Source organism: Megalobrama amblycephala, linkage group LG17 (assembly GCF_018812025.1).
Source record: "Megalobrama amblycephala isolate DHTTF-2021 linkage group LG17, ASM1881202v1, whole genome shotgun sequence".
In the NCBI taxonomy this organism is placed as follows: domain Eukaryota; kingdom Metazoa; phylum Chordata; class Actinopteri; order Cypriniformes; family Xenocyprididae; genus Megalobrama; species Megalobrama amblycephala.
Window position 1 is genome coordinate 10,375,837 of NC_063060.1, and position 54,624 is coordinate 10,430,460.

At 38.8% G+C, this 54,624-nt stretch overlaps 7 protein-coding genes across 12 annotated transcripts in view; 4 read left to right on the plus strand and 3 right to left on the minus strand.

Annotated features, from left to right (window-relative positions):
* The first annotated feature begins 250 nt into the window (after window positions 1-250).
* Window positions 251-28,410, plus strand: wu:fb63a08 (MAM and LDL-receptor class A domain-containing protein 1). Of its 6 annotated transcripts, XM_048164027.1 has the most exons (41): window positions 253-800; window positions 902-942; window positions 1,883-1,972; window positions 2,832-3,076; window positions 5,606-5,687; window positions 5,827-6,182; window positions 6,462-7,002; window positions 9,869-10,065; window positions 10,788-11,168; window positions 14,263-14,546; window positions 15,376-15,641; window positions 16,050-16,106; window positions 17,560-17,697; window positions 17,868-18,124; window positions 18,272-18,356; window positions 18,626-18,703; window positions 19,206-19,343; window positions 19,431-19,687; window positions 19,780-19,864; window positions 19,953-20,057; window positions 20,211-20,348; window positions 20,493-20,752; window positions 20,865-20,949; window positions 21,087-21,173; window positions 21,327-21,464; window positions 21,604-21,863; window positions 21,989-22,073; window positions 22,211-22,315; window positions 23,054-23,191; window positions 23,289-23,548; window positions 23,662-23,746; window positions 23,886-23,972; window positions 24,125-24,262; window positions 24,402-24,661; window positions 24,774-24,858; window positions 24,946-25,050; window positions 25,242-25,379; window positions 25,490-25,749; window positions 26,018-26,102; window positions 27,054-27,198; window positions 27,860-28,410. In XM_048164027.1, exons 1-41 carry the CDS (start codon window positions 724-726, stop codon window positions 27,894-27,896), a joined length of 6,741 nt encoding a protein of 2,246 aa, XP_048019984.1. In that variant the 5' UTR covers window positions 253-723; the 3' UTR covers window positions 27,897-28,410. The 6 variants fall into 6 exon arrangements, with proteins under 6 accessions (XP_048019989.1, XP_048019985.1, XP_048019990.1 ...); XM_048164032.1 differs by lacking the exons at window positions 24,402-24,661; window positions 24,774-24,858; window positions 24,946-25,050; window positions 25,242-25,379 and having other exon boundaries at window positions 251-800; XM_048164028.1 differs by lacking the exons at window positions 23,662-23,746; window positions 23,886-23,972; window positions 24,125-24,262; window positions 24,402-24,661 and having other exon boundaries at window positions 251-800.
* Window positions 28,411-28,731: 321 nt separating this feature from the next.
* On the plus strand, window positions 28,732-32,871 carry LOC125250922 (flocculation protein FLO11-like). The gene is made up of 4 exons (XM_048163759.1): window positions 28,732-28,747; window positions 30,326-31,840; window positions 32,177-32,249; window positions 32,457-32,871. The coding sequence occupies exons 1-4, from the start codon at window positions 28,732-28,734 to the stop codon at window positions 32,869-32,871; spliced, it is 2,019 nt and encodes a 672-aa protein (XP_048019716.1).
* A 12-nt stretch (window positions 32,872-32,883) lies between these two features.
* Window positions 32,884-33,696, plus strand: LOC125250927 (uncharacterized protein DDB_G0271670-like; the record flags this gene model as incomplete). The annotated part of the gene is made up of 1 exon (XM_048163763.1): window positions 32,884-33,696. A coding segment is annotated over one exon (813 nt), but the record flags the coding sequence as incomplete, so codon positions are not given.
* A 2,678-nt stretch (window positions 33,697-36,374) lies between these two features.
* On the minus strand, window positions 36,375-40,829 carry LOC125250928 (dentin sialophosphoprotein). Its single transcript, XM_048163764.1, has 4 exons — window positions 39,683-40,829; window positions 36,799-39,632; window positions 36,611-36,755; window positions 36,375-36,529 (listed from the first exon to the last, which is right to left on the minus strand). Exons 1-4 carry the CDS (start codon window positions 40,827-40,829, stop codon window positions 36,375-36,377), a joined length of 4,281 nt encoding a protein of 1,426 aa, XP_048019721.1.
* A 25-nt stretch (window positions 40,830-40,854) lies between these two features.
* LOC125250930 (dentin sialophosphoprotein-like) lies at window positions 40,855-45,566 on the minus strand. The gene is made up of 4 exons (XM_048163767.1): window positions 45,473-45,566; window positions 41,528-45,391; window positions 41,169-41,459; window positions 40,855-41,123 (listed from the first exon to the last, which is right to left on the minus strand). Exons 1-4 carry the CDS (start codon window positions 45,564-45,566, stop codon window positions 40,855-40,857), a joined length of 4,518 nt encoding a protein of 1,505 aa, XP_048019724.1.
* Window positions 45,567-45,741: 175 nt separating this feature from the next.
* LOC125250931 (chitinase-like protein PB1E7.04c) lies at window positions 45,742-47,395 on the plus strand (the record flags this gene model as incomplete). The annotated part of the gene is made up of 2 exons (XM_048163768.1): window positions 45,742-46,361; window positions 46,471-47,395. Coding segments are annotated over 2 exons (1,545 nt in total), but the record flags the coding sequence as incomplete, so codon positions are not given.
* Window positions 47,396-50,985: 3,590 nt separating this feature from the next.
* LOC125250935 (uncharacterized protein DDB_G0290685-like) overlaps window positions 50,986-54,624 on the minus strand; it is a 4,404-nt gene continuing 765 nt past the window's right edge. Inside the window, exons 2-4 of the mRNA XM_048163772.1 lie at window positions 53,490-54,624; window positions 52,062-53,444; window positions 50,986-51,992 (exon numbers count right to left, since the gene is read on the minus strand). The exon at window positions 53,490-54,624 is cut by the window's right edge and continues 467 nt beyond it. Of these exons, the coding sequence (XP_048019729.1) occupies window positions 50,986-51,992; window positions 52,062-53,444; window positions 53,490-54,624 (3,525 nt within the window). The remainder of the gene's footprint in view (window positions 51,993-52,061; window positions 53,445-53,489) is intronic.

Consider the following 54,624-nt stretch of genomic DNA (forward strand, 5'->3'; position numbering starts at 1 on the left):
ACACCTCCCATGATTCTGTCAAATCAAGGCATCATCAAGCTAAGCCTTTGTTTTGAATAAATGACATCTAGTGGCGAAAATTACATATTGTGCCTTTTAAAATCACAATGGTATCTAGTTAAAAAAAAAATCCAACAAATGTTACTTGATTTTTTTCTCAGAACATTTTTTTTAATTAGTTTTAATTAGTTTAGGTGTGATAATCCTACTTAACATTTTTGAGGTTTTGGGGGGGGGGGGGGTTCAGCTGGTCAGGCACAGATATCACCTCACAACCCAACATAACCAACTAAACACCATCTTATTTTCTGTATGAGAGACCAGATTATACCAGCTCTGGCTAGTTTGAGTTTTTTTTTTTTTTTCAAAGAATGCTTTGATATTATGTTATCTAATATTGCATTAGAAATGTTGCATTAAATTGAAGTAATTAAAGAGTTGCTGCAACACAATAACTGGACTTTGATAAGGTTGTGACTGAAACTTAAACAAATGACTTAAAGTACAGTTAACCTCATCAGGAGTCCAGTTTCTCCTTGCTACTGTAACAATACATCAAAACTCCTCCCCTTTCGGTGGGGCACCATCATCAAAACCACACCTTCTCAGGGTCAATGGTGCAATTTCCATCACCTTCATAACAGCCAGCACATCCAAACCCTTCTCATTGCCCCGTGAAAGGAGGAACAATCTAGATTCACCTCAGGATATATCAGCGAGACTATGCCAGGGGACACGTACCTGAGGCTGCTCTATGTAGTAGCCTATTTATGTGTTCTAAACACTGAGGCTCTCTCAAGGTAGGTCGTTTTTCTATCGCTCATATATTATGTTTAACAAAGCTACATTTCTCTATTTAACATTTTATTAACATCACATTTTCTCCATTCATCATCTGCAGAAGTTTCTCACTCACTCTTCCTGACTGGAGGTCAAATGCAGGTAAGACTTTCGAATTGTGAGGTTAAAATATTAAGGCATTTATAGTAACACTTTACTGGAAGCCTTTAAATACAATGCATTATGTAAGTATTTATTTTATCATGCCTTGTAATGATCTCATGGATAATTGTAATTTGTAACCACAGTTATAATACAAAATACTTTAAAATCTACTCACTATTACATTTTTAGAAAGTATAATGCAATAAAACATGACAACCAACCAATCTGAGATGTAACGAGAAACCTGCAGATAATATAATGCATTTTAATTTGATTACAATTATTTATGAAAAGAAATAATGCATTATAATGTACATTATAAATAGTGCTGTCAAACGATTAATCGTGATTAATCGCCTCCAAAATAAAAGTACATACATAATACAGTATATGTGTGTGTACTGTGTATATTTATTATATACACACATGCATGTATATACTGTATTTAACAAAAATATATTTATATATAAATATTTATATATAATATTAATTATAAATAAATATAAATGTATCTGTATACATGTACACATTATGTATGTGTGTGTATTTATTAATATACACAGTACATGTAAACACAAACTTTTATTTTGGATGCGATTAATCGTGATTAATCGTTTGACAGCACTAATAAAATAATACATTATACATAAAGGCTTTAAGTGTTACCGAAAAACTTCTGCAGTACTGAAAAGAGAACCTGATAGAAACAATGCTATCAAACTCTGATGAGTTGTGAACTTTTTAGGGCTTTCTAATAGAAGCACTCACACCGACCGGTATGACCAATTTCTCGCAAGAGTGACTCTGGACTTGAACATTTGTTATAACAAGCCAAACAGAACTATTTTTTTTGGTTTGTTTCTTGTTTTCGATTAGGTTTTTATTCTCACTCCACTTTTTTATTGTCCTTTAATCACTTTTCCCTCCTGTGCTGTAGATTATTTTGCAAAGTGTGATTTTGGCAGTGATTTGCCAGGATCCTGTGATTGGACCTCTGAGGGACCCATCAGCGTTCAGACGGCAACAGGTAATTATACTGCTGAGATGAAATTGCTGCAGAGACAGTTGCTGCTTTGTGTTATTCGCTGGTGTTTACCACCAATCTACTCACCTGCGGCAACAACAACAGCAGTTAATAGGTTTCTAACAGCACGTAGCAGAGCTTCTTTAAACTTCTTATTCCTCAAATTATGTTCTTCAACTTGACTTTCAAGTACGCAAGGCACTGCATTCAACCACTTGTATTGATCGTGACGCTCATGCTACACGGCTAGAATTCACTAAACACAAAGTTCAGATCAGAGTCTAATCTTGTTTATGACAGCGTGCTTTTAGAGTTCAATCTATAATAACAGCCTGTGCTTACCACAATGCAATGAAAACATTACCAACTTAATGTTTAGTGAAAAATTAACTATGAAACAGCTGTTTTCAGTGTTTATACTATTTATAGGCACGGGGAGGTAACCACACGTGTAACCCACAAACAGAGCAGAAAAACTTAATACAACTTAATACAACTGAAAAAATAAAGATAAAACTTTTACCCCCGGTTTCACAGACTTAATGCATGTTTGAGCTGTTTCATCTGAAAGCAACTTGCATATCTTAAAATATGTCAGAGCCATTGTTTTGTCTCAAGATGCACACCGGTAATGTTTTTTTTCTAAGGTACATTGATAAAAGCTACTTAAATGTCCTAATTGAACTAAGGCCTAATCCTGGCTTAGTCTAAGCCCTGTGAAACCGGGCCTTAGTATAAAAGAGGAAATCACAATCTTTTAAAGGCGGTAAAACTTTTCACAGAAAAAAAAAAAAAATTGAGATGAGCATCAATTGTAAATCTTGTGAATCACTTAAATGTACTTTTTGTCTATGTGCTACAGAGGAAACCGCTCTCCATCCTGTGAGTCCATCTGGTGTGTTTCGTCTCAAGAGTGGATTTCTTAAGATCTCAGAAGACTCCTGTCTGGAGTTCTGGTACCATAAACCCACCCAGAAGAGTTCTGAACTCAAAGTTTTGCTAGTGGATGACATTCTGCAGACACTGATTTGGACCTCAGAGACTTCTAGCAGTGGAGACTGGAGACAAGTTTACATCCCTCTGACAAAGCAATCCGACAACATCCAGGTAGATGATTAAAGATTCAGATTTAGCTGTTGGGAATCTTTATGGTGAAATGTTCAAGATCATTTAAAACATTTTAGAGAAGAATTCTATTGAGTTATTTGTGTTTTTTTATTGTGTATCCAAAAAGTTAAAAGTTTTTCAACCAAAATGACCACACTTAATCAATTAAAGTTAAACAATGAAAAAACACAGTCATGCCAGTGGAAACTGAACAATAGAAATGCATCCAACATCAATGGCTGTTGTCCAATGAGCATTTGATTTGCAAAATTTATATATATATATATATATATATATATATATATATATATATATTTTTTTTTTTTTTTTTTTTTTTTTTTGGAGATGTACAATAAAGATACAAAATAAACAATTCACCAATGAACAGTGATAAAGTAAGATCCCTTTGAAAAACCACCAAGAGTCTTCTAGGCGTATGAATTGTATGTTAAAGGTGATACAGAGGATGTTTTTCGACGACTGAGAAACCAAAGACTGTTAGTGAGTTTTTGAAATGAGCGCATGTGTAAGAACAACCCCCCTCCGAGGGAACGCCTCCCAAAACTTGTGCACGAGTATTGGAACACGAGTGTTTGTTTACCACCAGCATTCGCTGTGTCGTGTTAGTGGATTCATTATGTCGGACTCACCGCAGGTAACTCATAATCTGCAGTTGTTACTCCTGACAAAAACATTGCACGCGGCGCCTGTGGAAAGTTACTGGAGCACGCACGTCTCTCACAAGGAACGTCATGGCAGTGATTGACAAGCCAGAGGGCCAATCGTTTCCGCGATGATCGCGTAAATGATTGGCTGGTGTTTTTAAGGCCCTACCTCGTGCACAGATGATGTATATTAATATTATTCCTTTCAATGCACCTAATAAATAGTCTTTTATGAGTTAGTAAAGACAGTTTCAAGTAATATTGCAAAAATGTATAAAACAAAACATCCTCTGTAGCACCTTTAAGCTGTCTGCTAGAGTTGTCAAAAGTACCAACTTGGTACCATTCGGTACTGAAATTTTAAAAATGTGATGCTTTTTTGCGCTGTTAAGCGGATTCCTAAACACCTCTGATTGGCCATTGTGTTGACCCACTCATCGGAAACTGTATGTCTGTGATTGGATACAATGATCAACGCACGGGACCGTTTGAAAGCACATGGAAGTGCTTGAATTTGAAAGCGTTTTTAAAGCGGGAGCATTTGAAAGCAGGCGTCTATCAACAGACTGGTTCACAATAGACGCCTGCTTTCAAACGCTCCCGTGTGTATCTGTGCAAGCGCTCAGTGAAGAGCGTCATTGATGACTATTAACGTTTTTGAAGCATTGATCATTGTAGCCATTCACAGACATATCCGATGAGTGCATGAAAACAATGACCAATCAGAGGTGTTTACGAATCCGATCAACAGCGCTCAAAGCATCACATTTTTTAAATTTCAGTACTTACTTGGTACCAAAGTCTTTTGACAACTCTACCAGCTCAAAGCACTACAAGAATTTCTGGCCCCACTTTATATTAAGTGGCCTTAACTACTATGTACTTTCATTTAAATTAATCATTTGATACAATGCACTTATTGTGTACATACATGTTTTTACATTGTACTTATATTTTAAAAACACCTGCTTGTAATTACATCTGTAATTAATTTCTGTAATTACATTTATAATTACACTGTTGACCCATCCCTTACACCTTACCCCTACCCTTAAACCTACCCATACCACCAATGCTTTCCCTAACCTTACCCGTATCCCACCTCAATAGCAGCAAAAGTGATTTGCAATTAAATATGAACCCAATAAGTACACTGTTCTTATTTTTTGATGTAAGTACATAGCAGTTAAGGCCACTTAATATAAAGTTGGACCAAATTTCTGTAAGTTGTTTGATAAGAAAGCATCTGTATAAAGTAATGTGCACAAATGTATGGAGCCCCTAAAGGGGCATGGTGGTAGAAAGAATATGAGATGGGAGGAAAAAATATATTTCAATTCAAAACGTTTGCGTTTGCATGAGAAACTGCGTTTGCTCGCAATTAAAGAACACAAAAGTTTTGCGAGGGAGTGCTATGTTTCTCGGGGGAATGCAAAACATTTGTGAGATTGCAAAAGCATTGACATAAAATTTTTCCTCCCATCTCATATTTTTTTCCACCACCATTGTCCCTTTAGGGGCTCCATAGTTTTGAGAGCAAAATGTAAAAAATAAATGAATTAATAATTGGTGGTTTTGCTTGCCAAATGTTTGTTGGGATATACAGTAAAGATATAAAAATAACATACAACTCACCAGTGAAGACTGATTAAATGGGATCCCTTTGGAAAAAACTCCGAGTTATTTTTTGCATGTATGAACTATGTTATAACTATGAACTATGTAGTTGTTTGATAAGAAAGCATCTGTGAAAGTAATGTGCACAAATATAATAGGTACATTTTGGTCTTGACTGAGTGATGAAAATTTTGCAAGCACTGAAGAATCACTGTTCTCACTGTAACTGGAATTGTGCTTCTGGCAGGTTATTTTTGAGCTATCACAAGGCCTGCATGAGGATGAGGAAACTGCCTTTGGCAGAATAGGAATCCGGAGGGGACAATGCAGTGAGTGACATATTATTTTGACCTAATATGTCATTTAGCAACATAAAAACATCTTCAGGCTAACACTGAGACGTAAGTTCACCACATTTATTCGCCTTTGTGAAATAATAAAGTGGCAGTACGTCACTCTCATCCACAGGGCCACAATGTGAGCAAAGCAGCACATTTTGGACTGATGAAAGCACTCGTTGCACCTGCACTGATGAGAAACTCATCTGTTCTCACATCTCTCGGTCCAACGACAGCTTTGGCACCTGCCATGTGGCCTCTGACCCACATTACACTACTTTTGATGGGGTCAGCTTCCAATTTGAGAGTCCCTGTACCTACGTTTTGTCAAAGGTCTGCGATGAGTCAGGATTGCTTCCAGAGTTTGCAGTGGAGGTGCAGAATGAGAGAAAAGGGGACTCGCACGTCTCCTCCATTCAGCAGGTGAACGTCAACATACGTGGTCTGAGAGTGTCCATGCTGAGGACAGAGAGGAGCAGAGTCATGGTGAGCAATCAACCACAATTATTGGTTGACCAATATTTCTTTTGTTTTGTTTTGTTTTTCTTGTGATGGCCAATGCCAATAGCAATGGCAATATCACTGCCAATATTAGAAAAATATAGAGACATAAATACATATAATACAGCCAAATCGAGCCAACATTTAAAAAAAATGCCAAATATCAGCCGATATATCAGCCTTAGCAATATGTCATTCAACCACTAAACACAATTTGTGATTATCATTTTTGTCTTAACCACTTTCTATTGTTGTTCTAATCAGGTTAATGGAATCTGGAAGAATATCCCTCTACTCCTGAAGGAAAATAGAGTTACGGTTAATGCCCAGGGACATGCTTTGGTCCTTCAGACGGATTTCAAACTGTCCGTCTTCTACATGGGATCCGGTGCTGTTCAGGTGATCGTCCCCAGCCATTACTCAAACAGAATCTGTGGCATGTGCGGCAACTTTAACAAGGAGACGGATGACGACTTCAAGGTCCTAAATGGGTCACTTGTGCTGGACGCTAATGTTGTAGGGCAGAGCGTGTGTGAGGAGCCCACCCTGCCTAGGGTCTGTAGAGATGCAGAGGAGCAGCGGTACGCCAGTGAGGTTTACTGCGGTCTGCTGACATCCAGACAGGGACCATTCTCTGCATGCTCATCTGTTCTCAACGCAGATAGTTTTTTCCAAAGCTGCATGTTCGATATGTGTACAACTCACGGAGATCCTGCTGCACTCTGCGATGCCATTGAGGCCTTCAGTGCCACCTGCAACAAAGTTGGGATCTCTGTTGCGGTCTGGAGGAACTCAACATTCTGTCGTAAGTGCTTAACAATTGTTAAAATGATCTACAAAAACATTTTGGGTTAAATAAAACTCAACTACTCGACTATGACGATTGGCAAACAAAGAATGTGTTCACAGTAATGCACTAACAATGAGGCTTAAAGGGATAGTTCACCCAAAAATGAAATTTTTATGTTTATCTGCTTACCCCCAGCGCATCCAAGATGTAGGTGACTTTGTTTCTTCAGTTGAACACAAAAGATGATTTTTAACTCCAACCGCTGCCGTCTGTCAGTCTTATAATAAGAGTGGACGGGAACTCGAACGATAAGAGTCTAAAACACTTCCATAGACAAGTCTAAATTAAACCCTGCGGCTCGTGACGACACATTGATGTCTTAAGACACGAAACGATCAGTTTGTGTGAGAAACCGAACAGTATTTATAGCATTTTTTACCTCTAATACACCACTATGTCCAGCTGCATTCAGCACTCGATTCGTAAGGTCTGATCGCGCTCTGACAGCGGCAGTGATGTCTAGCACTCATTGAAGTATATGCGCGAGACATCACTGCCGTTGTCAGAGCGCGATCAGGCCTCACTAAGCGAGTGATGAACGGAGTTGGACATAGTGGTGTTTTAGAGGTAAAAAATTATATAAATACTGTTCGGTTTCTCGCACAGACCGATCGTTTCGTGTCTTAGGACATCAATGTGTCGTCATGAGCCGCAGGGTTTAATTTAGACTTGTCTATGGAAGTGTTTTAGACTCTTATCGTTCGAGTTCCCGTCCACTCTTATTATAAGACTGACAGACGGCAGCGGTTGGAGTTAAAAATCATCTTTTGTGTTCAACTGAAGAAACAAAGTCACCTACATCTTGGATGCGCTGGGGGTAAGCAGATAAACATCAAATTTTTATTTTTGGTTGAACTATCCCTTTAAGAAAGTATTTTAGTTAAACCATGAAGTTTATTATTTGATCTGTAAAGTTGTCTTTTTAAATGGACTTTTATAGGTGAATGAACATCTTATTTTGCTTTTCTGACATAATTCCTGATGGTGTTTGGCCCATGTAAAAAGTGCACTAGCATGAACCAATATTATGGCCGATACGCCAATAATTACTTTCATGGGTGTTAACCAATAAATAGTATCAGAGCTTGACATTAACACTGATAAGTTCTTTTTTGCTGCTTATTGTGCTTAGACAGTCACATACACACAAAATAATGTCAAAATGATGGTTTTGGTGGGTATTCACATAAACACAGTCAGTTATGTATAAAGTGAAGGTAAACAGTTAAGAAAGAAAATGCATGTGTAACAGTATAATGGAACCATGGGTCAGGTCTTAAAGTGACAGCTCCTGCCAAATTATGAGACAATATTAAAAATATCTATATGGCAGATTTTCCCATTGCTATCAATGTCAAAATTGTGGTCAGTGAAAATGCTGAGCATCTAGCAACTTTGGAAAACTACTAGACACAGTGGCTGGTGAGCAAAAAAAAAAAAAGTTAATGTCAAGCCCTGAATAGTATATATTAGAAATCTGTCTGTTCTACTTTGTTTATACTGCAAGTGAATTTAGGCATTATGCTCAACTCAACATTATGATGTATAATATGGAAGATAAACAATTTTTTCTTTTGACATCTGCTATAGAAAAATGTATGATATTTGACTTAGAATATAAGTGATCATAATAACAGAGAAGGGAACGCTTTGAAAAACTCCAGGAGAAAGTTATATCCACATGCCAGTGTTTCCCATTAATTACTCAAAACTCCAGTGGCCCACCACAGTTACATAATGAACCAAAAATATTTTTTTCTCATATCAAGATAAATATAACATGTTTTATGCCATTGCTTTGGCAAAGCATATGTCAAATTATCTAAAATCAAAATTGTGCTACGGCTTGCGATATTCAAATCACAAAAGTCTGCAATTTAATTAAATAAGTATTTAGTCTGTCATGCTCCTTGATTCAGAGTGAAGCACAGCAGCATCCAGTGTTTTCACGTGAGCATCCAGTGTATTCAACAGGTTTTTGTTTTTTTGGGGGTTTTTTTTGTATTTTTAATTTTTTTTAGAGATAATAATAATAATATATTCAAATTGCTTGACTAAAAACACCAGTGTGAATGTAATGCAGACTGATTATCCCAACTTAAAATGTTTGAGTCAATGTAATGACTTTTTAATCTGTTAAATTTGATCACAAAAGAGGTGTTGGAGCTATTAATTGTGCTATTAAAATGTCCCAGATTGATGCATTTAACTTTAAAAATGTACAAAAATAAAATAATTCCTAGGTTAAATCCTTGCTATAACATATCGCAATCGCTTTAATTTTTTAACAAATTAACCTTTACATCTTAAAATAGGCAGAAAAAATTAAACATCAAATATCAATAAAAAATGAGCACACTACTGCTCACACACAGGATGTGTAAAACAGGACTTGAGCTCTATCAAAATGCATTTAACCTTGAATATTGCTTTAAAGCCTTATTATCTCATCTCCACCCAAGGCTATGAAACAATGGGTACTTTCAGTGTGAACACAGACTTGCGATTCAAGTGCTGTCGCCCAGTATTGTTAGGCAAATCATAAATATAAATTAAGGCTTGACGTGTCAGATCAGACTACCTCATTTAAGCCCCTGTTGAGCAAAAGGCCTATCTCAGACCTCTGTAATCAGAGTCCAGTCTCCACCTAACAATTCACACAGAAGTACTCGACTTACTCACTAGTTATTAATTAATAATCTCCCACACCTTCACCAGCTGACCCGTAACTTTCCATTACAAACCACAAAGGTACTAGAAAACGTCTTGTAAATCTATCAGTGAGATTAATTATGTTTGATTCTCTTGGTTTTTGTTGTAGCTGTATCATGTGGCCCTCACAGCCACTATAACGCCTGTGCCAGTGGCTGTCCCAAGACCTGCTCCAGCCAGGACACCACAAGGCCTTGTGGGATATGCGAGGAGCGCTGCGAGTGTGATGATGGCTTCATGCTCAGTGGAGGAGTGTGTGTGCAAGCTAAAGACTGTGGATGTTGGGCTAATGAACAGCATTATTTGGTAAAGTAGCTTAGCCATATATGAACTGCCCGGTCAAAAGTAAAAGTCACTGTTTGGATTTGAATAGGCAAATACTTAAGAGTCTATGAATGGATCAATATTACAGTGATTATTATGTTTCCAGCATGTTATATGTTTGGCAACAATTCTTCTAACCCTAATTGATGGAATGTGTAGATTCTCATTTCTTAAACAACCATGTAGAAAGATGTATCATGGCCATATTCCAGGATGAAAAAGCCAAGATTCATCATTCTCAAATTGTGAAATAATTGTTGGGAGGGAGCATGAAGAATAATTTTCACACATGAATTGGCACCTCTGAGTCCAGACCTTAAATTCATTGAAAGTCTTTGGGATGTGCTGGAGGAGACTTTACAGAGTGCTCACCTCTTGCATTGTCAATACAAGATCTTGACTAAAAATTGATGGACCTCTTGATGGAAATAAATGTTTAAATGTTTTTTTTTGTTTTTTTTAAATGAAAAGCTACACACTCCATCTGTTAGGGTTAAAAGAACCCTTGCCAAACATTAAACATGCTAGAAACATAATAATCAGTTTAATAATGATCCAATCATAGTTTCTTAAGTATTTGCCAATAAAAATCCAAACAGTTACTTTTTTTTTTTTTTTTTTTTTTTGGCTGGGCAGTCTGTGTATAGATAATATTTTTTAATGTTTTTTGTGTACATAAATCTTTCTCATCCTGTGCTATTCAGATCAGAGAGACATTTATGGAGGGTGAATGTGAGCGAGAGTGCCAGTGTTTGGGCCATGGGAACATTCACTGTTCACCTGCTTCCTGCATGGCTGATGAAGTGTGCATGGTTAAGGACGGAGTCAAGGGATGTTTTCCGTCCAGCCCGGCGACCTGCAGTGTCTATGGTGACCCCCATTACATCACTTTTGATGGCAAGGCCTACTCCTTCTGGGGCACCTGCAACTACACAATAGCAAAGACCTGTGGGCCTACTGACACCCGGTTCACAATAACCGCACGGAATGAGGGACAGAACAACTCTGCAACTTCCTCTCTTAACTCTGTAGCTCTTGACATGGAAGGCCTACACATTGTCTTCGGGAAGAACAAGCTGGTTTACGTGAGTGTCTAGTTTTTTAATTGGCCATATTATCACTGTGTATTCATTACACCACAAATAGACAGTGCACATTTAAAAGGAAAAGGTAGGTAATTGAAGTAAAGGTAATTGATTAACCATTTGAAGTCTCATTGGTGTCTAATGTACATAGCACATATGAGACACCAAAGGAATTATTTCATGAGATCTTAACGCTTCAGCTTACTATGAAAACTTTAAAACTTTACTATGAAACCATAAACATATTTCAATAAAAATTTAATGAAACTTCCAACAACTTCACAAAAAAAAATGAATTTCTTACTCAGTAATTTTGTCTTGCTTTCCAGGACAAATATCTAAACATTCTTAAATCAAGACACATTTACTTGAGAAGCAAAATGGCATAATTTAGAATGTATTTTTCTGACCCCATTGGCATTTTTATAAGCATAAACTCAATTAAAACATTTCAGAAAACAAAACATAATATTTTAAGTAATTTTGCTTCTCAAGTAAATGTATCTTGATTTAAGAGTTCATTTGTACTGGGAAACAAGACAAAAGTACTAAGTTTTTTGCAGTGTCCGTAACGTCATACAGATGACGATCCACTTTTACACATCAACGCCTGTCTGGTGATTAGATAGATACATGATCAGAAACTAGAGGAAGAAAGATATGATCAGAGAACCAGACAAGCAAATTTACTATTGTATTAGAGTACAGTGAGGGGAAGTTTATGAGGCCTCCACATAGTTCTCCACGTCGCACTTCCCTAATCTTTCATGATATACGTGGGCAGTTTGTGGGAAAAAATGTTGGCAGGAGCTGCCATTTAGAATGAATGACCCATAATTAGTGTTTACAGTAAGTAAAATGTTCATATTTTAGGGGTAAGTGATAAGAAATATGTATGATTATGACATTGTATGCTGTCATTCAATGATAACATTTGAGGAGTGTCCTGATAGGGACTTCTGCTTGACATAATCATACTTCTGATATACAGCTATGATACTGCAGGTTTAAACCGGTCACTTTAAAGAAAAAAAAAAGTATTCAATCACCAGCACTTTTGTGACCCAGACACTTTAATTGGTCTTATCAGGAACTCAACACTCTCTGGCCCTTACATGAAAGATAAACAATGTGCGAACAAATGCATGACCTAGTTTTAACAAATCTAAGTGCATTTTTTTGGGAGTATTATAAAATATCCCTTATCAAACATTTAACATTCTAACATAGTATGCAACAGAATACTAACGTCACTCCAGTTATTTTTACTACAATACAACTTTGCCAACTTGCCATCAGCTGCCAGTAACAAAATATTAAAATGACAGAAGATTCTGAAAGCATTTTAGACAGTTTGAAGGAGAACCTACATTAAATTTATCATGATTTGGCAGAATCTATGTTCATCATGTTATATTTTGTATAATGCATTTCCCCAGTCTTAAAAGCTGAACATCATAAATACCTTTTCAAAAAAAATAAAAAAAATAATTAAATATATATATATATATATATATATATATATATATATATATATATATATATATATATACAGGGCTGGACTGGGACAAAAAAATGGCCCTGGCATTTTTGCTCAGACCGGCCCACCACAATCGGTCGGACACCACCCACCAGAGTATTAGAATTAATTGGTAGAGTTATTAAAAATACACTTAGTAAGAGTAGGATTTCTAGATGGACAATGTGCTCCATGATATAAAAGCTATTAAACCCTTAGAACGTGGATGTAGAATACTGATAATTCTATAAAGATTTTTTTTTTTTTTTTTCAATGAAACAGACAGCAGAAAAACTATAATTTACAATTACAAATATACTTTGTTTTAAAGAGCACATATTTACCTCTCATTGTTTAGATACTCCCCATTAAAAACAATGAAAAAGAAAACTATACTACCAAATTACTCACAAAAAACGTCCTAATAAAATGATATTCATGTTATTCACTTGCCATAAACAACCAAGTGTTCATACCATAGGGTACAAGAGCTACAAAACATAACTTTTTATAGCTGAAAAGAGAGATCTAGTAGACCATCATCACGACTAACGGCTATAAATAGACACCTATAGTCTCGTTGTGAAATACACATCATCAGTAATATTACATTATAATAATAACCTGAATTTTTTTTTTGAAAAATCAAATTGCATCATTTCAGGTTTTTCTATGAGAAGGGCCGTTACTGCATAAGTGAACTCTGATAGCTACAAGGGCACTGCTAACTACAAAAAACAGTGCAAAATAACTTTTGCTGTGCTATTTGACTTTAGCTGACTGAGTGACCAGTGCAGTAGGTGACAGTCTGACTTTATAATAACGACGACGATTATGTTGTCTTATAATATTCATTCATTTAAGCATCATCGTCGTCGTCGTCGCATCATGAGTCCCTCGCTGTTAATCATGTAACTACCCTGCTTACCGTTTCTATTATACTCTCCTGCTTACTCTGTCCCTCATTGGCTTCACTGTCAGGTGTCTCCTCCATGTTCTTCTATGTTCACCTGTTTTTGCACATCAGGTACTGTAGGTTTGGAAACTGAAGCTACAGTAACCGCACTAAACATGCCAGTAATTTTTGCACGTTGAGGCATCAACCTCTAAATTTTTTTGCCCGCAACTTCTCCGCACCCCCCTTGCACTTGCGCTTTTGTTTCTCCATCCTCCTAATCCACAGATGTTCTGGCGAAACAGAGGGGACGGGGTGGCGTCTGTTAAGAGATGTGATTTGGCCAGCCCAGTGTCAGTATGGAAAATGAACCAATGGGCCGCTGTCCCTGCTTTATGGGCCGGTCGTTGGCCAATTTTATGTTTATTAAAAAAAATCATATCATATAGCGGCCCCGCCCTCAAGTGCGTCAGCCCACCGGGCATTTGCCCGGTATGCCAGATTACCAGTCCAGGCCTGTATATATATATAAAAAAATACACACACATATATATGTAGTCGTACATAGTAATGGTCCTGAATACAGGCCTGCTTTTTTATTTTAACATTTTCTTGACATGCTTCATGACATGAGCACTAAAAAGTTCCTCACCATGAACCATGTTTTTTCTTCCCTTCAGGTAAACGGCAGTCAGGTCCCTCTCCCTGTGGAGTTTGGTTCTTCTGTGTTTGTGTCTCAATCAGGACCTTACACTCGAGTTGATACAAACTTCGGTCTAAGGCTGCTGTTTGGAAACGCCAGGCTGTTCGTCCAGGTGGATGAACGCTACAGAGGAGTGTTGTGCGGCCTTTGCGGTACCTACTCCGGAACTCAGTTTGACGATTTTCTGACACCCGATGGCAACACAGTAGCGGGTTCGCACGAATTCGCCAGCAGCTGGAACACCAACGACAGTGAATGGCCGTAAGAGCTCACAGAATTCGTAATAATTCCTAAAATATTCTGTTGAATCAAAAAAAGCATATATACCTGATAGCACATGTACATCTCAGAGATGTCTATTTGATGTGCGTTTACATCTGGAAGACATTTTTTAGAGTGTTTGCTCATCTGCAGTACATCTATAGGACGTTTCCTGTCAGATGTCAAATAGACGTTTAGAAAACGTCTATAAGATGTTTATGATTTAGAATGTATGTACTGTAAAATTGACATCTTAAAGATGTCTATCAGTTGTTTGTAAACAGCAGATGCTTTCCAGATGAAGTGATCTTTAACAGACATCTTGCAGATATACGTGTGCTATCAGTTCGCTCATCATGACTACTGGGGCATTCAGGCTCCGAATGGCAAAAATCAACATAAAAGTCGTAGGCTATAAAAAAAACGATACGATGGTGAGATAAACAGACCGAAAATGAAGTTATTATTCTCTGCAAATTATATTCACTCTAGCTTTTCTTGGCATGTAGCGATGCCCAGTTCATGAATGAATCATTCTTTTGAGTCAAATTGGCAGATCCTCTTCACCAAACCAGTTTGAATGATTCAGTCATGAAACTTTCACGATTCATCACCAAGTGACTTCAATATGACTCAATGGACTAATGGATCAACTGAGGATGTAACAGAAATTGATACATCGAATGCACATTACATAGGGGCATAAAAATGTTTGGCACATAATTAAAATTAATAATTAATTATGTATCCATTTACTATTATAAAAAGCAACATTGTAATATTAGAATCATAATGTCCGTTTTGTTTTTTTTTTCTACCTTTTTTCCAGTTGTAGTGATGGCTCTCCAAAACCCCCTGCATGTGATCCAGATCTGGACGATGATGCATATACAAAGTGCAGTGAACTGTTTGGAGATGCTTTCAAAGAGTGCCACTGGTTCGTTCCACCACAGATCTATGTCAGCAGCTGCGTTTCTGATTACTGTATTTCCCAGGGGGACAAAGAGCAGCTCTGTACCTCTTTGGAGGACTATGTGTCTGCTTGTGAGATAACAGAGGTATTTCTGCCAGACTGGAGAAATCACACCTTCTGTTGTAAGTGCATAGTTTTTTATTATCATAAAATGATATTCTAAAATCATATTGTCTTATTCAAATGTTTATCCTATTCAAATCTGAAATACAAATACAAAATATATATTTTTAGCTGTTCATTGTGCCACATTTTTTCTGTCTATATCTTTTGATTTTTTACTTTTTCTTTCCTTTTATTCCCTTTAATATATTATAAAAATAAATTTCAACATAACATGTACATGCTTTTTATATACTGTTCTTTATTGCTTATGTAAAATACTTTAAATTATCATTGTATGAATTGTACTATGTAAATAAACCTGCCTTGACTTAACATTTCTTTCTTTCTGTATAGTAGATGAAAGAACTGTCAGGCTACAACTCAAATGAAACTTTAAATCTCTGAACTTTTCTGCTTCCACACAGTTGCCAATCCTTCAGCACCACCAACAGATGACCCTACACCAACACCACCAGCTGCAAGTAAGCAGTCTCTCTTCTTTCTGTCTTTCTTTACACCAATCATGCATAACATTATGACCACAGACAATAACGCTGATTATCTCTTCATCATGGCACCTGTTAGTGGGTGGGATATAATAGGCCAGCAAGTGAAAAATTTTGTCCTCAAAGTTGATGTGTTAGAAGCAGAAAAAATGGGCAAGTGTAAAGATTTGAGTGAGTTTGACAAGGGCCAAATTGTGATGGCAGTATCTATCAAAAGTGAACCAAGGAAAGAAGAGTGGTGAACCGACGACAGGGTCATGGGCGGCCAAGGCTCATTGATGGGGAGCGAAGGCTGACCCGTTTGGTCTGATCCAACAGACGAGCCACTGTAGCTCAAACTGATCAATAAGTTAATTCTGGTTCTGAGAGAAAGGTGTCAGAATACACAGTTTGTTGTGTATGGGGCACATGAACATCAGAACTGGATCACGGAGCAATGAAAGAAAGTTGGCCTGATCTGATGAATCGCATTTTCTTTTACATCACGTGGATGGCCGGGTGCATGTGTGGTCAGGATGCACTATGGGAAGAAGGCAGGCCGGCGGAGACAGTGTGATGCTTTGAGCAATGTTCTGCTGGGAAACCTTGGGTCCTGCCATCCATGTGGGTATTACTTTGACACATACCACCTACCTAAGTATTGTTGCAGACCATGTACACCCTTTCATGGAAACGGTATTCCCTGGTGGCTCTGCCTCTTTCAGCAGGATAATGCGCACTGCCACAAAGCAAAAATGGTTCAGGAATGGTTTGAGGAGCACAACAACGAGTTTGAGGTGTTGACTTGGCCTCCAAATTCCCCAGATCTCAATTCAATCGGTCATCTGTGGGATATGCTGAACAAACAAGTCCAATCCATGGAGGCTCCACCTCGCAACTTACAGGACTTAAAGGATCTGCTGCTAACATCTTGGTGTCAGATACCACAGCACACCTTCAGGGGTCTAGTGGAGTCCATGCCTTGATGGGCCAGTGCTGTTTTGGCCGCAAAAGGGGGACCAATACAGTATTAGGAAGGTGGTGTCATGGATGGCACAGAGACATAAGGGGTTAGATCCAAATGCAGCTTTAATTGGGTAATCCATAATCGGAATCAGACAGGCAAGGGTCAAAATCCACAGATCAGTCCACAAAAACAAAGAAAACACAAACAGAAGCCAGTGACCATAAATGAAACCTCGATAACAAAAGCAGAAACAAACCAGGTATAAATACACAGACAATACTGATCAAACACAAAACAGCTGAGTGCAATGACAGGATAATGAGTCCGGGAAGTGGGTTATGGGAAATGAAGTCCGAAGTGGTGAGACAAAGGTCCGGGGTGGAGTGCCCTCTGGTAGCTACATAGTGATTATGACAGGTGGTCATAATGTTATGCTGATCGTTGTATGTATATAATTTTTTTAATTTCTTTGTCATCACACAGGTTGCCCATGGAGCTGTAACTTTGATCAGGATGAATGTGGGTGGGAACAACTTATCCAAGACAGTTTTGATTGGACCAGATGGTCAGGGTCAACACCATCAAACTTCACAGGACCAGCCAGTGACCACACCACAGGAAGTAAGTTTACTGGGAAAATTGGTTCATAAAATATGAAGTAAACTATGGGATCCTGATTGTATTTTGTGGCACAGGTTTCATGTAGACATTGGGTCCGTGTCCCAGTCCATACCTGAGTAAAACAAAACTGGGTTTATTGTCTTATTCACTACTCTGACTGTTTTATATAGGTGGCTCTTACATGTACATTGAGGGGGATAGTGTGGTCCATGGCGACTCAGCCCGACTAATGAGTCCTGTCTGCAACACTTCTGGCAAGCAGTGTTTGAGTTTCTGGTTTCACATGTACGGCCTGGCAAATGCTATGTTGCTCAACGTCCATATATATGAGAACAACCAAGCCACCAAAATATGGTCCAGAGCCAACAACCAGGGCAACAGCTGGTACCAAGGCCTGGTTGAAATCAAACCACAAAAGCCATTCCAGGTAAGTTTCTGTATGTGTAAATGACATACAGTTACACACATTCTACTTGTAAATGAATACAGAGGACAAAATTAAGTGCATAGGCAAACATGTTTAATATGATGGATGAGAGATTGTATGTTAATACTCTAATATGGACTGTTTCAGATCATCATAGAAGGCATCAGGGGCTCAGATCCACGCTCAGATATAGCCATAGATGATGTGGCCATAATGTATGGTGCATGTGATTGTAAGTGTTGTAGATATAAATCTATTACAATCTGATTATTTTTTGTGGCATGGTCCGTGACCACTTTTTTTTTTTTTTTTTTTAGCTTTCTTCATCAGAATAGTCTTAAAAATATGACTCTAATTCAGAAATGCTGTTGTTAACTGGGTATTAATTTATTTATTTATTTAAAGTATATTTTTATATACAGTATAATCCTTTTGTATTTTTTATATTACATGAATAAAGAAAGCTTCAATTAATTTGATTTGATCTCAAAACATTGGCAGATTCATCAGCAGAAAATTCGGACTCAACCACTCTTGCACCCCATCTGACTACTCCAAACTTAATCAAACCCCATCCAAGTAAGACATCCTGTAATAATGTTTATGTAAAAGTGATGCAAAACACTGTTCACAACCCAGTTTACTTTCGTCACTTGTTGTTTTGTTATTTCAAGAAAATTGGTATTCAATGAGAAACATTGTTGGGCAGGATTAAGCATTATTCATAAGTAAATGTTCCAGTACACATTTTTATAGTTCAAACTGTGGAGAACATGAGTGCTATTTTCAGGGAATGCATGAACTGATAAAATGTGCAGTATATCTTAAATGCAATAAAAACATAAAAGTGTCTTGTGAATATAAATGTGAAATTAATGGATTGAGAAAAGTGGGCATTACACACCCCAAAAGGAAGAGGTTGAAAAGTAAGAGGGATTTGTGAGATATCAGACATCACTTTATAGATCTATAATCTAAGTTTTAATGTTTAAAAAGGCGTTCATATGCTCCAAAATATTGGAGGATCAGATTGTGGTTTACTGCTTGGCATGATAATTATATGGTTACTTTGTTTTGACAGATTGTAAAATGAACTGTGATTTTGAAAAGGACATCTGCAGTTGGACTGAGATGGTGACTGACGTTTTTGATTGGACAAGACACACAGGCTCCACCCCCACATCAATGACTGGTCCCTCCTCTGACCACACAACAGGAAGTAAGTCAACATTCATAATTTCATATCTTATAAAGCTGACCATATTCAACCACTTCCCTACTCAAATGTCTCCTTTTCCCGGTCCAGGTGGTTTTTATATGTACATGGAGGGTGACAGCGCAACTTATGGCGACACAGCCCGTCTACTCAGTGCACAATGTGCTGACCCTCAACCTCATTGTCTTCAGTTCTGGTACCACATGCATGGTTCCAGCTGGGCCATGGGACTAAGCGTCTATATCCTGGAGGGCAATGTGGCCAAGGAGGTGTGGAAGATGACAGATGACCATGGAGACATGTGGCATCTTGCACAGGTGGACCTGAGATCAGATGTTATGTTCAAGGTAAATAAAAGTTTGAGAACTACCTAATCTTCTTCAAAATACACTAAACTATTAGAACTAATCTATAGTAATCTATGTTATTGGTCAATCAGGTGATCTTTGAGGGACGTAGAGGAAGCTCAGCCCAGTCAGATGTTGCCATTGACGATGTCTCACTGCACAAAGGAGCCTGTAGCAGTATGTTTCTACTTTGTGGTGACCCTTTGTCAAGTACATTTTGCAAAAATGTTTCTAATTAATTAAAAGCGTTGTACACATCTTTCAGCATTACCAAACAAGGTGGCTCCACCCTCAGTCTCATTGCCACCTGCTGCAACAACGCCACAACCTGCACCCATCCAAACTGTAGAAATACCAAAGACCTCAGTGTGTAAGTTCACTATGCACCACTGCAGTGTGATCCCATCATGTTGTGACTGATGATGCCAGAAAATAACACTCCCATGATTAATTCTCTGCATCTTCAACCGTATTCAGTAAAAGACTAATGAAATAGTAAATTAAATTTGATTCTTTCCTCCAGCTTGTGGCATCAACTGTGATTTTGAAAGGGACATTTGTACTTGGACTCAGTTGGCAACAGATGTTTTTGATTGGACAAGACACAGAGGGTCCACCTCGACATCAATGACTGGTCCCTCCTCTGACCACACAACAGGAAGTAGGTCTTGTTTTCTATGTCTTGAGGTCATTCTACCATTAAACTTATAACAATCATTTCACATCAATAAATAAATAAATATTTGTGTTGCACAAATTCCATGACATTTTCTCTGCTCAAGAGTCTCCTGATCCACATTTCCAGATGGTTTTTATATGTACATCGAGGGTGACAGTGCTGTCCATGGCGACACGGCCCGTCTCCTCAGTGCACAATGTGCTGACCCTCAACCTCAGTGTCTTCAGTTCTGGTACCACATGTATGGCTCCAGCTGGACCATGGGATTGAGCGTCTACCTGCTGCAATATGGCAATGTGGCCAAAGAGGTGTGGAGGAAGAGAGAAGACCAAGGAAACATGTGGCAACTTGCACAGGTGGACCTGAGGCCGGATGTTACGTTCCAGGTTACTAAATATTTGAGAACTACCTAATCTTCTTCAAATGCTCTACATGTTAAAGTAAACATACAGAACTACAATAACTAATTTATAGTAATCTGTGTTATTGTTCAATCAGGTGATCTTTGAGGGGCGTAGAGGAAGCTCAGCCCGGTCAGATGTTGCCATTGATGACGTCTCACTGCACAGAGGAGCCTGTAGCGGTATGACTCTACTTTGTGGCAGCCCTTTCTAAAACATGCAGCTTTAAAAATAAGTCAGCTTATACAGTAGAACAACTTTTACATTTTTTAAAAGGGTTATTTACTTTAATGTTTTAAGAATTGTAAATATCTTTCAGATTTACCAAACCAAGTGGCTCTACCTTCAGTCCCATTGCCACAATCTGCACCTGTCCAACGCAGAGAAATACCAAACAACTCAGCGAGTAAGTTCACTATCCACCACTGCAGTGTGATCACATTCTGTTATGATTGATGATGCCAGAAAATAACACTCCCATGATTAATTCTCTGCTTTTTCCATTGTTTTCAGGAAGAGACTAATGAAATACTAAATTAAATGTTCTTCTTTCCTCCAGCTTGTGGCATCAACTGTGATTTTGAAAGGGACATTTGTACTTGGACTCAGTTGGCGACTGATGTTTTTGATTGGACAAGACACAGAGGCTCCACCTCCACATCAATGACTGGTCCCTCATCTGACCACACAACAGGAAGTAGGTCTTGTTTTATAGGTCTTGAGGTCATTCTACTATTAAAATTATAGCAATCATTTCACATCAATAAATAAATATTTGTGTTACACAAATTTTATTACAAGTTCTCTGCTCAAGAGTCTCCTATCAACATTTCCAGGTGGTTTTTATATGTACATCGAGGGTGACAGTGCTGTCCATGGCGACACAGCCCGTCTTCTCAGTGCACAATGTGCTGACCCTCAACCTCAGTGTCTTCAGTTCTGGTACCACATGTATGGCTCCAGCTGGACCATGGGATTGAGCGTCTACCTACTGCAATATGGCAATGTGGCCAAAGAGGTGTGGAGGAAGAGAGAAGACCAAGGAAACATGTGGCATCTTGCACAGGTGGACCTGAGACCAGATGTTATGTTCAAGGTCAGTAAAAGTAAAATTATCCACTAATAACGAACTACTTATTCTTCTTTGAGTAGTCCACGTTAAAGTGAACATACAAAACTATAAAAAATAATCTAAAGAAATCTATGTTGTTGGTCTATCAGGTGATCTTTGAGGGGCGTAGAGGAAGCTCAGCTCGGTCAGATGTTGCCATTGATGACGTCTCACTGCACAGAGGAGCCTGTAGCGGTATGTTTCTACTCTGTGGCAGCCCTTACTAAAAACATTCAGCTTCAAAAATAACAAGTCAGCTTATTCAGTAGAACGACTACTACGTTTTGCATAAAGGCTCTTAACTTCATTTAAGAGTTGTACACCTTTTTCAGATTTACCAAATCAAGTGGCTCCACCTACAGTCTCATTGCCACCAGCTGCAACAACGCCACAACCTGCACCAATCCAAACTGCAGAAATACCAAACACCTCAGCGTGTAAGTTCACTATCCACCACTGCAGTGTGATCCTATCATGTTGTGACTGATGATGCCTTAAAATGCCACAGCCATATTACCTGTAACCCAAGACTGATTGCCCACTGAAGCTAAGCAGGGTTGAGCCTGGTCAGTACCTGGATGGAAGACCTCCTGGGAAAACTAGGTTGCTGCTAGAAGTGGTGTTAGTGAGGCCAGCAGGGGGTGCTCACCCTGTGGTCTATGTGGGTCCTAACGCCCCAGTATAGTGACAGGGACACTATACTGTAACAAGCACCATCCTTCAGTTGAGACCTTAAACCAAGATCCTGACTCTCTCTGGTCATTAAAAATTCCATGGTACTTCTCATAAAAAGTAGGGGTGTAAGCTCGATGTCATGGCCAAATTCCCTCCATTGGCCTCCAATCATGGCCTCCTTATAATCCCCATTGATTGAATTGGTGCTATCACTCTCTCTCCTCTCCACCTAGACCTGGTGTGTGGTGAGCACACTGATGTCGTTGAACTGTGGCAGCCATTGCATCATTCAAGTGGATGATGCACACTGGTGGTGGTTGAGGAGAGATCCCTGATATGATTGTAAAGCGCTTTGGGTGTACAGTAGTACATAGTAAAGCGCTATATAAATGCCTCATTCATTCATAAAATAACACTCCCATGATTAATTCTCTGCATCTTCCATTGTTTACAGGAAAAATCTAATGAAACAGTAAATTAAATTTGCTTCTTTCCTCCAGCTTGTGGCATCAACTGTGATTTTGAAAGGGACATTTGTACTTGGACTCAGTTGCAGACTGATGTTTTTGATTGGACAAGACACAGAGGCTCCACCTCCACATCAATGACTGGTCCCTCTTCTGACCACACAACAGGAAGTAGGTCTTGTTTTCTACGTTTTGAATTCATTCTACCTTAAATTATAGCAATCATTATCAACAAATCAATAGCTGTAATGCACGACCACTTTTCCAGATGGTTTTTATATGTACATCGAGGGTGACAGTGCTGTCCATGGCGACACGGCCCGTCTCCTCAGTGCACAATGTGCTGACCCTCAACCTCAGTGTCTTCAGTTCTGGTACCACATGTATGGCTCCAGCTGGACCATGGGATTGAGCGTCTACCTGCTGCAATATGGCAATGTGGCCAAAGAGGTGTGGAGGAAGAGAGAAGACCAAGGAAACATGTGGCATCTTGCACAGGTGGACCTGAGGCCAGATGTTATGTTCCAGGTCAGTTAATATTTGAGAACTACCTAATCTTCTTCAAATGCACTACATGTTAAAGTAAACATACAAAACTACAATAACTAAATCTATAGTAATCTGTGTTATTGTTCAATCAGGTGATCTTTGAGGGACGTAGAGGAAGCTCAGCCCGGTCAGATGTTGCCATTGACGACGTCTCACTGCACAGAGGAGCCTGTAGCGGTATGACTCTACTTTGTGGTGGCCCTTAGTAAAAAACATGCAGCTTTAAAAATAAGTCAGCTTATTCAGTAGAACAACTTGTACATTTTACAAAAGGGTTGTTTACCTTAATGTTTTAAGAATTGTAAATATCTTTCAGATTTACCAAACCAAGTGGCTCTACCTTCAGTCCCATTGCCACAATCTGCACCTGTCCAACGCAGAGAAATACCAAACAACTCAGCGAGTAAGTTCACTATCCACCACTGCAGTGTGATCACATTCTGTTATGACTGATGATGCCAGAAAATAACACTCCCATGATTAATTCTCTGCTTTTTCGATTGTTTCAGGAAAAGACTAATGAAATACTAAATTAAATGTTCTTCTTTCCTCCAGCTTGTGGCATCAACTGTGATTTTGAAAGGGACATTTGTACTTGGACTCAGTTGGCGACTGATGTTTTTGATTGGACAAGACACAGAGGCTCCACCCCCACATCAATGACTGGTCCCTCCTCTGACCACACAACAGGAAGTAGGTCTTGTTTTCTATGTCTTGAGGTCATTCTACCATTAAACTTATAACAATCTTTTCACATCAATAAATAAATATTTGTGTTACACAAATTTTATGACAATTTCTCTGCTCAAGAGTCTCCTATCAACATTTCCAGGTGGTTTTTATATGTACATCGAGGGTGACAGTGCTGTCCATGGTGACACAGCCCGTCTTCTCAGTGCACAATGTGCTGACCCTCAACCTCAGTGTCTTCAGTTCTGGTACCACATGTATGGTTCCAGCTGGACCATGGGATTGAGCGTCTATCTACTGCAATATGGCAATGTGGCCAAAGAGGTGTGGAGGAAGAGAGAAGACCAAGGAAACATGTGGCATCTTGCACAGGTGGACCTGAGACCAGATGTTAATTTCCAGGTCAGTAATTATTTGAGAACGACCTAATCTTCTTCAACTGCTCTACATGTTAAAGCAAACATACAAAGCTACAATAACTAATCTGTATTGATCTGTCTTTTTGTTCAATCAGGTGATCTTTGAGGGGCGTAGAGGAAGCTCAGCCCGGTCAGATGTTGCCATTGATGACGTCTCACTGCACAGCGGAGCCTGTAGTGGTATGTTTCTACTTTGTGGTGACCCTTTGTCAACTACAGTTTGCAAAAATGTTCCTAATTAATTAAAGTGTTGTACGCATCTTTCAGCATTACCAAACCAGGTGGCTCCACCTTCAGTCCCATTGCCACCTGCTGCAACAACGCCACAACCTGCACCCATCCAAACTGCAGAAATACCAAACACCTTAGTGTGTAAGTTCACTATCCACCACTGCAGTGTGATCACATTCTAATCTATTGTGATTGATGATTCCGGAAAATAACAATCCCATGATTAATACTCTGCATCTGCCATTGTTTTCAGAAAGACACAAAACAGCTCTGACAAATACAGGCCAATGTAACTTCATCTTAAATTACTGAAATGTTCTTCTTTCCTCCAGCTTGTGGCATCAACTGTGATTTTGAAAGGGACATTTGCACTTGGACTCAGTTGGCAACAGATGTTTTTGATTGGACAAGACACAGAGGCTCCACCCCCACATCAATGACTGGTCCCTCGTCTGACCACACAACAGGAAGTAGGTTGTGTTTTCTAGGTCTTGAGGTCATTCTACCATTGAACATAAAAATTATAGCAATTATTTCACATCAACAAATTAAAAGTTGTGATGCATGACTTTTTTTCCAGATGGTTTTTATATGTACATCGAGGGTGACAGTGCTGTCCATGGCGACACGGCCCGCCTCCTCAGTGCACAATGTGCTGACCCTCAACCTCAGTGTCTTCAGTTCTGGTACCACATGTATGGTTCCAGCTGGACCATGGGATTGAGCGTCTACCTGCTGCAATATGGCAATGTGGCCAAAGAGGTGTGGAGGAAGAGAGAAGACCAAGGAAACATGTGGCATCTTGCACAGGTGGACCTGAGGCCGGATGACAAGTTCCAGGTCAGTTAAACTACTTAATCTACTTCAATTGTTCTACACATTAAAGTAAAAAGAGTAAAAAAAAAAAAAGATCAGTTTACTTTGAGGGGCAGGCTTGAGCTATGATTCCCAGATCGTAGAGTCTTTTGGTGCAATTGGTTTACGTTTCACCCTTTTATACTTTTTCTGTATATCTAAATTATCCCCCCCACCCCATAAAAAAGTGTATAAAGAAAAATGTTTTAGCAGTGGCATTTAGAAAAGAATAAATCTGTTATTGGTCTATCAGGTGATCTTTGAGGGGCGTAGAGGAAGCTCAGCCCGGTCAGATGTCGCCATTGATGACGTCTCGTTGCACAGAGGAGCTTGTAGTGGTATGTTTCTACTCTGTAAAATCAACCTAATGGGTTAAAGGATTAGTCCACTTTTAAATAAACTTTTCCTGATAATTTACTCACCCCCATGTCATCCAAGATGTTCATGTCTTTCTTTCTTCAGTCGAAAAGAAATTAAAGTTTTTGATGAAAACATTCCAGGATATTTTTCCATATAGTAGACTTCAATGGGCACCAAACAGTTGAAGGTCAAAATTAGTTTCACTGCAGCTTCAAATTGTTCTACACCATCCCAGATGAGAAATAAAGGTCTTATCTAGTGAAACCATTGCTCATTTTCTGAAAAAAATTGAAAATTGTATAAGTTTTAACCATAAATACTCATCTTAAACTAGCTCTCTTCTTCTTCTTCTCTATTAGAATTCTGGCAGTATAGACACTGTGTATTACTGCCCTCCACAGGTCAAAGTTTGAACTAATTGTTATATACTATCATATTGCATATATAATTAGTTCAAAACTTTGACCTGTAGAGGGCAGTAATACACTTAGCACCGTCTACACTGCCGGAATTCTAATAGAGAAGAAGAAGAGAGCTAGTTCAAGATTTATTTATTTATGGTTAAAACTTAAATAATTGTCTTTTTTTTTTTTTCAGAAAATGAGCGATGGTTTCACTAGATAAGACCCTTATTTCTCATCTGGGATGGTGTAGAACAATTTGAAGCTGCAGTGAAACTAATTTTGACCTTCAACTGTTTGGTGCCCATTGAAGTCTACTATATGGAGAATAATCCTGGAATGTTTTCATCAAAAACCTTAATTTCTTTTCGACTGAAGAAAGAAAGACATGGGGACATGGGGGTGAGTAAATTATCAGGAAAAGTTTATTTAAAAGTGGACTAATCCTTTAAGAGTTGTAAATAGATTTAGCCAGATTATCGAACTTCAGTACCTAAGCATTGCAGTGAAATCTCTCTCTGACTGCAGAGATCACTCTTTCTGACACGTATGGAAATTCTGACGGTGCACTCGAACAGAACATGATAATGCCAAACGGGGAGGAGGCAAAAAATGAGAAAGAGTTTGGAGAAAGCTGGAAAGCAACAGATGACAAAAGCACAGCAAGACAGAGGTAGAGAGCATTTCTTAATAAATTTTTAGCCGTACACAAATCTGGTTTTTGCTTTGTCATTACGGGGTATGGAGTGTAGTTTGATGTGAAAAAAATAATTTATAAAAAAGCATTTTAGCATAAGGCTGCAACATAACAAAATGTGAAAATGTGTAACATTGTTACGTTGCAATCTTATAGTGTGTGTGTGTGTGTGTGTGTGTGTGTGGTATATGAGATGAATTGTGATTTAGTTACCATATTGTGCAATTTAGTTAATATGATTATTAATTAACGGCAAATAAACATTGTCAGAGTAATAATTAAATATTTTTTCAACATCTTAATCTGGACACCAGATGCCTCTGTACAGACAAAGAAAACATAATATTCTTATTGTATATGACAGAAAACTAAAATGTGATCATGTTATACAGTTACACATTTATCTAAGACATTTGCTGTATTATATGAGGTGAAATTATGCAAACTAAAAATGCCTTTGATGATAATATTGTGAGTTACCTATAACAAGCATATTGATATGTTTTGGGGTTTTTTTACATTTTGATTGGTTTAGAGAGGTTTTAGTTCAATGTTTTTTGCTTTAGTTTTTTTTTTTTTTTTTAACAAACATAATTGACATCTGTATGATTGTTCATCTTTCATTTTTGATAAACAGGCGGTCCTTGCTGTTAAGGAAACGTTCTCAGGCTTGAGCTGAAACTCACTTTATACGAGGCAAACGATCAGCTGATAACACCTGTCGTTTGTCAATATGGACCTCCTCCTCTACATCATAACTCAAGAATCACTCAGACTAGTTTTAGCAAGATAATTTAGTAAGCTGGGTGTGTTTGTGTTGTTTACCTAGGAAGTATCGGTTATATATAACAGTCTCTAACGTAGTCCTTTCATAATATGATGTACAACAAAATGCTTATCAGGTTTTAATAGATGTTAAAGGTGTTAACCTCTAATGTCACAGTGAATTTTCTCCTCATGTTCACAATGTCTCCTAGGTCCTACATTACATTAACTATGAATATGTTCCACTAATGTTTGAACATCTACAAAATGTCCATATACTTTTCATTTTCTACAATTTATCTATTATCTTTTGAAAACTAGCAAACTTATTTTTGTCAAAAGTTTTTGTGTATGCATGTTATCTGAGTCAAGCATTTTTTTGACTTACATTTAATAAAAATTTCAATTTCATTCAATAAAACATTGTGAAATTCCTGTTATTTAACTATTTATCTTGATGATTTTGCACATTATTCATATGTTACAAATTCACGTTTTCCAGCATTCCTGTCATAGTTTTAGACTTTTAAGCATAATTACAAATGACACTGATATACAGCAAAACCTGATGAGCAAGATGCAGATGCAAATCAGTATTTAGCCTGAAGAAAATTCAGCAGATCAAGTTGAAAACACAGTTAAAGTGGTAATAAAGTGAGTTGAGTTGGACACGCATACCTGAACAGGATGAAGGTTTTAGTTGTCCACTTCTGGCTTCTCTTACTGCTACTGTACCAAAGAAACATGAACCTGGCATCAGGTAAGTCAGACGACACTCTCCAGGTAACCTGCCATGTGTGTACACATGTTCTGTGAAAAACTACAGTTAAAAATAAACTCAAATAAGATTAAAAAAACAAGGGCTGCATTATCTATCTACAGCTAAAGTAAAACCTGTAAGACAAAACACTACAGGCTAAACCATTATTATTATTATTATTATTTTTCATATATTGGTCAATTTTGAGATTTTGGACAAATTTGCTTTCTTAACATTATCTTCTTTCAGACTAATGGGAAGAAAACATCCAAAATATGCATTTAAGTGTTTCTTTTATTACAGTTTATTTTTTGCAACTATATTTCTTTAAAAGGTGTTTTCTCGAAAAGTCAGAAATCTCCACTTCTGTAGCACTGACACACACCAAACTTTCCAGTTTTATTCCTACCTATATTCTTCTGAACATTTCATATATCATTTGCCTGATCTATTTCATATATCTCTCTGGCTGTCAATGGTATTTTCTGATTGATATATGCAAAACTCCTTTCTGTAAAAACCTTTAACTTTAATATGTCAACAAAATGAAACAAGAACTTTGAACCTGGCTTTATGCAATGTTCTCATTTGTCTTCTAGAAAATACAAACGACTGAATATTTAATTAGAGAATGCTTCATTTGCATATTCAAACATGTCAGAAAACTTACTATACAAAACAATTATAAAGTATAAAAGTATATATATTAGTTTCTTTGTTTGTTTGTTTGTTTTACTAATATATATATTTGTCATGCATACACAAAAGCATTGTTCCAATGTTGCAGTGATATGCTACCAGGATGTTATTTGATTTTAATTCAAGGCTTGACCTAACTATGAAATAGTATGATGTAACATTAATTTTGGTTGGCTTAAAGTAACTTGATACTTTCTCATAACTTGATACATTTTCATTTCTTTATAAAAATGATAGGAATTTTAAGCACCACAAACTTTCAAATAGAGCTACCAATTTGAATTCTTCTTTCTTTGTAAGTCTATTATTTTGGTATAATTTCAGATAGCCCCAAAGCAGCAATGAGCACTACAAGGGGAAGAATTGGGGAAAATAACTATCAATATAAAAAACTTGACTTGAAAAAAGATACATTATATTTGGATCACCAAGTATAGCTGTTGTTGATGTTGTCATGTTTTGATCATTGTAAGAGCTGCACTCAACTCTACCCTGTCTTGGGTCTTCTATCTTTCAGCCCTATGTGCTGAACCTACAGTGCTGTGCTGTCCTGGCAGGAATGACAGTTGCAGACAGGATTGTTACTGTGATGAGTTCTGCCTCATAAATAATGACTGCTGTTCTGACTACAATGAGACATGCATTCATCGTAAGACTAAATACACTCAACACAACACACTGATCCAGAAAATCATAACAGTAAAAAAGTAGATTTAGTATGCAACCCTGTTACAGTTTAATTTTTATTTAAGATAAGATATTCTAGGTTAACAATTAGAAAAGATTTATTTGGTTGCTTGGTTGTTGTTGTTTTTTACAATGCTTGTTTACATCTATACGTCTATACAACGTCTATACAATCATTCTCTTCACCAACAGGATCAACAGCCTTGCCACTATTTCCCACAACCCAACAATCTTCAACACCATCTTCACCATCATCACAGACACCACAGTCATCCTCACCATTCATGGCACCATCTTCAACAGTCCCACTATTGTCATCATCATCATCTTCTTCTTCAACACTATCATCTACACCATCTTCAACACCAACATTAACATCACTGTTATCATTAACATCTTCAATAACACCATCTTCACCATCCTCAGCCCCACTATTATCATCATCATCACCTTCTTCTTCTTCAACTCTATCATCTACACCATCTTCAATACTATCAACAACACCATCCTTATCATCTTCACCAAGCTCACCTCATCAATCCTCACCATCATCACTACTACCCTCATCATCTTCGCCATCAACACTAGCAATAACTCCACCATCTTCATCATCACTACTAACTCCAGAATCATTTTCATCATCTTCAACATCACCAATGTCATCATTAGCAGCCTCATTATCATCACCAACCACAATGTCTTCATCATCCTCACCATCTAGATCAATAAGACCCTCTTTATCTTCACCAACCTCAGCAGAATCAATGTTATCATCCACACCATCTTCATCACTACCATCAACATCATTCCCACAAACTCCATCAGCATCTTCACCACCTTCACGATCACCAACATTGCCACCATCTTCATCACCAACCGCAATGTTCCAAACAACAACCTTGTCATTTTCTTTATCATCTTCCTCATCCTTACCATCATCAATAAATTCACAGCATTCATCACCAACATTAACACCATCGTTATCATCATCATCTTCAGTACTATCATCTTCACCATCCTCTTATTTACCATTCTCAGCACCATCGTCATCAGTCCCACTATTGTCATCAACAACCACAGCAGCACAGTCCGCATTAATAGCAACTTCTACATCATATTCCTTACCTTTACCATCATCAGCAAACTTACAGCCTTCATCACCATCCCCACCATCTTCACCACCAACATTAACACCGTCATCATCTTCAATATTATCATCTAAAACATCATCATCTTCAGCATCCTCAACATCTTTATCAGTCTCATTATTGCAATCATCAACAACGCCATCTTCATCAGTCCCACTATCATCATCATCAATAACTCTAGCAGCACAACCCTCACTATCAGCAACCTCAACATCATCTTCCTCATCCATACCATCATCAGCAAACTCACAGCCTACATCGCCATCCCCACCATCTTCATCACCTACATTAACATCTTCATTATCATCAACATCATCTTCAATAATGTCATCTCCACCATCCTCATCATCTTCACCATCCTCAGCACCATCTTCATCAGTCCCACTATCGTCAGCATCATCTTCTTCAATGTTATCATCTACACCATTTTCATCACCAAAATTATCAGTGCAATCATTTTCAACCCCACAATCTTCATCATCAATCTCAACATCACCACCTGCACCAACTACAACATCCTTCTCATCATCATCATCATCATCAATAACCTCATTATCAGGTGACTATTTTAACTATTTGAATATAATTTTTTAGTAATTTATTGCAATTATTAGTATAATTTACCAAAAACAGACTATAACTGCATACTTTTTATGTGAATTCAGATATTCTATATTAAGAGTCAGGAAAACATTGAAATTGACTGATTGTTGATTTAAGAAACAGGTTTCACAACTCTTAAAAGTGAGACAGGGATAGCTGCAGGTTGGAGTAATGGGCGTTTCGAAAGGTGAATTGGTACAACAGAAACTCACCCCTAACCCCACACCCTGACAGACAGCTTTCACAACCAATGATAAAGACCTTTCTCCATGCCCATTACTCCAATCTGCAGATGCCCACACTTGTAAAAACTCACAGAAGCTGAACTCCCCAACACAGTTCTGCTATTTGACCACTAGAGGGCAGTACATGATAATATGTGACAAAATGTACAATGGCACTGGTGTTAGACTGTGCATCAATGAAGAAATAATTACAGAATTTATAATCCAAAAAATGCTTGAATTAGTTGACCATTTTTATGATAAATCAGACAGCACTAGACCCATACAAATTTTCTTTTGTTTTCACACCACCATTCTCAAATTATTTACCATCATCTTAACTTACAGCATCAACAGCCTTGCCACTATTTTCCACATCCCAATGGTCTTCATCACCAACCCCACCATCATCACAGACCTCACCACAGTCATCAGCCTCACCAATCATGATGCCATCTTTACAATCTTTGCCATCTACGTCACCAACCAGACACTCTTCATCTTCACCAAGCTCAGCAAAATCAACATTATCATCCACACCATCATCATCACCAATGTCACCATCTTCATCAAACTCAACACAACCTATATCATACTTACCACCTTTAACATCACCAACTATACAACCTTATTCACCATCATTACCAACCACAACACTGTCATCAACAACCACATTTCCATCATCCAAACCATCACCATTGTCACAACCTTCTATATCCTCACCATCATCATCACCACTGACCTCACCACCATCCTCCTCTAAATCATACACTTCATTAACATCTTCGTCATCCTCATCCCATCATCATCATCATCATCATCATCATCATCATCATCATCCTCACTACCACCAACATCACTCCAGTCTTCACTATCATCAACCCAAACAGCAAAGCCTTTAATATCAGCAACCTCTACATCATCTTCCTCATTTTTACAATCATCAGCAAACTCGCAGCCTTCATCACCATTAAAATCAGCGACATCTTCTATACTATCTTCTATGCCATCTTCATCATCTTCACAATCTTCATCACCAACATTACCATCATCTTTACCATCATCTACACAATCTTCAGCACCCTCTTTATCAGTCTCACTATTGTCGTCATCAACATCATCTTCATCAGTCCCACTATCATCATCAATCTTGCAGCCTTCATCACCATCCACACCATCTTCATCACCAACATTAACATTGTTATCAACAACATCTTCAATACTATCAAAAACATCTACATCAACTTTATCATCATCAGCAGGACCATCTACACTATCATCTGTACCATCTTCATCATTCATAGCACCATATTCATCAGTGCCACTAACATCAACAACAACCCCAGTAGCACAGTCCTCACTATCAGCAACCTCTTCATCATCTTCCTTATCCTTACCATCATCAGCAAACTCACAGCCTCCATCATCATCCCCATCTTCATCACCAACATTAACATCATTATCATCAACAACAACGTCTTCAATACTATCTTCCACACCCTCCTTATCATATTCACCATCATCAGGACCATCTTCATCAGTCCCACTATTGTCATCATTATCTTCTTCTTCAACACCAACATCAACATTGTTATCATCAACAACATCTTCAATATTATCAACAACACCATCTTCCTTATCTTCAACATCATCAGCAGCACCATCTTCATCAGTCACACTATCGTCATCATCATCTTCTTCAACACTATCATCTACACCACCTTCATCATTTTTACCATCATCATCACCAACATTAACATCAGTACCATCTTCACAATCCTCAGCATCATCTTCATCATTCCCACTATCTTCGTCATCTTCTTCTTCTACAACAACATCATCTTCACCATCTTCATCACCAAAATTACTGTCATTATTATCATCAACACTATTTTCAGTACCATCATCTACACCATCTTCACCATCCTCAGCACCATCTTCATCGGTCCCAGCAACCTCATTATCATCAACCCCAGCAGCACAGCCCTCACTGTCAGCAACTTCTACATCATCTTCCTCATCCTTACCATCATCAACAAACTTGCAGCCTTCCTCATCATTCCCGCCATCTTCATCAGCAACATTAACATCATCTTTATCATCAACATCTTCAGAATTATCATATCTACTATCTCCATCATCATCATCTCTATCATCATCACCATTTTCAATACCATCATTTACACTGTCCTCCTCATCTCTATTATCATCAACACCAACTTCATCACCATCATTAACATCATTATCAACACCATCTTCAATAAGATCATCTACACCATCCTCATCATCATCATCACTTTTAATACTATCATCATCTTCACCATCCTCACCGCCATCTTTATCTGTCCCACAATCATCAACACCACCAGCACAGGCCTCAGTATCCTCAACCTCTACATCATCACCATCATTACCATCATCAGCAAACTCACAGCCTTTATCACCATTCCCACCTTCTTCTTCATCAATATTAAAATTATCATCATCATCTTCAATATCTAAACCATCTTCATCATCTTCACCATCCTCAGCACAATCCCCATCAGTCCCACTATTGTCTTCATTGTCTTCTTCAGTATTATCATCCACACTATCTTCATCATCTTCAGCACCATCTTCATCAGTCCCACTATTGTCATCACCATCATCATCACCATCTTCAATACTATTAACACCATCTTTATCAGTTTCACAATTTACATCATCTCTATCATCAACCCCAGTAGCACAGCCCTCAGTATCAGCAACCTCTCCATCATCTTCCACATTCTTACCATCAACAGCAAACTCAAAATCTTCATCACCATCCCCACCATCTTCATCACCAACATTAACATTGCTATCATCAACAGCATTGTCAATACTATCAACAACACCATCTTCATCATCTTCACCATCATCAGCAGCACCATCTTCCATCAGTCACAATACATTCATCATCATCTTCTTCTTCAACACTATTATCTGCACCATCATCTTTACCATCTTCATCACCAACATTAACATCATCAACAACATCTTCAATACTATCATCTCCAGCATCTTCATCATCTTCAGCATTCATAGCACCATCTTCATCAGTCCCAATAAACATCATCATCAACCCCACCAGCACAGCCCTCACTATCAGCAACCTTCACATCTTCTTCCTCATCCTTACCATCATCAGCAAACTCACAGCCTTCACCGCCATCCACACCATCTTCATCACGAACATCATTGTTATCATCATCATCAACGTCTTCGATACTATCTTCCACGCAATCCTCATCATATTCACCATCCTCAGGACCATCTTCATCAGTCCCACTATTGTCATCTTCATCAACTTCTTCTTTAACACCGTCATCTGCACCATCATCTTCATATTCATCACCAAAATTAACGACATCATCATCAACATCTTCAATACTATCATCTCCACCATCTTCATCATCTTCACCATCCATAGCACCATCTTCATTAGTCCCACTATCGTCATCATCATCATCATCATCATCATCATCAACACTATCATTTTCATCATTCCCAGTATCATCAACCCTAGCAGCACAGCCCGTACTATCAGTAACCTCTACATCATCTTCCTTGTCCTTACCATCATCAACAAACTCACAACCTTCTTCACCAACATCATCATCATTATCAACATCTTCGACGCTACCATCTACACCATTCTCAGAACAATTTTCGACAGTCCCACTGTCATCATCATCACCATCACCATCTTTATCACCAAAATTAACATCACTGTTATCATCTTCACCATTCTCAGCACCATCTTCACCTGTCCCACTATCTTCCACATCATCGCCATCAATACTATCATCTCACATCATCTCTATCATCAAAACCATTCATCATCATTTACATGTCCTCATTATCTCATCAACACCATCTTCATCAGCACCATTAACAACATCATCTTCTATGCCATCATTTACACTGTCCTCATCATCTCTATCATCATCAACATCATCCTCATCTTCACCATCATCACCATTCATAGCACTATCTTCATCATCCAACAAACATCATCAACCATACCAGCACAGCCCTCACTATCAACCTCACATCATCTTCCTCATCCTTACCATCATCAGCAAACACACAGCCTTCACCGTATCTTTAGCATCTACTCACTCCCACTACCACTATCATCTTCAACAACATCATCTATCTTCCACCATCATCATCTTCATCATCCATAACACCATCTGCAAGTGCCACTCACATTATTATCATCAACCCAAGCCAGCCTCAGTATCAGCAACTCATCATCCCCACCATCTCAGCAAACTCAGCCTCCACCATCCCCACATCACCATCACCATCTTTAATGCTACCATCTACACCATCCACATCATCTTCACCATCCTCAGAACCATTTTCAACAGTCCTACTATCGTCATCATCATCATCTTCAACACTATCATTCACACAATCTTCATCATCTTCACCATTTTCATCACCAAAATTAACATCATCGTTATCATCTTCACCATCTTCAACACCATCTTCACCAGTCCCACTATCTTCATCAACAACTTTACCATCATCAGCAGCACCATCTTCATCAGTCGCACTATTGTCATCATCGTCTTCTTCAACACTATCATCTACACCATTCTTCATCATCTTTACCATCTTCATCACCAACATTAATATTGTTATCAACAACATCTTCTACACTATCATCTCCACCATCCTCATCATTCATAGTACCATATTCATCAGTCCCACTAACATCAACAGCAACCCCAGTAGCACAGTCCTCACTATCAGCAACCTCTTCATCATCTTCCTTATCCTTACCATCATTAGCAAACTCACAGCCTCCATCATCATCCCCATCTTCATCACCAACATTAACATCGTTATCATCATCAACATCGTCTTCAATACAATCTTCCACACCCTCCTCATCATATTCACCATCCTCAGGACCATCTTCATCAGTCCCACTATTGTCATCATTATCTTCTTCTTCAACACCAACATCAACATTGTTATCATCAACAACATCTTCAATAATATCAACAACACCATCTTCATCATCTTCAACATCATCAGCAGCAGCACCATCTTCATCAGTCACACTATTGTCATCATCATCTTCTTCAACACTATCATCTACACCACCATCATTTTTACCATCTTCATCACCAACATTAACATCAATACCATCTTCACAATCCTCAGCATCATCTTCATCAGTCCCACTATCTTCGTCATCTTCTTCTTCTACAACATCATCTTCACCATCTTCATCACCAAAATTACTGTCATCATTATCATCAACACTATTTTCAGTACCATCATCTACACCATCTTCACCATCCTCAGCACCATCTTCATCGGTCCCAGCAACCTCATTATCATCAACCCCAGCAGCACAGCCCTCACTGTCAGCAACTTCTACATCATCTTCCTCATCCTTACCATCATCAACAAACTTGCAGCCTTCCTCATCATTCCTGCCATCTTCATCAGCAACATTAACATCATCTTTATCATCAACATCTTCAGAACTATCATATCTACTATCTCCATCTTCATCATCTCTATCATCATCACCATTCTCAATACCATCATTTACACTGTCCTCCTCATCTCTATTATCATCAACACCAACTTCATCACCATCATTAACATCATTATCAACACCATCTTCAATAAGATCATCTACACCATCCTCATCATCATCATCATCACCTTTAATACTATCATCATCTTCACCATCCTCACTGCCATCTTTATCTGTCCCACAATCATCAACACCACCAGCACAGGCCTCAGTATCCTCAACCTCTACATCATCACCATCATTACCATCATCAGCAAACTCACAGCCTTTATCACCATTCCCACCTTCTTCTTCATCAATATTAAAATCATCATCATCATCATTTTCAATATCTAAACCATCTTCATCATCTTCACCATCCTCAGCACAATCCCCATCAGTCCCACTATTGTCTTCATTGTCTTCTTCAGTATTATCATCCACACTATCTTCATCATCTTCAGCACCATCTTCATCAGTCCCACTATTGTCATCACCATCATCATCACCATCTTCAATACTATTAACACCATCTTTATCAGTTTCACAATTTACATCATCTCTATCATCAACCCCAGTAGCACAGCCCTCAGTATCAGCAACCTCTCCATCATCTTCCACATTCTTACCATCAACAGCAAACTCAAAATCTTCATCACCATCCCCACCATCTTCATCACCAACATTAACATTGCTATCATCAACAACATTGTCAATACTATCAACAACACCATCTTCATCATCTTCACCATCATCAGCAGCACCATCTTCATCAGTCACAATACAGTCATCATCATCTTCTTCTTCAACACTATTATCTGCACCATCATCTTTACCATCTTCATCACCAACATTAACATCATCAACAACATCTTCAATACTATCATCTCCAGCATCTTCATCATCTTCAGCATTCATAGCACCATCTTCATCAGTCCCAATAACATCATCATCAACCCCACCAGCACAGCCCTCACTATCAGCAACCTTCACATCTTCTTCCTCATCCTTACCATCATCAGCAAACTCACAGCCTTCACCGCCATCCACACCATCTTCATCACGAACATCATTGTTATCATCATCAACAATGTCTTCGATACTATCTTCCACGCAATCCTCATCATATTCACCATCCTCAGGACCATCTTCATCAGTCCCACTATTGTCATCTTCATCAACTTCTTCTTTAACACCGTCATCTGCACCATCATCTTCATATTCATCACCAAAATTAACGACATCATCATCAACATCTTCAATACTATCATCTCCACCATCTTCATCATCTTCACCATCCATAGCACCATCTTCATTAGTCCCACTATCGTCATCATCATCATCATCATCATCATCATCAACACTATCATTTTCATCATTCCCAGTATCATCAACCCTAGCAGCACAGCCCGTACTATCAGTAACCTCAACATCATCTTCCTTGTCCTTACCATCATCAACAAACTCACAGCCTTCTTCACCAAAATCATCATTATCAACATCTTCAACGCTACCATCTACACCATTCTCAGAACAATTTTCGACAGTCCCACTGTCATCATCATCACCATCTTTATCACCAAAATTAACATCACTGTTATCATCTTCACCATTCTCAGCACCATCTTCACCTGTCCCACTATCTTCCACATCATCGCCATCAATACTATCATCTCCACCACCTTCATCATCTTCATCATCCATAACACCATCTTCATTAGTGCCACTATCGTCATCATTATTATCATCAACCCAAGCACAGCCTTCAGTATCAGCAACTTCTATATCATCTTCCTCATCCTTACCATCATCAGCAAACTCACAGCCTCCATCATCATCCCCACCATCTTCAGCACCAACATCACCATCATCTTTAATGCTACCATCTACACCATCCACATCATCTTCACCATCCTCAGAACCATTTTCAACAGTCCTACTATCGTCATCATCATCATCTTCAACACTTCATTCACACAATCTTCATCATCTTCACCATTTTCATCACCAAAATTAACATCATCGTTATCATCTTCACCATCTTCAACACCATCTTCACCAGTCCCACTATCTTCATCAACAACTTTACCATCATCAGCAGCACCATCTTCATCAGTCGCACTATTGTCATCATCGTCTTCTTCAACACTAACATCTATACCTTCTTCATCATCTTTACCATCTTCATCACCAACATTAATATTGTTATCAACAATCTTCAACATCAAAAACTTCTCAACTTTACTATCAGCAGGACCATCTACACTATCATCTGTACCATCCTCATCATTCATAGTACCATATTCATCAGTGCCACTAACATCAACAGCAACCCCAGTAGCACAGTCCTCACTATCAGCAACCTCTTCATCATCTTCCTTATCCTTACCATCATTAGCAAACTCACAGCCTCCATCATCATCCCCATCTTCATCACCAACATTAACATCGTTATCATCATCAACATCGTCTTCAATACAATCTTCCACACCCTCCTCATCATATTCACCATCCTCAGGACCATCTTCATCAGTCCCACTATTGTCATCATTATCTTCATCTTCAACACCAACATCAACATTGTTATCATCAACAACATCTTCAATAATATCAACAACACCATCTTCATCATCTTCAACATCATCAGCAGCAGCACCATCTTCATCAGTCACACTATTGTCATCATCATCTTCTTCAACACTATCATCTACACCACCATCATTTTTACCATCTTCATCACCAACATTAACATCAATACCATCTTCACAATCCTCAGCATCATCTTCATCAGTCCCACTATCTTCGTCATCTTCTTCTTCTACAACATCATCTTCACCATCTTCATCACCAAAATTACTGTCATCATTATCATCAACACTATTTTCAGTACCATCATCTACACCATCTTCACCATCCTCAGCACCATCTTCATCGGTCCCAGCAACCTCATTATCATCAACCCCAGCAGCACAGCCCTCACTGTCAGCAACTTCTACATCATCTTCCTCATCCTTACCATCATCAACAAACTTGCAGCCTTCCTCATCATTCCCTGCCATCTTCATCAGCAACATTAACATCATCTTTATCATCAACATCTTCAGAACTATCATATCTACTATCTCCATCTTCATCATCTCTATCATCATCACCATTCTCAATACCATCATTTACACTGTCCTACTCATCTCTATTATCATCAACACCAACTTCATCACCATCATTAACATCATTATCAACACCATCTTCAATAAGATCATCTACACCATCCTCATCATCATCATCACCTTTAATACTATCATCATCTTCACCATCCTCACTGCCATCTTTATCTGTCCCACAATCATCAACACCACCAGCACAGGCCTCAGTATCCTCAACCTCTACATCATCACCATCATTACCATCATCAGCAAACTCACAGCCTTTATCACCATTCCCACCTTCTTCTTCATCAATATTAAAATCATCATCATCATCTTATATATCTAAACCATCTTCATCATCTTCACCATCCTCAGCACAATCCCCATCAGTCCCACTATTGTCTTCATTGTCTTCTTCAGTATTATCATCCACACTATCTTCATCATCTTCAGCACCATCTTCATCAGTCCCACTATTGTCATCACCATCATCATCACCATCTTCAATACTATTAACACCATCTTTATCAGTTTCACAATTTACATCATCTCTATCATCAACCCCAGTAGCACAGCCCTCAGTATCAGCAACCTCTCCATCATCTTCCACATTCTTACCATCAACAGCAAACTCAAAATCTTCATCACAATCCCACCATCTTCATCACCAACATTAACATTGCTATCATCAACAGCATTGTCAATACTATCAACAACACCATCTTCATCATCTTCACCATCATCAGCAGCACCATCTTCATCAGTCACAATACAGTCATCATCATCTTCTTCTTCAACACTATTATCTGCACCATCATCTTTACCATCTTCATCACCAACATTAACATCATCAACAACATCTTCAATACTATCATCTCCAGCATCTTCATCATCTTCAGCATTCATAGCACCATCTTCATCAGTCCCAATAACATCATCATCAACCCCACCAGCACAGCCCTCACTATCAGCAACCTTCACATCTTCTTCCTCATCCTTACCATCATCAGCAAACTCACAGCCTTCACCGCCATCCACACCATCTTCATCACGAACATCATTGTTATCATCATCAACAATGTCTTCAATACTATCTTCCATGCCATCCTCATCATATTCACCATCCTCAGGACCATCTTCACCAGTCCCACTATTGTCAACATCATCAACACTTTCTTCTTCTTCTTTACCACCATCAACTTCACCATCATCTTCATATTCACCACCAAAGTTAACGACATCATCATCAACATCTTCAATACTATCATCTCCACCATCTTCATCATCTTCATCATCCATAGCACCATTTTCATTAGTCCCACTATCGTCATCATCAACATCATCATCAACACTATCATTTTCATCATTCCCAGTATCATCAACCCCAGCAGCACAGCCCGTAATATCAGTAACCTCTACATCATCTTCCTTGTCCTTACCATCATCAGCAAACTCACAGCCTTCTTCACCAACATCATCATCATTATCAACATCTTCAGCGCTACCATCTACACCATTCTCAGAACAATTTTCGACAGTCCCACTGTCATCATCATCACCATCTTTATCACCAAAATTAACATCACTGTTATCATCTTCACCATTCTCAGCACCATCTTCACCTGTCCCACTATCTTCCACATCATCGCCATCAATACTATCATCTACACCATCATCTCTATCATCAAAACCATCTTCAATACCGTCATTTACACTGTCCTCATTATCTCTATCAACACCATCTTCATCACCATCATTAACAACATCATCATCAACACTATCTTCTATGCCATCATTTACACTGTCCTCATCATCTCTATCATCATCAACATCATCCTCATCTCCACCAACTTCACCATTCAAAGCACTATCTTCATCAGTCAAACTAACATCATCAACCCCACCAGCACAGCCCTCACTATCAGCAACCTCTACATCATCTTCCTCATCCTTACCATCATCAGCAAACACACAGCCTTCACCGCCATCTTTAGGACTATCTTCATCACTCCCACTACCACTATTAACAACATCATTATCAACAACATCTTTAATACTATCATCTCCACCATCTTCATCATCTTCATCATCCATAGCACCATCTTCATTAGTGCCACTATCGTCATCATTATTATCATCAACCCAAGCACAGCCTTCAGTATCAGCAACTTCTTTATCATCTTCCTCATCCTTACCATCATCAGGAAACTCACAGCCTCCATCATCATCCCCACCATCTTCAGCACCAACATCACCATCATCTTTAATGCTACCATCTACACCATCCACATCATCTTCACCATCCTCAGAACCATTTTCAACAGTCCTACTATCGTCATCATCATCATCTTCAACACTATCATTCACACAATCTTCATTATCTTCACCATTTTCATCACCAAAATTAACATCATCGTTATCATCTTCACCATCTTCAACACCATCTTCACCAGTCCCACTATCTTCATCAACAACTTTACCATCATCAGCAGCTCCATCTTCATCAGTCGCACTATTGTCATCATCGTCTTCTTCAACACTATCATCTACACCATCTTCATCACCAACATTAACATCGTTATCAACAACATCTTCTACACTATCATCTCCACCATCCTCATCATTCATAACACCATATTCATCAGTCCCACTAACATCAACAGCAACCCCAGTAGCACAGTCCTCACTATCAGCAACCTCTTCATCATCTTCCTTATCCTTACCATCATCAGCAAACTCACAGCCTCCATCATCATCCCTATCTTCATCACCAACATTAACATCATTATCATCATCAACAACGTCTTCAATACAATCTTCCACACCCTCCTCATCATATTCACCATCCTCAGGACCATCTTCATCAGTCCCACTATTGTCATCATTATCTTCTTCTTCAACACCAACATCAACATTATTATCATCAACAACATCTTCAATACTATCAACACCATCTTCATCATCTTCAACATCATCAGCAGCACCATCTTCATCAGTCACAATACAGTCATCATCATCATCTTCTTCTTCAACACTATTATCTACACCATCATCTTTACCATCTTCATCACTAACATTAACATCATCATCAACATCTTCAATACTATCATCTCCAGCATCTTCATCATCTTCGGCATTCATAGCACCATCTTCATCAGTCCCAATAACATCATCATCAACCCCACCAGCACAGCCCTCACTATCAGCAACCTTCACATCTTCTTCCTCATCCTTACCATCATCTGCAAACTCACAGCCTTCACCGCCATCCACACCATCTTCATCACGAACATCATTGTTATCATCATCAACAATGTCTTCAATACTATCTTCCATGCCATCCTCATCATATTCACCATCCTCAGGACCATCTTCACCAGTCCCACTATTGTCAACATCATCAACACTTTCTTCTTCTTCTTTACCACCATCATCATCTTCATATTTACCACCAAAGTTAACGACATCATCATCAACATCTTCAATACTATCATCTCCACCATCTTCATCATCTTCATCATCCATAGCACCATCTTCATTAGTCCCACTATCGTCATCATCATCATCATCATCAACACTATCATTTTCATCATTCCCAGTATCATCAACCCCAGCAGCACAGCCCGTACTATCAGTAACCTCTACATCATCTTCCTTGTCCTTACCATCATCAACAAACTCACAGCCTTCTTCACCAACATCATCATTATCAACATCTTCAACGCTACCATCTACACCATTCTCAGAACAATTTTCGACAGTCCCACTGTCATCATCATCACCATCTTTATCACCAAAATTAACATCACTGTTATCATCTTCACCATTCTCAGCACCATCTTCACCTGTCCCACTATCTTCCACATCATCGCCATCAATACTATCATTTACACCATCATCTCTATCATCAAAACCATCTTCAATACCATCATTTACACTGTCCTCATTATCTCTATCAACACCATCTTCATCACCATCATTAACAACATCATCATCAACACTATCTTCTATGCTATCATTTACACTGTCCTCATCATCTCTATCATCATCAACATCATCCTCATCTCCACCAACTTCACCATTCAAAGCACTATCTTCATCAGTCAAACTAACATCATCAACCCCACCAGCACAGCCCTCACTATCAGCAACCTCTACATCATCTTCCTCATCCTTACCATCATCAGAAAACACACAGCCTTCACCGCCATCTTTAGGACTATCTTCATCACTCCCACTACCACTATTAACAACATCATTATCAACAACATCTTTAATACTATCATCTCCACCATCTTCATCATCTTCATCATCCATAGCACCATCTTCATTAGTGCCACTATCGTCATCATTATTATCATCAACCCAAGCACAGCCTTCAGTATCAGCAACTTCTACATCATCTTCCTCATCCTTACCATCATCAGCAAACTCACAGCCTCCATCATCATCCCCACCATCTTCAGCACCAACATCACCATCATCTTTAATGCTACCATCTACACCATCCACATCATCTTCACCATCCTCAGAACCATTTTCAACAGTCCTACTATCGTCATCATCATCATCTTCAACACTATCATTCACACAATCTTCATCATCTTCACCATTTTCATCACCAAAATTAACATCATCGTTATCGTCTTCACCATCTTCAACACCATCTTCACCAGTCCCACTATCTTCATCAACAACTTTACCATCATCAGCAGCTCCATCTTCATCAGTCCGCACTATTGTCATCATCAATCTTGCAGCCTTCATCACCTATCATCTACACCATCTTCATCACCAACATTAACATTCGTTATCAACAACATCTTCAATACTATCAAAAACATCTACATCAACTTTATCATCATCAGCAGGACCATCTACACTATCATCTGTACCATCTTCATCATTCATAGCACCATATTCATCAGTCCCACTAACATCAACAGCAACCCCAGTAGCACAGTCCTCACTATCAGCAACCTCTTCATCATCTTCCTTATCCTTACCATCATCAGCAAACTCACAGCCTCCATCATCATCCCTATCTTCATCACCAACATTAACATCATTATCATCATCAACAACGTCTTCAATACAATCTTCCACACCCTCCTCATCATATTCACCATCCTCAGGACCATCTTCATCAGTCCCACTATTGTCATCATTATCTTCTTCTTCAACACCAACATCAACATTATTATCATCAACAACATCTTCAATACTATCAACAACACCATCTTCATCATCTTCAACATCATCAGCAGCACCATCTTCATCAGTCACAATACAGTCATCATCATCATCTTCTTCTTCAACACTATTATCTACACCATCATCTTTACCATCTTCATCACTAACATTAACATCATCATCAACATCTTCAATACTATCATCTCCAGCATCTTCATCATCTTCGGCATTCATAGCACCATCTTCATCAGTCCCAATAACATCATCATCAACCCCACCAGCACAGCCCTCACTATCAGCAACCTTCACATCTTCTTCCTCATCCTTACCATCATCTGCAAACTCACAGCCTTCACGCCATCCACACCATCTTCATCACGAACATCATTGTTATCATCATCAACAATGTCTTCAATACTATCTTCCATGCCATCCTCATCATATTCACCATCCTCAGGACCATCTTCACCAGTCCCACTATTGTCAACATCATCAACACTTTCTTCTTCTTCTTTACCACCATCAACTTCACCATCATCTTCATATTCACCACCAAAGTTAACGACATCATCATCAACATCTTCAATACTATCATCTCCACCATCTTCATCATCTTCATCATCCATAGCACCATCTTCATTAGTCCCACTATTGTCATCATCAACATCATCATCAACACTATCATTTTCATCATTCCCAGTATCATCAACCCCAGCAGCACAGCTCGTAATATCAGTAACCTCTACATCATCTTCCTTGTCCTTACCATCATCAGCAAACTCACAGCCTTCTTCACCAACATCATCATCATTATCAACATCTTCAACGCTACCATCTACACCATTCTCAGTCCAATTTTCGACAGTCCCACTGTTATCATCATCACCATCTTTATCACCAAAATTAACATCACTGTTATCATCTTCACCATTCTCAGCATCATCTTCACCTGTCCCACTATCTTCCACATCATCGCCATTAATACTATCATCTACACCATCATCTCTATCATCAAAACCATCTTCAATACCATCATTTACACTGTCCTCATTATCTCTATCAACACCATCTTCATCAGCATCAACAACATCATCATCAACACTATCTTCTGTGCCATCATTTACACTGTCCTCATCATCTCTATCATCATCAACATCATCCTCATCTTCACCATCATCACCATTCATAGCACTATCTTCATCAGTCCAACTAACATCATCAACCCCACCAGCACAGCCCTCACTATCAGCAACCTCTACATCATCTTCCTCATCCTTACCATCATCAGCAAACACACAGCCTTCACCGCCATCTTTAGGACTATCTACATCACTCCCACTACCACTATTAACAACATCATTCATCAACAAACATCTTACTAATACTATTCATTATCCATCAACCTTCTATTTCATCAGTACCATCATCTACACCATCTTCACCATCCTCAGCACCATCTTCATCGGTGCCACTATCGTCAACCATCATTATCATCAACCCCAGCAGCACAGCCCTTCACTGTCAGCAACTTCTACATCATCTTCCTCATCCTTACCATCATCAACAAACTTGCAGCCTTCCTCATCATTCCCGCCATCTTCATCAGCAACATTAACATCATCTTTATCATCAACATCTTCAGAATTATCATATCTACTATCTCCATCATCATCATCTCTATCATCATCACCATTTTCAATACCATCATTTACACTGTCCTCCTCATCTCTATTATCATCAACACCAACTTCATCACCATCATTAACATCATTATCAACACCATCTTCAATAAGATCATCTACACCATCCTCATCATCATCATCACTTTTAATATCTATCATCATCTTCACCATCCTCACCGCCATCTTATCATCTTCCCACAATCATCAACACCACCAGCACAGGCCTCAGTATCCTCAACCTCTACATCATCACCATCATTACCATCATCAGCAAACTCACAGCCTTTATCACCATTCCCACCTTCTTCTTCATCAATATTAAAATTATCATCATCATCTTCAATATCTAAACCATCTTCATCATCTTCACCATCCTCAGCACAATCCCCATCAGTCCCACTATTGTCTTCATTGTCTTCTTCAGTATTATCATCCACACTATCTTCATCATCTTCAGCACCATCTTCATCAGTCCCACTATTGTCATCACCATCATCATCACCATCTTCAATACTATTAACACCATCTTTATCAGTTTCACACCATTTACATCATAACTCTATCATCAACCCCAGTAGCACAGCCCTCAGTATCAGCAACCTCTCCATCATCTTCCACATTCTTACCATCAACAGCAAACTCAAAATCTTCATCACCATCCCCACCATCTTCATCACCAACATTAAATATTGCTATCATCAACAACATTGTCAATACTATCTTCACCCTCCTCACAACACCATCTTCATCATCTTCACCATCATCAGCAGCACCATCTCCATCAGTCACAATACATTCATCATCATCTTCTTCTTCAACACTATTATCTGCACCATCATCTTTACCATCTTCATCACCAACATTAACATCATCAACAACATCTTCAATACTATCATCTCCAGCATCTTCATCATCTTCAGCATTCATAGCACCATCTTCATCAGTCCCAAAAACATCATCATCAACCCCACCAGCACAGCCCTCACTATCAGCAACCTTCACATCTTCTTCCTCATCCTTACCATCATCAGCAAACTCACAGCCTTCACCGCCATCCACACCATGTTCATCACGAACATCATTGTTATCATCATCATCAACGTCTTCAATACTATCTTCCACGCTATCCTCATCATATTCACCATCCTCAGGACCATCTTCACCAGTCCCACTATTGTCAACATCATCAACACTTTCTTCTTCTTCTTTACCACCATCAACTTCACCATCATCTTCATATTTACCACCAAAGTTAACGACATCATCATCAACATCTTCAATACTATCATCTCCACCATCTTCATCATCTTCATCATCCATAGCACCATCTTCATTAGTCCCACTATCGTCATCATCATCATCATCATCAACACTATCATTTTCATCATTCCCAGTATCATCAACCCCAGCAGCACAGCCCGTACTATCAGTAACCTCAACATCATCTTCCTTGTCCTTACCATCATCAACAAACTCACAGCCTTCTTCACCAACATCATCATTATCAACATCTTCAACGCTACCATCTACACCATTCTCAGAACAATTTTCGACAGTCCCACTGTCATCATCATCACCATCTTTATCACCAAAATTAACAAAACTGTTATCATCTTCACAATTCTCAGCACCATCTTCACCTGTCCCACTATCTTCCACATCATCGCCATCAATACTATCATTTACACCATCATCTCTATCATCAAAACCATCTTCAATACCATCATTTACACTGTCCTCATTATCTCTATCAACACCATCTTCATCACCATCATTAACAACATCATCATCAACACTATCTTCTATGCTATCATTTACACTGTCCTCATCATCTCTATCATCATCAACATCATCCTCATCTCCACCAACTTCACCATTCAAAGCACTATCTTCATCAGTCAAACTAACGTCATCAACCCCACCAGCACAGCCCTCACTATCAGCAACCTCTACATCATCTTCCTCATCCTTACCATCATCAGAAAACACACAGCCTTCACCGCCATCTTTAGGACTATCTTCATCACTCCCACTACCACTATTAACAACATCATTATCAACAACATCTTTAATACTATCATCTCCACCATCTTCATCATCTTCATCATCCATAGCACCATCTTCATTAGTGCCACTATCGTCATCATTATTATCATCAACCCAAGCACAGCCTTCAGTATCAGCAACTTCTACATCATCTTCCTCATCCTTACCATCATCAGCAAACTCACAGCCTCCATCATCATCCCCACCATCTTCAGCACCAACATCACCATCATCTTTAATGCTACCATCTACACCATCCACATCATCTTCACCATCCTCAGAACCATTTTCAACAGTCCTACTATCGTCATCATCATCATCTTCAACACTATCATTCACACAATCTTCATCATCTTCACCATTTTCATCACCATCATTAACAACATCATCATCAACACTATCTTCTATGCTATCATTTACACTGTCCTCATCATCTCTATCATCATCAACATCATCCTCATCTCCACCAACTTCACCATTCAAAGCACTATCTTCATCAGTCAAACTAACATCATCAACCCCACCAGCACAGCCCTCACTATCAGCAACCTCTACATCATCTTCCTCATCCTTACCATCATCAGAAAACACACAGCCTTCACCGCCATCTTTAGGACTATCTTCATCACTCCCACTACCACTATTAACAACATCATTATCAACAACATCTTTAATACTATCATCTCCACCATCTTCATCATCTTCATCATCCATAGCACCATCTTCATTAGTGCCACTATCGTCATCATTATTATCATCAACCCAAGCACAGCCTTCAGTATCAGCAACTTCTACATCATCTTCCTCATCCTTACCATCATCAGCAAACTCACAGCCTCCATCATCATCCCCACCATCTTCAGCACCAACATCACCATCATCTTTAATGCTACCATCTACACCATCCACATCATCTTCACCATCCTCAGAACCATTTTCAACAGTCCTACTATCGTCATTATCATCATCTTCAACACTATCATTCACACAATCTTCATCATCTTCACCATTTTCATCACCAAAATTAACATCATCGTTATCGTCTTCACCATCTTCAACACCATCTTCACCAGTCCCACTATCTTCATCAACAACTTTACCATCATCAGCAGCTCCATCTTCATCAGTTGCACTATTGTCATCATCGTCTTCTTCAACACTATCATCTACACCATCTTCATCACCAACATTAACATCGTTATCAACAACATCTTCTACACTATCATCTCCACCATCCTCATCATTCATAACACCATATTCATCAGTCCCCTAACATCAACAGCAACCCCAGTAGCACAGTCCTCACTATCAGCAACCTCTTCATCATCTTCCTTATCCTTACCATCATCAGCAAACTCACAGCCTCCATCATCATCCCTATCTTCATCACCAACATTAACATCATTATCATCATCAACAACGTCTTCAATACAATCTTCCACACCCTCCTCATCATATTCACCATCCTCAGGACCATCTTCATCAGTCCCACTATTGTCATCATTATCTTCTTCTTCAACACCAACATCAACATTATTATCATCAACAACATCTTCAATACTATCAACAACACCATCTTCATCATCTTCAACATCATCAGCAGCACCATCTTCATCAGTCACAATACAGTCATCATCATCATCTTCTTCTTCAACACTATTATCTACACCATCATCTTTACCATCTTCATCACTAACATTAACATCATCATCAACATCTTCAATACTATCATCTCCAGCATCTTCATCATCTTCGGCATTCATAGCACCATCTTCATCAGTCCCAATAACATCATCATCAACCCCACCAGCACAGCCCTCACTATCAGCAACCTTCACATCTTCTTCCTCATCCTTACCATCATCAGCAAACACACAGCCTTCACCGCCATCTTTAGGACTATCTACATCACTCCCACTACCACTATTAACAACATCATTATCAACAACATCTTTAATACTATCATCTCCACCACCTTCATCATCTTCATCATCCATAGCACCATCTTCATTAGTGCCACTATCGTCATCATTATTATCATCAACCCAAGCACAGCCTTCGGTATCAGCAACTTCTACATCATCTTCCTCATCCTTACCATCATCAGCAAACTCACAGCCTCCATCATCATCCCCATCATCTTCAGCACCAACATCACCATCATCTCTAATGCTACCATCTACACCATCCACATCATCTTCACCATCCTCAGAACCATCTTCAACAGTCCTACTATCGTCATCATCATCATCTTCAACACTATCATTCACACAATCTTCATCATCTTCACCAAAATTAACATCATCGTTATCATCTTCACCATCTTCAACACCATCTTCACCAGTCCCACTATCTTCGTCAACAACTTTACCATCATCAGCAGCACCATCTTCATCAGTCGCACTTTTGTCATCATCGTCTTCTTCAACACTATCATCTACACCATCTTCATCATCTTTACCATCTTCATCACCAACATTAACATTGTTATCAACAACATCTTCTACACTATCATCTCCACCATCCTCATCATTCATAGCACCATATTCATCAGTCCCACTAACATCAACAGCAACCCCAGTAGCACAGTCCTCACTATCAGCAACCTCTTCATCATCTTCCTTATCCTTACCATCATCAGCAAACTCACAGCCTCCATCATCATCCCCATCTTCATCACCAACATTAACATCGTTATCATCATCAACATCGTCTTCAATACAATCTTCCACACCCTCCTCATCATATTCACCATCCTCAGGACCATCTTCATCAGTCCCACTATTGTCATCATTATCTTCTTCTTCAACACCAACATCAACATTGTTATCATCAACAACATCTTCAATACTATCAACAACACCATCTTCATCATCTTCATCATCTTCAACATCATCAGCAGCAGCACCATCTTCATCAGTCACACTATTATCATCATCATCTTCTTCAACACTATCATCTACACCACCATCATTTTTACCATCTTCATCACCAACATTAACATCAATACCATCTTCACAATCCTCAGCATCATCTTCATCAGTCCCACTATCTTCGTCATCTTCTTCTTCTACAACATCATCTTCACCATCTTCATCACCAAAATTACTGTCATCATTATCATCAACACTATTTTCAGTACCATCATCTACACCATCTTCACCATCCTCAGCACCATCTTCATCGGTCCCAGCAACCTCATTATCATCAACCCCAGCAGCACAGCCCTCACTGTCAGCAACTTCTACATCATCTTCCTCATCCTTACCATCATCAACAAACTTGCAGCCTTCCTCATCATTCCCGTCATCTTCATCAGCAACATTAACATCATCTTTATCATCAACATCTTCAGAACTATCATATCTACTATCTCCATCTTCATCATCTCTATCATCATCACCATTCTCAATACCATCATTTACACTGCCCTCCTCATCTCTATTATCATCAACACCATTTTCATCACCATCATTAACATCATTATCAACACCATCTTCAATAAGATCATCTACACCATCCTCATCATCATCATCATCACCTTTAATACTATCATCATCTTCACCATCCTCACTGCCATCTTTATCTGTCCCACAATCATCAACACCACCAGCACAGGCCTCAGTATCCTCAACCTCTACATCATCACCATCATTACCATCATCAGCAAACTCACAGCCTTTATCACCATTCCCACCTTCTTCTTCATCAATATTAAAATCATCATCATCATCTTATATATCTAAACCATCTTCATCATCTTCACCATCCTCAGCACAATCCCCATCAGTCCCACTATTGTCTTCATTGTCTTCTTCAGTATTATCATCCACACTATCTTCATCATCTTCAGCACCATCTTCATCAGTCCCACTATTGTCATCACCATCATCATCACCATCTTCAATACTATTAACACCATCTTTATCAGTTTCACAATTTACATCATCTCTATCATCAACCCCAGTAGCACAGCCCTCAGTATCAGCAACCTCTCCATCATCTTCCACATTCTTACCATCAACAGCAAACTCAAAATCTTCATCACCATCCCCACCATCTTCATCACCAACATTAACATTGCTATCATCAACAGCATTGTCAATACTATCAACAACACCATCTTCATCATCTTCACCATCATCAGCAGCACCATCTTCATCAGTTACAATACAGTCATCATCATCTTCTTCTTCAACAACACTATTATCTGCACCATCATCTTTACCATCTTCATCACCAACATTAACATCATCAACAACATCTTCAATACTATCATCTCCAGCATCTTCATCATCTTCAGCATTCATAGCACCATCTTCATCAGTCCCAATAACATCATCATCAACCCCACCAGCACAGCCCTCACTATCAGCAACCTTCACATCTTCTTCCTCATCCTTACCATCATCAGCAAACTCACAGCCTTCACCGCCATCCACACCATCTTCATCACGAACATCATTGTTATCATCATCAACAATGTCTTCGATACTATCTTCCACGCAATCCTCATCATATTCACCATCCTCAGGACCATCTTCATCAGTCCCACTACTGTCATCTTCATCAACTTCTTCTTTAACACCGTCATCTGCACCATCATCTTCATATTCATCACCAAAATTAACGACATCATCATCAACATCTTCAATACTATCATCTCCACCATCTTCATCATCTTCACCATCCATAGCACCATCTTCATTAGTCCCACTATCGTCATCATCATCATCAACATCATCAACACTATCATTTTCATCATTCCCAGTATCATCAACCCTAGCAGCACAGCCCATACTATCAGTAACCTCTACATCATCTTCCTTGTCCTTACCATCATCAACAAACTCACAACCTTCTTCACCAACATCATCATCATT

What these genes read in the sequence shown, in the direction of transcription:
- LOC125250930 (XM_048163767.1), bottom strand. Translation starts at nt 45,566, where the DNA reads ATGACAATAGTGCGGACTGATGAAGATGGAGCTGCTGATGATGGTAAA. An exon ending in TGAAGATGGTGTTGAAGATG is followed by an intron (nt 45,392 to 45,472) that starts GTGAAGACGATA and finishes ATAGTGTTGAAG; the next exon opens with ATGATGATGATGACGATAGT. An exon ending in TGGTGAAGATGATGAAGATG is followed by an intron (nt 41,124 to 41,168) that starts GTTTAGATATAT and finishes ATATTGATGAAG; the next exon opens with AAGAAGGTGGGAATGGTGAT.
- LOC125250928 (XM_048163764.1), bottom strand. Translation starts at nt 40,829, where the DNA reads ATGGTGATGATGATAGAGATGATGAAGATGGAGATAGTAGATATGATA. An exon ending in TAACGATGATGTTAATTTTG is followed by an intron (nt 39,633 to 39,682) that starts GTGATGAAAATG and finishes GAAGTGTTGAAG; the next exon opens with ATGATGATGATGACGATAGT. An exon ending in TGAAGATGGTGTTGAAGATG is followed by an intron (nt 36,530 to 36,610) that starts GTGAAGATGATA and finishes ATAGTGTTGAAG; the next exon opens with ATGATGATGATGACGATAGT.
- wu:fb63a08 (XM_048164027.1), top strand. Translation starts at nt 724, where the DNA reads ATGCCAGGGGACACGTACCTGAGGCTGCTCTATGTAGTAGCCTATTTA. An exon ending in AGCAATCCGACAACATCCAG is followed by an intron (nt 3,077 to 5,605) that starts GTAGATGATTAA and finishes TGCTTCTGGCAG; the next exon opens with GTTATTTTTGAGCTATCACA. An exon ending in AATGTATGGTGCATGTGATT is followed by an intron (nt 18,357 to 18,625) that starts GTAAGTGTTGTA and finishes AAACATTGGCAG; the next exon opens with ATTCATCAGCAGAAAATTCG.
- LOC125250922 (XM_048163759.1), top strand. An exon ending in ATCAATAACCTCATTATCAG is followed by an intron (nt 31,841 to 32,176) that starts GTGACTATTTTA and finishes TCCAATCTGCAG; the next exon opens with ATGCCCACACTTGTAAAAAC. An exon ending in TATTTGACCACTAGAGGGCA is followed by an intron (nt 32,250 to 32,456) that starts GTACATGATAAT and finishes CTTAACTTACAG; the next exon opens with CATCAACAGCCTTGCCACTA.